Source organism: Leopardus geoffroyi, chromosome X (assembly GCF_018350155.1).
Source record: "Leopardus geoffroyi isolate Oge1 chromosome X, O.geoffroyi_Oge1_pat1.0, whole genome shotgun sequence".
NCBI classification, from domain to species: Eukaryota; Metazoa; Chordata; class Mammalia; order Carnivora; family Felidae; genus Leopardus; species Leopardus geoffroyi.
In genome coordinates, this window is record NC_059343.1 from 51,499,253 (window position 1) to 51,571,341 (window position 72,089).

Here is a 72,089-nt window from a genome sequence, read left to right on the forward strand (position 1 = left end):
ACCATTGATGGAGGAAAAAGGAGAGGGTTTTAATACTGCCAGCTTTTTATAAATAGCAGAGCACAGAGTCTGAAGTTCCAGAGGTTAGCCCCTGGTGGTGCTCCAGTGAGGAAGCAGGGTGGATTCCCCAGAGCATGCAACATATCTGAGAAACCCTTTGGTCTCATGGGGAGAAGCAGTGCCCCTGCTTGGAATGCATTTGGTAGAGGTGATTACAGCCTTTCCATGGGCAAAACACCTGGTAGACATTATCAAGTCACCATGTTCACCCATATAGGAACAAAGAAACCAGCTGAGGGCAGCAAACGCTGGCGCTGGCTCTGTGTTATGATTTACCATAAACTCTAATCTGCCACTGCACGGTGGCATGACCATTTCCTGGGACAAGCCAACCCTGGCCACTGTGTGACAAGACCCTCTCCCAGATCACTGGGCATCAAAACCACGGGGGCGGGGGGTGGTGGTGGTGGTGACTGAAGTGTGCAGCTTTGAAACACAGCTATGCCTGAGATAAAACTCTGTAGAGAGGCACTTCCTGGTAGGTGGACAGAGGACAGGGGGAAGGTGGGAAGCTGACATAAATGGTGGACACAGGAGAGGTGATTGATCACACATCTGGGAGGGCCTGAGCTTCCCACTCTAGGACTACAGAGTAGGGTGAAGCTATTTTCGCCATTAGCCCACCAACACTGATAGACCTCAGTGAGCTAAACAGTGCCACCAAGTGGAGAATGGAGCCATTACAGGAAGCCCTACACCTGGTGCCCTCCATCACATCTCCACTAGGGCAAGTTTCCTTGAGAATCAGAGCATCAGGTCCCTCTGCTAGAAGACCAGCACAAGTACCTTCTACCTGCTTAGTCTACTGACCATAGAGTGCTGCAAAGTTTCAGGAATAAGGGAAACTGGATCTAGCTTCATTTGGATTTTTTTGTTTGTTCATGTGATTTTTCATTTTTATTGTTTTTGTGGTTTCCGTGTTTGTTTTTGTTGTTTATCTTTTCTTTTGTTTCTTGGATATAGAAAGAGCAAAATGTAAAATTTGTTTTATATTTTTTTATTTATTTTTTTTCTTTCTTCTTATCTCTTTTCTCTTTTTTCTATCAAGCATCTCTTAACAAGCAGACCAAAGCACACCTAAGATCTAGTTTACCTTATTGATTTTTTAAACTCCTTTAATTGTTATTTCATTCTGTTTTTATTGTTTTTCTTCCTCCAAAATGACAAGATGGAGGAAATTGCCTCAAAAGAAAGAACAAGAAGAAATGATGGCCAGGGATTTAACCAGTGCATATATAAGTAAGGTGTCTGAAATAGAACTTAAAACAACAATTATAGGGGCGCCTACGTAGCTCAGTTGGTTAGACGTCCAACTCTTGATTTCATCTCAGGTCATGATCTCATCATTCATGTATTTGATCCCTGCATCAGGCTCCACACTACCAGTGCAGAGCCTTCTTGGGATTCTTTCTCTCCCTCTCTCTATGCCTCTCCCCTACCCTTCTTCTTTCTCAAAATAAACAAATAGACTAAAATAAAATAAAATAAAATAAAATAAAATAAGACAATAATTATAAACATACTATCTAGGCTTGGAAAAAGCATAACACCAGAGAATCCCTTTCTGTAGAGACAAAATAACGAAAGTCTAGTAAGGCCAAAATTATAAATGCTATAACCGAGATGCAAACTCAAATGGAGGCCATAAAAATGAGGATGGACAAGGCAGAGAAGCAAATTAGCTCCATAGAAGATAAAATGATGTAAAATAATGAGGCTGAAACAAAAGCGAAACAAAGGTCAAGGATCACAAAGGGAGACTTAACCAAATTCAGTGATTTGTTAAAACATAGTAACATTCATATAATTGGAGTCCCAGAAGATGAGGAAAGAGAAAAGGGGAAGAAACTTTATGTAAGCAAATTATAGATGAAAACTTCCCTAATCTGAGGAAGGACACAAACATAACAATCCAAGAAGCACAGAGAACTCCCATTAAATTCAACAAAAGCTGGCCATCACCAAGATATATCATAGTCAAATTCACAAAATACTGAGACGAGGAAGAATCATGAAAGCAGCAAGGGAAAAAAATCTTTAACCTACAAGGGTATCTACAAGATCAGCTATGCATCAGGTCTGTCCAAAGAAACTTGTCAGGCTAGAAAGGAGTGGCAAGATATATTCAACATGCTGAAGGGAAAAAATATGCAACCAGGAATGCTCTATCCAGCAAAGCTGTCATTGAAAATAGGAGGAGAGATAAAGAGATTCCCAGACAAAAACAAAACAAAACAAAACAAAACAAAAAGCCAAAAAGTCAGGAGTTTCTGACCACAAAACCAACACTGCAAGAAATTTTAAGGGAGACTCTTTGAGTGGAAGGGAAAAAAAGCAACAAAGACTGGAAAGGACCAGAGGGCCTGGCCAGAAAGACCAACTCTACAGGTAATACAATGGCACTAATTCATATCTTTCAATACCAATCAAAAAACATAGTGTATCAGAATGGATAAAAAAAGACCCATCTATATGCTGCCTACAAGAAACTCATTATAGACCTAAAGACATATGTAGATTGAAAGTGAGGGAATGGAGAACCATCTTTCATGCTAATGATTTTTATTTATTTTATTGTATTTTATTTATTTTATTTAAACTTTATTTTATTTAATAATTGTTTTATTATTTTATTTAATTATTTTATTTTATTATTTTTTTTTAATAATTATTTTTAATTATTATATTAAATAAAATTTTTATATTCAAATATAAATTAAATATATAAATTTAAAATATAAATATAAATTAAAATTAAATAAAATAAATATATTTTTAAATAAAAAATAAAATTAAAATTAAAATATAAATTAAAATATAAATATAAAATTTTATATTTATTATATTAAATAAAATAATTATTTTACTTAAAAATAAAACAGAAAGTTATTTCATACATATTTCATAAAAACTAGATTTTAAAGCAAAGACTGTACCAAGAGATGAAGAAGGACACTGTATCATAATTAAGTGGTGTATCTGTCAAGAAGATCTAACAATTGTAAATATTTATGCCCCCAACTTGAAACACCCAAATATATAAACCAATTAATCATAAACATAAAGAAACTCATTGATAATAACACCATAATAGTAGAGGACTTTAATACCCCACTTACACCAATGGACAGAAAATCTAAGCACAAAATCAACAAGGAAAAAAGGGCTTAGAAGGAAACACTGGACTGGATGGACTTAACAGATATATTCAGAACATTTTATCTTAAAGCAGCAGAATACACATTCTTCTTCAGTGCACATGAAACTTTCTCCAGAATAGATCACATACTGGGTCACAAATCAGCCCTCGAGAATTACAAAAATATTGAGATCATACCATTCATATTTTCAGATCACAATGCAATGAAACTTAGAGTCAACCAGAAGAAAATATTTGGAAAGCCCTCAAATACAAGGAGGTTAAAGAAAATCATACTAAAGAATAAATGGGTTAACCAGTTAATTAAAGAAGAAATAAAAAAACACATGGAATCAAATTAAAATGAAAACGCGACAGTTTTGCAATTCAGGCCTATCTCAAGAAGCAAATACAAAACTTAACCTTACAATTAAGGGAACTAGAAAAGGAACAGCAAATAAAACCTAAGCCAGTGGAAGAAGGGAAATAATAAAGATTAGAGGAGAAATAAATGATATAGAAACAACAACAACAACAACAATAACAACAACAACAACAACAGTAGAACAGATCGATGAAAGCAAAAGTTGGTTCTTTGAAAGAATTAACAAAATTAGTAAACCCCTAGCCAGACTTACCAAAAAAGAGAGGACCCAAAGAGATAAAATCACAAGTGAAAAAGGAGAGATCACAACCAACAACACAGAAATACAAACAATCATAACAGAATACTATGAAAAAGTATATGCCAACAAATCGTGTAATGTGGAAGAAATGGATAAATTTCTAGAAACTCACAAACTACTAAATGGAAACAGGAAGAAATACAAAATTTGAACAGACCCATAGTCAGCAAGGAAATGGAATCAGTAATCAAAAATCTCCCAACAAAAGGGTGCTGGCCCAGATCCTTCCCAGGAGAATTCTACCAGACATTTAAAGAAGAATTAATACTTATTCTTCTCAAACTGTTCCAAAAATTAGAAACAGAAGGAAAAGTTCCAAACTCATTCTACGAATCCAGCATTACCTTGATTCCAAAGGCAGACAAAGGCCCTACTAAAAAGGAGAATTACAGGGCAATATCCCTGATGAACCTGGATGCAGTAATTCTCAACAATATATTAACAAATTGAATTCAATAGCTCACTAAAATAATTATTCACCATGATCAAGTGTGATTTATTCCTGGGCTGTATGGGTGGTTTAATATTACCAAATCAATCAACATGTTACACCACACTAATAAAAGTAAGGATAAGAACCATATGATCCTGTCAATAGATGTAGAAAAAGCATTTGACAAAATACAACATCCATTCTTGATAAAAACTCTCAACAAAGTAGGGATAGATGGAAAATACCTCACCATCATAAAGACCATATATGAAAGGCTCACAGCTAATATCATCATCAATGGGGAAAAACAGAGAGCCTTTACCTTATGGTCAGGAACAAAACAAGGATGCCCACTCTCACCATTACTATTTAACATAGTACTGGAAGTCTTAGCCTCAGCAATTAGACAACAAACAGAAAAGAAATCCAAATTGGCAAGGAAGAAGTCAAACTTTCACTCTTCACAGACAACATGATATTTTATGTACAAAATCTGAAAGACTCCACAAAGAAAACCTGCTAGAACTAACACATGAATTCAGCAAAGTCACATGATACAAAATCAATGTGTGCAAATCTGTTGCATTTCCATCCAATAATGAAGCTGCAGAAAGATAAATCAAGGAATTGATCCCATTTGCAATTGCACCCAAAATCATAAGACAACTAGGAATAAATGTAAATAAAGAGGGAAAAGAACCAAACTCTGAAAACTATAAAAACACTTATGAAAGAAATTGAAGAGGACACAAAGAAATGGAAAAGCATTCCATGCTCATGGATTGGAACAATAAACATTGTTAAAATGTCTATACAACCCAAAGCAATCTACACATTTAATTCAATCCCTATCAAAACACCACGAGGTTTTTCAGAGCTAGAACGAACAATCCTAAAATTTGTATGGAACCACAAAGGACTCCAAATAGCCAAAGCAATTCTGAAAAAGAAAAACAAAACTGGAGGAATCACAATTCTAGATTTCAAAACTGTAGTCATTAAGACAGTATGATACTGGCACAAAAACAGACACATACATCAGTAGAATAGAAGAGAGAACCCAGAAATGGACCCACAACTATATGGTCAACTCATCTTTGATAAAGCAGGAAAGAATATCCAGTGGAAAAAGATAGTTTCTTCAACAAATGGTGCTGGGAAAACTGGACAGCAACATACAAAAGAAGAAATGAGCTTTCTTACACCACACACAAAAATAAATTCAAAATAGAAGAAAGATCTAAATGTGAGACAGAAAACCATCAAAATCCTAGAGGAGAACACAGGCAGCAACCACTTTGACCTTGGCTGCAACAACATCTTATTAGATATATTGCTAAAGGCAAGGGAAAGAAAAGCAAACATGAACTATTGGGATTTCATCAACATAAAAACTACTGTACGACAAAGGAAATAATCAACAAAACTAAAGGCAGCCTATGGAAAAGAGAAGATATTTGTAAATGACATATCAGATAAAGGGTTAGTATCCATAATCTATAAAAAAACCTATCAAACTCACACCCAGAAAACAACCCAGGTAAAAATGGGCAGAAGAGAGGGGATGAGGGAAGATGGCGGCATAGGAGGACGCTGGGCTCACCGCGCGTCCTGCTGATCACTTAGATTCCACCTACAGCTGCCTAAATAACCCAGAAAACCGCCAGAAGATTAGCAGAATGGAGTCGCTGGAGCCAAGCGCAGACGAGAGGCCCACGGAAGAGGGTAGGAAGGGCGGCGAGGCGGTGTGCGCTCCACGGACTGGCGGGAGGGAGCAGGGGCGGAGGGGCGGCTCCCCAGCCAAGCAGAGCTCCCTAGTCTGGCTGGCAAAAGCGGAGGGGTCTGACAGACTGTTCCGACAGCAAGCACGACTTAGCTTCTGGGAGGTCATAAGTTAACAACTCTGCTCGGAAAGCGAGAAGGCTGGAGGACAAAGGGAGGGAGAGCTGCTAAGCCCCTGGACACCAGAGCTCAGTTGGGTGGGGAACAAAGGCGCTCGCCAGCGCCATCTCCCCCGCCCATCCCCCAGCCCAAATCCCAAAGAGAACCAGTTCCTGCCAGGGAACTTGCTTGCTCCGCACAAACACCCAACTCTGTGCTTCTGCGGAGCCAAACCTCCTGCAGTGGATCTGACTCCCTCCCGCTGCCACAGGGCCCCTCCTGAAGTGGATCACCTAAGGAGAAGAGAGCTAAGCCTGCCCCTCCTGCCCCTGTACACCTTGCCTACCCACCCCAGCTAATACGCCAGATCCACAGCATCACAAGACTGGCAGCGTACAAGTAGCCCAGACGGGCCATGCCACCCCACAGTGAATCCCGCCCCTAGGAGAGGGGAAGAGAAGGCACACACCAGTCTGACTGTGGCCCCAGCGGTGGGCTGGGGGCAGACATCAGGTCGGAGTGCGGCCCCGCCCACCAACTCCAGTTATACACCACAGCACAGGGGAAGTGCCCTGCAGGTCCTCACCATGCCAAGGACTATCCAAAATGACCAAGCAGAAGAATTCCCCTCAGAAGAATCTCCAGGAAATAACAACAGCTAATGAGCTGATCAAAAAGGATTTAAATAATATAACAGAAAGTGAATTTAGAATAATAGTCATAAAATTAATCGCTGGGCTTGAAAACAGTATAGAGGACAGCAGAGAATCTCTTGCTACAGAGATCAAGGGACTAAGGAACAGTCACCAGGAGCTGAAAAACGCTTTAAATGAAATGCAAAACAAAATGGAAACCACCACGGCTCGGATTGAAGAGGCAGAGGAGAGAATAGGTGAACTAGAAGATAAAGTTATGGAAAAAGAGGAAGCTGAGAGAAAGAGAGATAAAAAAATCCAGGAGTATGAGGGGAAAATTAGAGAACTAAGTGATACACTAAAAAGAAATAATATACACATAATTGGTATCCCAGAGGAGGAAGAGAGAGGGAAAGGTGCTGAAGGGGTACTTGAAGAAATTATAGCTGAGAACTTCCCTGAACTGGGGAAGGAAAAAGGCATTGAAATCCAAGAGGGACCGAGAACTCCCTTCAGACGTAACTTGAATCGATCTTCTGCACGACATATCATAGTGAAACTGGCAAAATACAAGGATAAAGAGAAAATTCTGAAAGCAGCAAGGGGTAAACGTGCCCTCACATATAAAGAGAGACCTATAAGACTCGTGACTGATCTCTCTTTTGAAACTTGGCAGGCCAGAAAGAATTGGCACGAGATTTTGAGTGTGCTAGACAGAAAAAATATGCAGCCGAGAATCCTTTATCCAGCAAGTCTGACATTTAGAATAGAAGGAGAGATAAAGGTCTTCCCAAATAAACAAAAACTGAAGGAATTTGTCACCACTAAACCAGCCCTACAAGAGATCCTAAGGGGGACCCTGTGAGACAAAGTACCAGAGACATCACTACAAGCATAAAACATACAGACATCACAATGACTCTAAACCCATATCTTTCTATAATAACACTGAATGTAAATGGATTAAATGTGCCAACCAAAAGACATAGGGTATCAGAATGGATAAAAAAAACAAGACCCATCTATTTGCTGTCTACAAGAGACTCATTTTAGACCTGAAGACACCTTTAGATTGAGAGTGAGGGAATGGAGAACTATTTATCATGCTACTGGAAGCCAAAAGAAAGCTGGAGTAGCCATACTTATATCAGACAAACTAGACTTTAAATTAAAGGATGTAACAAGAGATGAAGAAGGACATTATATAATAGTTACAGGGTCTATCCACCAGGAAGAACTAACAATTATAATGTCTATGTGCCAAATACCGGAGCCCCAAAATATATAAAACAACTACTCATAAACATAAGCAACCTTATTGATAAGAATGTGGTAATTGCAGGGGACTTTAACACTCCACTTACAGAAATGGATAGATCATCTAGACACACGGTCAATAAAGAAACAAGGTCCCTGAATGAGACATTGGATCAGATGGACTTGACAGATATATTTAGAACTCTGCATCCAAAAGCAACAGAATATACTTTCTTCTCGAGTGCACATGGAACATTCTCCAAGATAGATCATATACTGGGTCACAAAACAGCCCTTCATGAGTTTACCAGAATTGAAATTATACCATGCATACTTTCAGACCACAATGCTATGAAGCTTGAAATCAACCACAGAAAAAAGTCTGGAAAACCTCCAAAAGCATGGAGGTTAAAGAACACCCTACTAACGAATGTGTGGGTCAACCAGGCAATTAGAGAAGAAATTAAAAAATATATGGAAACAAACGAAAATGAAAATACAACAATCCAAATGCTTTGGGACACAGCGAAGGCAGTCCTGACAGGAAAATACATTGCAATCCAGGCCTATCTCAAGAAACAAGAAAAATCCCAAATACAAAATCTAACAGCACACCTAAAGGAAATAGAAGCAGAACAGCAAAGGCAGCCTAAACCCAGCAGAAGAAGAGAAATAATAAAGATCAGAGCAGAAATAAACAATATAGAGTCTAAAAAAACTGTAGAGCAGATCAACGAAACTAAGAGTTGGTTTTTTGAAAAAATAAACAAAATTGACAAACCTCTAGCCAAGCTTCTCAAAAAGAAAAGGGAGATGACCCAAATAGATAAAATCGTGAATGAAAATGGAATTATTACAACCAATCCCTCAGAGATACAAACAATTATCAGGGAATACAATGAAAAATTATATGCCAACAATTTGGACAACCTGGAAGAAATGGACACATTCCTGAACACACACACTCTTCCAAAACTCAATCAGGAGGAAATCGAAAGCTTGAACAGACCCATAACCAGCGAAGAAATTGAATTGGTTATCAAAAATCTCCCAACAAATAAGAGTCCAGGACCAGATGGCTTCCCAGGGGAGTTCTACCAGACGTTTAAAGCAGAGATAATACCTATCCTTCTCAAGCTATTCCAAGAAATAGAAAGGGAAGGAAAACTTCCAGACTCATTCTATGAAGCCAGTATTACTTTGATTCCTAAACCAGACAGAGACCCAGTAAAAAAAGAGAACTACAGGCCAATATCCCTGATGAACATGGATGCAAAAATTCTCAATAAGATACTAGCAAATCGAATTCAACGGCATATAAAAAGAATTATTCACCATGATCAAGTGGGATTCATTCCTGGGATGCAGGGCCGGTTCAACATTCACAAATCAATCAACATGATACATCACATTAACAACAAAAAAGAGAAGAACCATATGATCCTTTCAATCGATGCAGAAAAGGCCTTTGACAAAATCCAGCACCCTTTCTTAATAAAAACCCTTGAGAAAGTCGGGATAGAAGGAACATACTTAAAGATCATCAAAGCCATTTATGAAAAGCCCACAGCTAACATCATCCTCAATGGGGAAAAACTGAGAGCTTTGTCCCTGAGATCAGGAACACGACAGGGATGCCCACTCTCACCACTGTTGTTTAACATAGTGCTGGAAGTTCTAGCATCAGCAATCAGACAACAAAAGGAAATCAAAGGCATCAAAATTGGCAAAGATGAAGTCAAGCTTTCGCTTTTTGCAGATGACATGATATTATACATGGAAAATCCGATAGACTCCACCAAAAGTCTGCTAGAACTGATACATGAATTCAGCTAAGTCGCAGGATACAAAATCAATGTACAGAAATCAGTTGCATTCTTATACACTAACAATGAAGCAACAGAAAGACAAATAAAGAAACTGATCCCATTCACAATTGCACCAAGAAGCATAAAATACCTAGGAATCAATCTAACCAAAGATGTAAAGGATCTGTATGCTGAAAACTATAGAAATCTTATGAAGGAAATTGAAGAAGATTTAAAGAAATGGAAAGACATTCCCTGCTCATGGATTGGAAAAATAATTATTGTCAAAATGTCAATACTACCCAAAGCTATCTACACATTCAATGCAATCCCAATCAAAAATGCACCAGCATTCTTCTCGAAACTAGAACAAGCAATCCTAAAATTCATATGGAACCACAAAAGGCCCCGAATAGCCAAAGGAATTTTGAAGAAGAAGACCAAAGCAGGAGGCATCACAATCCCAGACTTTAGCCTCTACTACAAAGCTGTACTCATCAAGACAGCATGGTATTGGCACAAAAACAGACACATAGACCAATGGAATAGAATAGAAACCCCAGAACTAGACCCACAAACGTATGGCCAACTCATCTTCGACAAAGCAGGAAAGAACATCCAATGGAAAAAAGACAGTCTCTTTAACAAATGGTGCTGGGAGAACTGGACAGCAACATGCAGAAGGTTGAAACTAGACCACTTTCTGACACCATTCACAAAAATAAACTCAAAATGGATTAAGGAACTGAATGTGAGACAGGAAACCATCAAAACCTTAGAGGAGAAAGCAGGAAAAGACCTCTCTGACCTCAGCCGTAGCAATCTCTTACTCGACACATCCCCAAAGGCAAGGGAATTAAAAGCGAAAGTGAATTACTGGGACCTTATGAAGATAAAAAGCTTCTGCACAGCAAAGGAAACAACCAACAAAACTAAAAGGCAACCAACGGAATGGGAAAATATCTTTGCAAATGACATATCGGACAAAGGGCTAGTATCCAAAATCTATAAAGAGCTCACCAAACTCCACACCTGAAAAACAAATAACCCAGTGAAGAAATGGGCAGAAAACATGAATAGACACTTCTCTAAAGAAGACATCCGGATGGCCAACAGGCACATGAAAAGATGCTCAACGTCGCTCCTTATCAGATTGTATTTACAAATCAAAACCACACTCAGGTATCACCTCATGTCAGTCAGAGTGGCCAAAATGAACACATCAGGAGACTATAGATGCTGGAGAGGATGTGGAGAAATGGGAACCCTCTTGCACTGTTGGTGGGAATGCAAATTGGTGCAGCCGCTTTGGAAAGCAATGTGGAGGTTCCTCATAAAATTAAAAATAGACCTACCCTATGACCCAGAAATAGCACTGCTAGGAATTTACCCAAGGGATACAGGAGTACTGATGCATAGGGGCACTTGTACCCCAATGTTCATAGCAGCACTCTCAACAATAGCCAAATTATGGAAAGAGCCTAAATGTCCATCAACTGATGAATGGATAAAGAAATTGTGGTTTATATACACAATGGAATACTACGTGGCCATGAGAAAAAATGAAATATGGCCTTTTGTAGCAACGTGGATGGAACTGGAGAGTGTGATGCTAAGTGAAATAAGCCATACAGAGAAAGACAGATACCATATGGTTTCACTCTTATGTGGATCCTGAGAAACTTAACAGGAACCCATGGGGGAGGGGGAGGAAAAAGAAAAAAAAAAAGATGTTAGAGTGGGTGAGAGCCAAAGCATAAGAGACTCTTAAAAACTGAGAACAAACTGAGGGTTGATGGGGGGTGGGAGGGAGGAGAGGGTGGGTGATGGGTATTAAGGAGGGCACCTTTTGGGATGAGCACTGGGTGTTGTATGGAAACCAATTTGACAATAAATTTAATATATTAAAAAAAAATGGGCAGAAGACATGAATAAACACTTTTCCAAAGAATACATCTTGATGGCTAAGAGACACATGAAAGGATGTTCCACATCACTCATAATCAGGGAAATACAAGTCAAAACCATTAAGAGATACCACCTCACACTCGTCAGAACAGCTACAATTAACAACACAAGAAGCAACAGATGTTGGCGAGGATGTGGAGAAAGGGGGACCCTCTTGCACTTTTGGTGGGAATGCAAACTGGTGCAGCCACTCTGGAAAACAATATGGAGGTTCCCCAAAAACACCAAAAATAGAACTGCTCTAAGACCCAGAAATTGAACTATTAAGGATTTACCCAAAGGATAGAAAAATGCAGAATTGAAGGGTTATATCCACCTCTATGTTTATAGCAGCATTATCAACAATAGTCAAACTATGGAGAGAGCCCAAATACCCATCGACTGATGAATTGATAAAGAAGAAGTGGTATAGATATAGATAGATAGATAGATAGATAGATAGAGATAGATGATAGGTAGATAGATAGAGGAATATTACTCAGTCATCAAAAAGAATGTTATCTTGCCATTTGCCATGACATGGATGGAGCTAGAATGTATTATGCTAAGCAAAATAAGTCAATCAAACAAGGACAAATTCCATATGATTTCACCCATGTGTGGAATTCAAGAAACAAAATAGATTACCATATGGGTGGGGAGAGAAGACAGGGAAACAAACCACAAGAGACTCTTAATGATAAAGAATAAACTATTGGTTGCTGGAGGAAGGTGGATAGCAGATGGGCTAGATGGGTGATGGGTAGTAAGGAGGGCACTTGCGGTGAGCACTCAGTGTTTTTATAAATGAGGAATCACTGAATTCTACTCCTGAAACAAATAATTCACTGTATGTTAACTAAAATTAAGAAAAAAAAAAAAAAACCTGAGGCCCATAGAAGTGAGAGGATTGTCCAAGGTCACACAATCATGAACAAACCAAAACCAGAAAGGCAGGTCTCATATATAACTACCAGGAGAGCAGGCAGACACCTCTCCTACTGCTGGGCTCTACTCACTGAAACTCAGGTCCACTTTGACCTATAGAGATGATACTCAGTGACTCTTGAGCCAGGGGTTGGGAGACTACAGAGCATTTCTATCAACTTCCCATAATCACTCTGAGTAGTGGCTGCCATGAGCATAACCAGATAAGGAGGAAGCCACATGAAGCCATCTGTATTTTGTATGGTCCTCTGCCAAAGCCAAGAACATGCTCAGCCTTGGTATTAAGAAAGAGACAGAGAGACAGAGGTAGGGAGAGACAGAGAGAGAGAAAGAGAGAAAAAGGCCATTAGACAGAGAGAGTTCAAGAGATTGAGAGACTCAGGCAGAGAAACAGACTGAGGAGTTGAGAAGATCAAGAGAGCAAATTCCTTTAAGCATGGCAATTTTTATTTTTATTTTTATTTATTTTTTTTTCAACGTTTATTTATTTTTGGGACAGAGAGAGACAGAGCGTGAACGGGGGAGGGGCAGAGAGAGAGGGAGACACAGAATCGGAAACAGGCTCCAGGCTCTGAGCCATCAGCCCAGAGCCTGACGTGGGGCTCGAACTCACGGACCGCGAGATCGTGACCTGGCTGAAGTCGGACGCTTAACCGACTGCGCCACCCAGGCGCTCCAAGCATGGCAATTTTTAAAAATTTGCAAGCACATACACACATCAAAAATAAAACTCTAAAGTCACTGTGTCTAATGACTGTGTTGTCACAGTGTAGGGTCTTGCTGCTGGCAAGTACAAATGGCTTTTCACAGGTTCCTCACAGACAATCAGTGCCAAAGTATTTGAATAATGTTACCACCTTGCATTTCTATAGCCGTTTACAATTTCTAAAAAGTTCTCTCACATCTGGCATCTACTGCATTCTCTAGTAGGAAAAAATGAAGATTGTCCCCACTGTAGCACAAGACTGGTGGGAAAGAGGCTGCAGGCATTACTGGTCCCAACTAGGTGAGAAAACATGCTCAAGGTTGGGGAGAGACCTATCAAAGTTCTCAAGACTTGCATGTTACACACTGGCTGTTCCCAGCACAGGACTGCCCCAAGCCATTTTTTCAACCTCCAGGTGAGCAGAGTCCCTCTTCAGCTTAGCCCACCTAAGCCTAGCTCCAGAAGTGACAATTAGAAATACCCTATAAATGCTTGACTTTAAAGCTGGGCTACCCTGAAAGCAGCCCTCAAGGTAGGGACCCTGAGGAAAGAATTTGGTGAATCCTCTGTTTGCACCTTGTATGCAAATACAGCTCAATTGCCAGCACAAAAAGCTGATGGAAACTCATAAAAGCCCAGCCAGGCACCAAGAACCAGCCATGATTATCTCCTTCCCACTCATCTATTTGATCCCACTGTTCCTCACTTTCCTCTTCATTTTGCACCTGGGCTTCTCATGACACTTTAGGCTCCTTACTTGGATGATGGTTTTACTCCCGATTATGCATCATAGACCTGAACCTGCTTGTTCAGGTACAGCCTCATGCAGGTATTCTGGCTCCAGGTGTTTACAATTTCTGGTAAAAGAAACACTTGCCACCCATTATCTTTGAAGTCTTCATTCCCACCTCTTCTTGGGGTGAGACATTGGACCATGAGTCTGGATATTGACAGCCTTGGCTCTTCTGGGGCTCTTGTGTACAGCCACTAACAGACACTCACAGAACTTAACAAGAAAAGCATGATGGGACCCATACTCTTACTTTCCAAGTTGCTGAGGTCTCCACATATGGTGACCAGGTTAACTGGATTCTCTCCTACTACAAGGCCCACACCTACTAAATATCTAAAGTGAGGCTGCCTATGTGCCAGGGATACAACGCACAATGACAGCTAAGATTGTCCATCATATGGGCAGGGCCTGCATGGGCCAGACACTGGACAGAGGCTTTATACATATCATTGATAATTCCCACAAGTATAGAGTATTTCTTCCATTTACAGATAAAGATGTTGAGGCTTAGAGAAGGTCTCACTTATTGATGGTCACATAGCTGTTAGTTCTAGAGTCAAGAATAGGACCAAGGTCTGTTTGACTTCAAATATTTTTAAAAAATTAGTTTATTTATTTTTGAGACAAAGAGAAAGCAGAGAGAGAGAGAGAGAGAGAGAGAGGTAGAGAGAGAATCCCAAGAAGGCTCCAAGCTGTCAGTGCAGAGCCCGAAGCAGGGCTCAAACCCATAAACCATGAGATCAAGACTGGAGCCGAAATCAAGTGTCAGATGCTTAACCGACTGAGCCACTCAGGTGTTCCATTGACTTCAAAATTCTTAATACCACTCAGACTGTAACAGAATTCCAGGAGTAATGACAAAGGGCCTGTGAATTTGTTCAAAGTGTTCACACTTAGCACACTAAAATGAATGGAAATACCTTCTCTGTGGTGATAACTTTGTAATGTTTGTGAACAAAGATTTTTTTCAAAAATATTTTCAGTGTTAAAAGGATATTAGAGGACATCAAGGAAAGCAATCTCTCCACACCCCTCTGCATAGGTTAGGCCACCCTTGAGAAATTGTGTCTTGTTCTGAGACCCACACTTGAAGAGGGCCACAAACACTGGAGTGTGTTCAGGAGGGAGTAGAGAAGGCTGGGGAGGGGGCTGAGATCCAGGACACATGAGGAAAGTTGGAATGGCCTAGAACTGTTTGTCCTGGAATGAGATGACTTCGGGTGACAGAAGATGGGTCACATCATTCTCTGCTCCCATCTAATTCAGGACAAGAGCCAAAGTCTTTACAGTGGTCTAGAAGGCCCTTTTCCAACTCCTTAATCCCAACATTACCTCTGTGACCTTATCTCCCATGACGTTCTCCTCACTAATTCCACTTTATCTACACTGTACTCCTGGTTGCTCCTGGTATACATTATCTGCTCTTGTCTCAGGGCTTTATTTAGCCCCTCTCCCAAATGTGACCTGCTCACTGAGTCTCTCTTGACCATTCTATTTAAATTGCAACCTCAACCTCCTGTCTCTCCTCCTATACTTTGTCTCCATTGTACATATCACCATCTGACATACTATGCGTTGTTTATTTATTTGGTTTATTGTATGCCCACCCTCCCGCAAAAACAAGTAAGCCCCATGAAACTAGGGGTGTTTATCACTCTTGTTCATTGGTGCACACTCAGCACCTAGAATAGAACCAGGAATATAATAGATACTCCATATTTGTTGAACCAAATAGCACAATCTCTGCCTTCAGATCTGGAAGTGTTGTTATAGGACAGACAGTAGATAGAAGACAGGATCCATGTGGTTCCAAGGAACTAACCTATGCCAATAGCAGCATATAAGAAAGAACATCTTAGTGGATGGCTACATACAAAAGAATGGCACTGGACCACTTTCTAACAGCATACACAAAAATAAACTAAAAATGGATTAAAGACCTAAATGTAAGACCTGAAACCATAAAAATCCTAGAAAAGAACATAGGCAGTAATTTCTCTGACATTGGGCATAGCAACCTTTCCCTAGATATGTCTCTTAAGCCAAGGGAAACAATTGAGACTATTGAGACTATGTCAAAATAAAATATTTTGCACAGTGAAGGAAACCATCTACAGAAAAAAGTCAATCTGCTAAATGGGAGAGGATATTTGCAAATGATATATCCAATAAGGGGTTAGTATCCAAAAAATATAAAGAACTTGTACAACTCAACACCAAAAAACAAACAATCCAATTGAAAGATGGGCAGAGGACATGAATAGACTTTTTTTTTTCCAAAGGAGACATACAGAACAACAATAGACACATGAAAAGATGCTCAACATCACTCATCATCAGGGAAATGCAAATCAAAACCACAATGAGATATCACCTCACACCTGTGAGAATGGCTAAAGTCAACAACACAAGAAATAACAAATGTTGGCAAGAATATGGAGAAACAGGAACTCTTGTGCACTGTTGGTGGGAATATAAATTGATATAGCCACTGTGGAAATAGCATGGAGGTTCCTTAAAAAATTAAAAATAGAAATACATATGATCCAGTAATTACACTACTAGATATTTATCCAAAGAAAACAAAAACACTAATTTGAAAAGTTATATACACCTCCCTGTTTATTGCAGTATTATTTACAATAGCCAAGATATGGAAGCAACTTATGTGTTCACTATAGATAAATGGATAAAGATATAGTGTATATGTACAATGGAATATTATGAACCCATAAAAAGGGTGAGTTCTTGCCATCTGTGACAACATGGATGGACCTTCTAGGTATTATACTACGTGAAATATGTTAGACTAAGACAAATACCATATGATTTTACTTATATATGGAATCTAAAAACAAAATAAATGAATAAAAGTATAAAACCAGAATCAGACCTATAACTATAGACAACAAACTGATGGTCGCAAGAGGGAAAGGGGGTGGGAGAATGGGTAAAATGGTTGAAGAGGAGTGTGAGATACGGCTTCTAGTTATGGAATAAATAAGGCATGGGAATAAAAGTTACAGCATAGGGAATATAGTCAATGATATTGTAATAGTGTTGTATGATAACAGATGGTAGTTATACTGGTGGGAAGCATAGCATCGCATATAAAGATGTTGAATTACTATGTTGTATACCTGAAACTAATGTAACATTGTGTGATAACTTGGGAAAATGAATAAAGTTTTACACCATAAGATGGCTGACGGGACTAAAACAGGCTCTGGTCTCTGGCTTGGAGGCCCCACTTCCGGGTTCTTCTTGCCCTGTTTGCTGCACGCACGAAAACCCACCACAGATATGGAAGCTGACAAATATTAATTACCCTTCCTCCCTTCATTCGGAGCTCAGACCTTTGGAGAAACGGGTCACCTCTGAGCCCACCAGTGTTAAATAAATCTCTGATCCACCAAGATCTCCAAGTGCCGCTTGGTTTTTCCACCAGCGTTCCAGCCTGGTTCCATAATATATTTGGTTCCCTGACCAGGAAAACCAATTGCGCTGGCCCATTGTTGCCACCGGTTTGGGAGAATGGTGAGGAGGTGATAGAAGGAGGAATCGCAAGGGAGAAGGCACGCCCAGCCTGAATTTTGGCAGTCTCCCACTCAGTTGCTTCGGGCTGGCCTCACTCCTCTGTTCCTGCTGGACTCGAGGAGACTTGGCAGGTGAGGACCTGGACCTGACATCAGAACTGGTAAGACTGGGGCCCAATCTAGTCAGGCCCACTCGCAAGAGTGGAAGGGGGACCTGATCACTCCCTGGAGACCTCAGTGGTCTCACAGGTAGGAATTCTGTGGGAGGTAATGTAATAACCTCTGGTGTGTAGGTGAGTGTGAATGTGCGGCTCAGTCTAGCTTGCCTGCTGAGTTAGATTCTGTGGCTCCACGGGCAGGCACCCTCAAGGTCCCCAAAAGCCAACAGAGTCTGAGTGGGCCCATCTGTGATTCCAAGGTGAATGGCACACATTCTGTGGTGGCATCAGAATAGTTTCCAATCATAAGTCACAAAGCTGAGACTGCTATGGCTAAGTTCAGCTAAGTTCCTTCAGGACACAGCCAAATGGGCATCTGAATGGTCTCCTCATTAGAGGGGCACCCCTATCCCACTGTCTGTCTTTGTTACTACACCTCACTGGAACATTATGGGGTCGGGACAGAGCAAAGAAGGGGTTCTGGGAGACTATGGAATTAAGATACCCCCCCCCCCGGCATGTTAAGGACCCTATGTGAGTTAGAATGGCCCACTTTTGGTGTAGGAGGGCCCTCTGAGGGAACCTTGGATATCCCAGTGGTTCGCTGCATCTGGCATGTTGTCTCCAGAGACCCAGGTCACCCTGATCAATTTCTGTACATCAACTCCTGGCTTGAAATTGCCCCAAATCCTCCGCCTTGGGTGCAATTCATCCATAGCAAGCAGAGCCAGGCAAAGGTTTTAGCCGCTTTATCTGGAGACTCACCCAGGGAGCCAAAGAACCAACCCACCAATCCCCTAGTGTTTGGAGGAGACCTGGAAGAAGATCCCGTCTTTCTGCCACCTTATGACTCACAGGGCTCCCTTCCCCCTGCCCCTGAGCTTGAAACTCCTCCCCCATCTGTCTTTCCTCTGCCACTACCGCCGCCCATCTCTCCTCCCCTCCCAGACTCAGAGAACCCTCCCCCACAAGGACCAGTGGCCAGATTGCACCCTTGGCCAGGCACAGGCACTCTCCAGATGCTGGTCTACATCCGCCAGTACCAAGAGGCTCTCCTCCAGGGTATCAGAGCAGGGGCTGAGAAGCCCATGAATATGCCCAGCAACGAGGGGATACCCCCAGGGATTATTATGAGAGTCTATGTGATGCTTACACCCCATTTGCTCCAGAGGCACAAGAGAGCCATGACAAAAGGACAGGAAAGGTCTAGCCTCCCAAAGAGGGGAGGCCCAGAAACTCCTTAGCAAGGGGTCAATGAGCCTACTGCAAGGAAAAAGGACATTAAAAGAATAAATGTCCCAACCAGGGTAAGTCCCAGAAACCCAGCCAATATCAGGAGGAACCTCGAGAAGGGGACCTTATTGGTCTTGCCGAGATAGAATCAGACCAAAAGGGATACTGTCTCTCTCTCCCTGTTCCTCTGCCTAATAGATGTGAGGGATTCTCCCTCATTTCCCAGGTTAACAACTTAATTGGAGCCAACTTTGGTTAGTCTACCTCGGGATAGGGACTTTAAGGAATGTTCCCAAGCAGTTGCTGAAACTCTATTTATTTCTGGGAAATTCCCTGTCTTCTCTGGCCTGATGTGGACTCCATATTTCCACTTTGGTGGAAAAACCATGGCGTCTGCTCCTCTGACTTAAGGTTTTGAATTAGGTTTTCCTTCTCTGCCTTCTACTGGCACCTTGCCTCTTCTGCCTACCCCTCCCCCTGCTGTTTCTGCACCAACTTGGGTGTGGTATACATAACAGGTTCCTATACCCAACTCAGTGCCTCAGGTACCATTCGCTCCTCCTGCCATCCTCAAGGTCAAAGAGTAAAGTGTACCCCCTTGGACATCTAGGTCTTTTCCAAATAGGAGTGCTAAAGCTTTGATTACTGAACATAGCTTTGTGATTTTAACTTCTTATTGCAGAGAAATTAAGGCTATTTGGACCTATTGGAAAACATGCTTTGTATTTAATTGGTTCATGAATTTACCATCTAAAAAAATTCTGGTGTAAACACCTCTCAGTTGGTTACTAAGTCCTCAATTGGAGACTAAGGTTTCCCAAGAGTTAAAATTCTGCTATGTGTACTTAAGACTGATGGAAATAAGCAACCCATATGTAGGAAAGTAGGAGGTATGTAAGAAAGATATAAGGAATGGAAATACATTTTTGTTGAGGGTAGAAAAAAGTAATTGTACCCTAAATGAGACTGGTTATTTGGAGAGAAATGGCTTTGGGACAGTTTGAAGGCAAAGGAAAGCTGTAGAAGGTTCATGGAGATCTTTGTTTTGTTCTTTTTTTGTTTGTTTGTTTTGTTTTGTTTTGTTTTCAATATATGAAATTTATTGTCATATTGGTTTCCATACAACACCCAGTGCTCATCCCAAAAGGTGCCCTCCTCAATACCTATCACCCACCCTCCCCTCCCTCCCACCCCCCATCAACCCTCAGTTTGTTCTCAGTTTTTAAGAGTCTCTTATGCTTTGGCTCTCACCCACTCTAACATCTTTGTTTTTTTTTCCTTCCCCTCCTCCATGGGTTTCGGTTAAGTTTCTCAGGATCCACATGAGTGAAAACATATGGTATCTGTCTTTCTCTGTATGGTTTATTTCACTTAGCATCACACTCTCCAGTTCCATCCACGTTGCTACAAAGGGCCATATTTCATTCTTTCTCATTGCCATGTAGTACTCCATTGTGTATATAAACCACAATTTATTTACCCATTCATCCGTTGATGGACATTTAGGCTCTTTCCATAATTTGGCTATTGTTCAGAGTGCTGCTATAAACATTGGGGTACAAGTGCCCCTATGCATCAGTTCTCCTGTATCCCTTGGGTAAATTCCTAGCAGTGCTATTGCTGGGTCATAGGGTAGATCTATTTTTAATTTTCTGAGGAACCTCCACACTGCTTTCCAGAGCGGCTGCACCAATTTGCATTCCCACCAACAGTGCAAGAGGGTTCCCGTTTCTCCACATCCTCTCCAGCATCTATAGTCTCCTGATGTGTTCATTTTGGCCACTCTGACTGGCGTGAGGTGATATCTGAGTGTGGTTTTGATTTGTATTTCCCTGATGAGGAGCGACGTTGAGCATCTTTTCATGTGCCTGTGGGCCATCCGAATGTCTTCTTTAGAGAAGTGTCTATGCATGTTTTGTGCCCATTGCTTCACTGGGTTATTTGTTTTTCGGGTGTGGAGTTTGCTGAGCTCTTTATAGATTTTGGATACTAGCCCTTGGTCCAATACGTCGTTTGCAAAGATATTTTCCCATTCCGTTGGTTGCCTTTTAGTTTTGTTGGTTGTTTCCTTTGCTGTGCAGAAGCTTTTTATCTTCATAAGGTCCCAGTAGTTCATTTTTGCTTTTAATTCCCTTGCCTTTGGGGATATGTCGAGTAAGAGATTGCTACGGCTGAGGTCAGAGAGGTCTTTTCCTGCTTTCTCCTCTAAGGTTTTGATGGTTTCCTGTCTCACATTCAGGTCCTTTATCCATTTTGAGTTTATTTTTGTGAATGGTGTCAGAAAGTGGTCTAGTTTCAACCTTCTGCATGTTGCTGTCCAGTTCTCCCAGCACCATTTGTTAAAGAGACTGTCTTTTTTCCATTGGATGTTCTTTCCTGCTTTGTCAAAGATGAGTTGGCCATACGTTTGTGGGTCTAGTTCTGGGGTTTCTATTCTATTCCATTGGTCTATGTGTCTGTTTTTGTGCCAATACCATGCTGTCTTGATGATGACAGCTTTGTAGTAGAGGCTGAAGTCTGGGATTGTGATGCCTCCTGCTTTGGTCTTCTTCTTCAAAATTCCTTTGGCTATTCGGGGCCTTTTGTGGTTCCATATGAATTTTAGGATTGCTTGTTCTAGTTTCGAGAAGAATGCTGGTGTAATTTTGATTGGGACTGCATTGAATGTGTAGATACCTTTGGGTAGTATTGACATTTTGACAATATTTATTCTTCCAACCCATGAGCAGGGAATGTCTTTCCATTAATTTATATCTTTCAATTACCTTCATAAGCTTTCTATAGTTTTCAGCATACAGATCTTTGACATCTTTGGTTAGATTGATTCCTAGGTATTTTATGCTTCTTGGTGCAATTGTGAATGGGATCAGTTTCTTTATTGTCTTTCTGTTGTTTCAATGTTAGTGTATAAGAATGCAACTGATTTCTGTACATTGATTTTGTATCCTGCAACTTTGCTGAATTCATGTACCAGTTCTAGCAGATGTTAGGTGGAGTCTATCAGATTTTCCATGTATAATATCATGTCATCTGCAAAAAGTGAAAGCATGACTTCATCTTTCCCAATTTTGATGCCTTTGATTTCCTTTTGTTGTCTGACTGCTGATACTAGAACTTCCAACACTATGTTAAACAACAGCGGTGAGAGTGGGCATCCTTGTCGTGTTCCTGATCTCAGGGAAAAAGCACTCAGTTTTTCCCCATTGAGGATGATGTTAGCTGTGGGCTTTTCATAAATGGCTTTGATGATGTTTAAGTATGTTCCTTCTATCCCGAATTTCTCAATTGTTTTTACTAAGAAAGGTTGCTGGATTTTGTCAAAGGCCTTTTCTGCATCGATTGAAAGGATCATATGGTTCTCTTTTCTTTTATTGATGTGATGTATCACGTTGATTGATTTGCGAATGTTGAACCAGCCCTGCATCCCAGGAATGAATCCCACTTGATCATGGTGGATAATTCTTTTTATATGCCGTTGAATTCGATTTGCTAGTATCTTATTGAGAATTTTTGCATCCATATTCATCAGGGATATTGGCCGGTAGTTCTCTTTTTTTACTGGGTCTCTGTCTGGTTTAGGAATCAAAGTAATACTGGCTTCATAGAATGAGTCTGGAAGTTTTCCTTCCCTTTCTATTTCTTGGAATAGCTTGAGAAGGATAGGTATTATCTCTGCTTTAAACGTCTGGTAGAACTCCCCTGGGAAGCCATCTGGTCCTGGACTCTTATTTGTTGGGAGATTTTTGATAACCGATTCAATTTCTTCGCTGGTTATGGATCTGTTAAAGCTTTCTATTTCCTCCTGATTGAGTTTTGGAAGAGTGTGGGTGTTTAGGAATGTGTTCATTTCTTCCAGGTTGTCCAATTTGTTGGCATATAATTTTTCATAGTATTCCCTGATAATTGTTTGTATCTCTGAGGGATTGGTTGTAACAATTCCATTTTCATTCATGATTTTATCTATTTGGGCCATCTCCCTTTTTTTTTGAGAAGCTTGGCTAGAGGTTTGTCAATTTTGTTTATTTTTTCAAAAAACCAACTCTTGGTTTCGTTGATCTGCTCTACAGTGTTTTAGATTCTATATTGTTTATTTCTGCTCTGTTATTTATTATTTCTCTTCTTCTGCTGGCTTTGGGCTGCTTTTGCTGTTCTGCTTGTATTTCCTTTAGGTGTGCTGTTAGATTTTGTATTTGGGATTTTTCTTGTTTCTTGAGATAGGCCTGGATTGCGATGTATTTTCCTCTCAGGACTGCCTTTCGCTGCATCCCAAAGCGTTTGGATTGCTGTATTTTCATTTTTGTTTCCATATATTTTTTAATTTCTTCTCTAATTGCCTGGTTGACCCACTCATTCGTTAGTAGGGTGTTCTTTAACCTCCATGCTTTTGGAGGTTTTCCAGACTTTTTCCTGTGGTTGATTTCAAGCTTCATAGCATTGTGGTCTGAAAGTATGTATGGTATGATTTCAATTCTGGTAAACTTATGAAGGGCTGTTTTGTGACCCAGTATATGATCTATCTTGGAGAATGTTCCATGTGCACTCGAGAAGAAAGTATATTCTGTTGCTTTGGGATGCAGAGTTCTAAATATATCTGTCAAGTCCATCTGATCCAATGTGGCATTCAGGGCCCTTGTTTCTTTATTGACCATGTGTCTAGATGATCTATCCATTTCTGTAAGTGGAGTGTTAAAGTCCCCTGCAATTACCACATTCTTATCAATAAGGTTGCTTATGTTTATGAGTAATTGTTTTATATATTTGGGGGCTCTGGTATTCAGCCTATAGACATTTATAATTGTTAGCTCTTCCTGGTGGATAGACCCTGTAATTGTTACATAATGCCCTTCTTCATCTCTTGTTACAGCCTTTAATTGAAAGTCTAGTTTGTCTGATATAAGTATGGCTACCCCAGCTTTCTTTTGGCTTCCAGTAGCATGATAAATAGTTCTCCATCCCCTCACTCTCAATCTAAAGGTGTCCTCAGGTCTAAAATGAGTCTCTTGTAGACAGCAAAGAGATGGGTCTTGTTTTTTTATCCATTCTGATACCCTATGTCTTTTGGTTGGTGCATTTAATCCATTTACATTCAGTGTTATTATAGAAAGATACGGTTTTAGAGTCATTGTAATGTCTGTATGATTTATGCTTGTAGCGATGTGTCTGGTACTTTGTCTCACAGGATCCCCCTTAGGATCTCTTGTAGGGCTGGTTCAGTGGTGACAAATTCCTTCAGTTTTTGTTTGTTTGGGAAGACCTTTATCTCGCCTTCTATTCTAAATGACAGACTTGCTGGATAAAGGATTCTCGGCTACATATTTTTTCCTGTTCAGCACATTAAAGATCTCGTGCCAATCCTTTCTGGCCTGCCAAGTTTCAAAAGAGAGATCAGTCACGAGTCTTATAGGTCTCCCTTTATATGTGAGGGCACGTTTACCCCTTGCTGCTTTCAGAATTTTCTCTTTATCCTTGTATTTTGCCAGTTTCACTATGATATGTCGTGCAGAAGATCGATTCAATTTACGTCTGAATGGAGTTCTCTGTGCCTCTTGGATTTCAATGCCTTTTTCCTTCCTCAGATCCGGGAAGTTCTCAGCTATTATTTCTTCAAGTACACCTTCAGCACCTTTCCCTCTCTCTTCCTCCTCTGGGATGCCAATTATGTGTATATTATTTCTTTTTAGTGTGTCACTTAGTTCTCTAATTTTCCCCTCATACTCCTGGATTTTTTTTATCTCTCTTTCTCTCAGCTTCCTCTTTTTCCATAACTTTATCTTCTAGTTCACTTATTCTCTCCTCTGCCTCTTCATTTCGAACCGTTGTCATTTCCATTTTGTTTTGCATTTCGTTTAAAGCGTTTTTCAGCTCCTCCTGCCTGCTCCTTATTCCCTTGATCTCTGTAGCAAGAGATTCTCTGCTGTCCTCTATACTGTTTTCAAGCCCAGCGATTACTTTTATGACTATTAAATTCACTTTGTTATATTATTTAAATCCTTTTTGATCAGTTCATTCGCTGTTGTTATTTCCTGGAGATTCTTCTGAGGGGAATTCTTCCGTTTGGTCATCTTGGATAGTTCCTGGAGTGGTGAGGACCTGCAGGGCACTTCCCCTGTGCTGTGGTGTATAACTGGATTTTGTGGGCGGAGCTGCAGTCAGCCCTTACGTCTGCCCCCAGCCCACTGCTGGAGCCACAGTCAGACTGGTGTGTGCCTTCTCTTCCCCTCTCCTAGGGGCGGGATTCACTGCGGGTTGGCGTGGCCCGTCTGGGCTACTTGCACACTGCCAGGCTTGTGGTGCTGGCTATTAGCTGGGGTGGGTAGGCAAGGTGCACGGGGGCAGGAGGGGCAGGCTTAGCTCACTTCTCCTTAGGTGATCCACTTCAGGAGGGGCCCTGTGGCAGCGGGAGGGAGTCAGACTGGCTGCCAGAGGGGTAGCTCCGCGGAAGCACAGCGTTGGGTATTTGCGTGGAGCAAGCAAGTTCCCTGGTAGGAACTGGTTCCCTTTGGGATTTTGGCTGGGGGATGGGCGAGGGAGATGGCGCTGGCGAGCGCCTTAGTTCCCCACCAAACTGAGCTCTGGCATCCCGGGTCTCAGCAACTCTCCCTCCCTTTGTCCTCCAGCCTTCCTGCTTTCTGAGCAGAGCTGTTAACTTATGACCTCCCAGATGCTAAGTCGCGCTTGCTGTCAGAACACACTCTGTCTGGCCCCTCCGCTTTAGCAAGCCAGACTGGGGGGCTCTGCTTGGCCGGCGGGCCGCCCCTCCGCCCCGGCTCCCTCCCGCCAGTCCGTGCAGCATGCACAGCCTCTCCGCCCTTCCTACCCTCTTCCGTGGGCCTCTCGTCTGTGCTTGGCTTGGGATACTCCGTTCTGCTAGTCTTCTGGTGGTTTTCTGGGTTAGTTAGGCAGGTGTAGGTGGAATCTAAGTGATCAGCAGGGCATGCGGTGAGCCCAGCTTCCTCCTACACTGCCATCTTCCCCCTAAATCTCTCATGGAGATCTTTGGAAAGGAATTTTATGTGTGCTCACGATGGACTAAGGTTTAGATGAATGGAATTTTAAAAGTTAACTGGTATAAGGTTGAAATTCTGCTTTTCTCTCTGCTCAAATGACAACGTTTTCTTGGACTGTTGATCTGCTCTTCATGAGACAATGCAAACAAAGGTTTGTCTTCTGGGAAAACCAAAGTTTTAGGTCTCATCTTTATCAGTCTTTGATTCTTTAGTTAAAACTTTTCAATGTTAAAGGAGCTAGGTTTTGGTAACAACTATATAATGCTACACATTCATCTTTAGGATCTTTTATTGCCACCTTGGTTGAATAAAGTTTTAACATTTGTAATAATCTGTAATACTATTTAGTATGTACTTATAACTTCCTAAGGTTTTAACAAACTTACCAGGATTTGAATGGTAAGTGAAGTCTTTTTGACCCATTAGGCCCTTTTATTTGCGATGCTAAGTTACTTGGAAGATCACGGTCATACCATGGTAAAGCTTAGGTTGCATTGCACAGGTAAATGTTGTAACTGCCAAAATAGATATGCAATTCCTAAAGTTTTAGTGTTTTGGTATAAGGTCATCACTTAATATTCTGATTACTTGAAGTGCTATATGTCACAGAAATAACCAAATTTCTTTGTCAATTGCATCATAATGAACTCTCATCAGATCTTTAACAATGTCTATTTCTTAGATTTTGTCATTTATAATTGCTCTTATTCTCTCACAAAACGTGTTTCTTTTTCAAGGAGATTTACAAAAATGACTTTGGGGACAAATAGAGGTATTCAACATCTTTAAGATTAATACTAAAATGGGTTTGAATTTCCAGAACTAAAAAGCTATATTCAAATTGAACAAGAATTAGGAACGTGGGATTAAGTGAACTGAGGAAGATTATAGTTTTGTGATTCTTGTTGTAAATATTGCTGGTTCTCTAATGTTTCCTCTTCCAGGCTAAGGAAACTTTCTCTTAAGATATCTATGATATACAGAAATGTCATAAAGTATTCATTTGTAAACTGCAGAATTTATCTTTTCTCTCTACATAACTCCCCTGAAATTCAAAAACTCTCAGTGAGTATTCTTTCTTTCATGGCAATTACAATTGTTTGCATAAGTTCAATAAGCATCTATTCATCTTGTAACAGGTCACCATTGGAAATACTGGTTATTTTACCAAGGCTTTGACTGGAATGTCATATTTGAGAGTGACATTCATAGACTCCAATGTGGCCAGGCAGCTTTAAGGAACTAAGGTTGGCTTTAAGAAACATGGAGCCATAAAGGCCCTTGGAAATGTTGGCCTGATATCTTGCTTACAGAGTTCCCAGCAGCCTCACCAGGTGAGTAAAGAAGGTCACTTCCTGGCAGGTGCAGGAACCTCGGGATATCTTGGGGACCTCATGAAGAGGAATTTGCCCAATTCCACAGGGATTGCAGCCCTGTCTGATGGCAAGTATTTGGCTTGGCTTCTGGCCTGGAGAGGCTACTAAAAGTTCAACCCAGAGATTCCTTATAAAAGGTTCCAGCAAAGCAAACTTTAAAAGATCCTCATGATCAATTGCTATTCTTGCTGAGCTTATGTAAATAATTAGGCCAGGTTTGTTAAGCCTGGACTTGTTCTACAAATGCATTGGTCTCAATTTGGCTGTCTCTGGAAGGGGGGATTTTTAGAGAGAAAAACTATGTTTCCAAAATGCACCGTTAGGGATGTTAAATTCTAGTTCTGATTGTCTGTAAATGTTTGTTGTTTGCCTAAACTAGACAACTGGAGGTAAACTTCAGAAAATTTGTCACAGTATTTCATGTGTAGACAATCTTCTGTGCTTGTTATTCTGTGGGGAAAAATAAGACCCCATGGGCATGTGATTAAACAACTGGAAAACAGGGTGGATCTCTAAATATGCAAACCATATCTTCCCTAAACCTGATCTGACAGTTACCAGAAACCTGCCCCTTTCGAAGAGGTGGACTTTACAGACATACAACCAACTAGAGGATTCAGTTTCAGGTATCATCCCATGGGTCCACCAGTCCAGAGCTAAGAAGGCCAACTCAGAGGAACCCTCAACCTGGCAAAGTGATCCAGATCCAGTCAACCTGCTTAAATTGACCCTCAAAAAGACACTGATCCCTGAGATCTCCAGCCCTGCTCCAGCCACACCCTGGAAGTTGGCTGGCCTCTGCACAGCAGAAACTTGAGGAATCAACATATGGACTGAGCCCAGGGGTTTGGATGCAACTCTGCCAGCCCTTGCCCCTTACTGGTGTCATAGCCCTGATCTTGCTTCTTGCTGTTGGGCTAATAGAGACTACACCAACAAGCTGGATATGGAATGGATGGCAGACTCCCTGGTAACCTTAAAAAGCCAAATAAACTCCCTGGCAGTAGTGTCCCTCCAAAATAGGTGAGCCCTCAACCTCCTCATTTCAGAAAAAGGAGGGACTTGTATATTTCTGGGGGAAGAATGTTGCTATTTTGTAAACCAATCAGGGATAGTCAGGACTAAGTTTAAGGAACTCAAGGAAAGAATTCAACTTAGACAACAGGAAAATATCAGTCAATGGAGAGGATGGGATCTCACACACTGGGCATCCTGGCCTCCCTGCCCTGGCAGGGCCCCTCCTTTCCAGAATTTTACTTGTGATCATCGGCCCCCATATACTAAATACCCTGGTACGTTTTATTGAAAACACTGTTGCTTACCAAACTGTAGCACATATCTTAGCCCTGCGAGGGTACCCACCCCTAGAGCTAAAAAGTGATGCCTAATAAAAGCTTTTTAAAAAGGCATCAAAGGGGGGAATGTTGGGGAAATTAATAAAGTTTTACACCATAAGATGGCTGACGGGACTAAAACAGGCTCTGGTCTCTGGCTTGGAGGCCCCTCTTCTGGGTTCTTCTTGCCCTGTTTGCTGTGTGCGCAAAGACCTGCCACAGATATGGAAGCTGACAACTATAAATTACCCTTCCCCCCTTCATTCGGAGCTCAGATCTTTGGAGAAACGGTCTCCTCTGAGCCCTCCAGTGTTAAATAAATCTCTGATCCACCAAGATCTCTGAGTGACGCTTGGTTTTTCCGCCGGCGTTCCAGCCTGGTTCCATAACAAACTATACTTAAATAAAGAAAAAAATAATTTAAAAAAGAAGGCACGTCCTAGGCATTAAAACTTCCCCAGGAATCTATGCCAGTGGAGGTGAGAGGAAAAATTACAGCTGGTGTAGGAAGAATTTAAGCATCAAAAAGTTAAGGGTAAGGAAAGGACTGCAGTTTGAGATTCTGTGTTCTCCAAGACCCTCATTTACAGATGAGTAATCTGAAGCTCTGAGAAACCACCCGATTTTCCATCAGTTGCAGACAGAGCAGAGACTAATGTCTTGGTGTCCTGAATTCTAGGATAGTGATTTTTTTTCAATAAGGCAGCATTTTTGTGGCAGAGTAATTTCTGGAAATGCTCACATTTGTTTGTGTCTGTTGTTCCTCTATGTCCTCACTCCCCATTCCCCTGCACCTTGGTGGTAACCAGGCTCTTGACAGACCTCTTGCAAGAGGGATTTCAGTGTAGAAAGCAGAAGCAGGCTGAAGTGACCAAATCTCTCATTCTTTTATAAAAGCCTAAAACCCCCATTGAGAACATACTGTCATAAAGGAGAAGGAAGAGGCACTGAAAAGCCCAAAGAGAAAAAAAAAGAGAGAGAGAGATCCCTACCCTTCCCAGCCCCACCTAGAAAGGAAGAGTCTGGGAGCACTATGAACTCAAGTACTACATAGTGCATTTCCTCAAGGATGGAGGGAGATGCCTCTAATGTACCCAGAGGGAGGTAGAATTTAAGTCCCTAGGGCTCTCAGCTTCCCCTCTCCCACTGCTGGTATAGAAGATGAGGGTGTCAGTGGTGATTGGAATAGGTTAGAGATTAGTTGCCCTTGCCCTAATTTCTTGGTACCACAAGTGCCCCCTAAATTCTAGTGCCACCCTTGAATAGGCCTCCAGTCACAACTGACATGGAATTTTCTGCTTCTCTGTTAGGATGGGATGGGGAGTTTGAAGTCCTAATTTAGTTACACAACAAAATGAAACAAAGCAAAATAAAAGGAGTATTTATTGCCTACATACATCTGAGTTTATAGACAGAGATAGATGCACATTCCATTTTTGTTTTCTTGAATAACATTACTTTTAATCATGGCATTTGTGGCCAGGCAGAGCACCCATTTCCTGTTAGCAATGGGTACTGCACAGGAACCCTTGGGAAATCTCATCCGATGTTCCATGTATTAGAACAATATAGGAAATGTGCTCAGGTATCCTGAGAGAGAAGGTGGAAAAGCAAGAAAGAAACTGAAGAAGCAGAGGAGAACAGCCTTCAAGAGTCCATCAGATGGCAGTTATTCTCCCAGAGAATGAGACTATTTCCTACTGTGGCCATTAAGTGATTTATAATTAAGTAGCTCTTCATGAGGCAGTGATCCAATTGATGGTGGAGGTCTGAGAAGTGGGAGGCCCATTCTCCAGGCATCTAAGTGCTCATATTTATTGACTCACTCTGCTATTCATCATATTCATCTTGTTCAGCCTTTCCCAGGCTGCTTATTAGCAGGTTTAAGCGGGCCTACCTGGCTGGGAACAATTCTCAGAGATCCAAGTCTGGGGGTGGGAGTGGGGGAAGGGAGTCCCTCCCTGGACTGACAAAGGCCTCTAATCTTGGCTTAGAGCTGGGAGATCTGCCTGGACACAGTGGAATAAGGAGGTATCCAAAGGTCTCTTTTAGCTTTAGGATGCTCTCACTTTGGGCCTGCTGCTGGGGGCATTTCTGGGATCCACCATGGCCATCCCTGATGTGAAGCTAACTAGAAGCTTCACTACAAGTGTGATAGAAAATGCAGGAGATTTAGAGTCCAGTTAGCTGGCTGTGTGAAATTTGCCAAGGGTCTTAACCTTTCTGAGGCTCAGTTTTCTCATCTTAAAATGTGCATAACAATGTTAACCTCATAGAGTTCAGGCATGGATTACACAAGATAGTGTGGCACATATCAATGATATTATTAATTCGGTGCTTGAGGAATTATTAATAGTAATCTTTCTCTTCCACCACATCTTCTATCCCTACCTTCTCTCTTTCTCACTTTGACTCACAGTCAATGTTCTGTATTACCAAGTCATTTCACTTGTCTATGGCTCCATTCCTACCTTGGTAAAGTGGGGATGAGATCATCTGCTCTGCCAACCTGTTTCAGGGGCCTTTTAAAAAGACAATGGAGATGGAAGGAGGTTGCAGATTAGAAAGTGCTACCCTCAAGTCACTTGCTTTTATTAGCTAGGTCTGAATCCCAGAAGCCATGCAGCTCAGCTGAAGTGTAGGAATTATACAGAGAAAGAACGTGGTCAGTAAGGCCCAAGCCCGATGTGGGTGGGGACAGTGGGGAGCTAGCAGCTTGTCTGCAGCATCCCCCAAAAGGCTTGTACAAAGGTATCTAATCTGTTGGGTCTACATATGCTCTAAACAGAAACTAAGAACAAAGGCAGTCTGTTCACTAGGTACAACCCCAGCCCTTAAGCAGACCAAAGAACAGCACTGGAGCTGATCAAGGTGGTTTCCTTAGTTATCTAAGGAAGGTATTAGGAGGTTACCTCCACCAACATCCCCTTCCAGTATTGCAAAGGACTCCCCAGAGGATCACAGTGAAGGCAGCCATCAGTTACAGCAGAAAGGGAGGAGCTCTTACCAAATCATCTTGTTCAGCAGGTGCAATGCACCAGAATCATGTGGGGGCACCGCACCACAGAAAAGAATTCCACTCCAGGCCAACTGAGCTAGAAGGGGGTGGGGAGTGCTGAACTTTGGCAGTTGAAAAGGTTCCATGGGTTACTCTATGGTAGCCCAATCTTCTGACCTGCATATGGAAACTAGTCAAATCTATGCCCATGCCACCCATATATTGTTGATGGGGAAACTGAGACTCAGAAGAAGGGTTTTGCCCAAGCCCAGCTGATGATGAGGGATGAAAATTAGGGCAGAAATCGAGGCCTCCCATACTACACAACCCCTTGAATTTCCATTGGATGTAATAAGATCTTCCTAGATCTTGCTCCAAAATTTCTCTGAGCAACCATGGCCCTCTTCCTTCCATGAGCAGTCCGTGACAGAGAATTCAACTTCTACAAATTATTAACTCCCATTCCAGGAGGTTCTCTCATTTCTCTCTTGTTAAACTGCTTTTATTTTGGCTTTTCTTGATTCATGAGGTACTGGGGGCCACCAAACTTCTCTGCTAGTCTGGGGAAGGATCCCAAGGGGCTTTCTTATGTGTCTTTGGCAGCACTGTCTACAGTCTATAGCAGTTTCAAGCAGCTACTATTTCAGGCCTTCTGGCTTGGACATGGCAATTGGGAAGAACTCAAGGGAGCCCACTAGCAGGTGTCAGAAGCCCTTTCTTATCAGGAGCGAAGGGCGAGACACATGCTTCCCACTCAGCCCCACACCTGAATAGGTGGAGCAGGCAGCTGCCCAGCCAGTATCTCTGTCCATAAACTTGGGTAAAGAATGCCATTCCTGCAGCTTGGCTGGAGAATCCCACTATTTAGACGAATTCTTTTCATGAAGCCATCAGTAGTAGGTCCACACCTCTACCTCCTAGCTGATGGGGATGCCAGCACACTTGCATGAACTGAGGCCAGTTTTAGAAGTGCTAGTAAATCCCTGGAAGTTCTCAAAATGTGCAAAGTGTGATGGAGAGTTTACCAACACAGCATCAGAGAGATGCAGAGCATGACTTGGATAAAGAACTGAAGTTTCCTCTACTTTTAGTTTCAGCTCTGGCTTCTATTTCCCCTGCTGGGTGATTCCCACCCCCCATCAACCTCCTTGCTTTCTCCATTTCCCTTCAAGGATAACCCCAACAACCATGGGTCACGGCATGCTGCTGTGGAACAAACCAGAAGAATTCACTTTTTTTTTGACTGGGGGGGGGGTTCTTCTTGAACCCAGTTTATTAGCATTCAGCAAAAGAAATATATATTATTACAAATAGGCAGTGTATCAAGATATCTAGGTGTCAAGGAGAGCTAGGATTGGAGAGGTCACAATCCAGACAATCCTGTGATGTCTCAAGGAATAGGGAAGGGGAAGCTAGGGTATTCACAGGGGCCATGCTCCCCATTTTACACTGGGAGAGAAAAAACTCTTATACATGGGGTGGGGATGTACTGCAGTTACCAATTTCTTCCCTCTGTCCTCTAGCCATTTTATTTAATGTGACCTAAATATACATTCCTGGTTTCTTCTCCACCCCGCCCCTATATACAGCAGGGGAAATAAGCACCAATAGTAACAAGAATAATAATTAAATAAAGTCCTGCCTCTCCGTAGGCCCAACCATCACACATATACATGCCACGTGGATTTTCTTCTTTGGAGTGACTGTAGGATAGAAAAGTGGGAATCAGGCCAGCAAGCCATCACCCTGATGGTCACTGTTCCCCGAAATACCATTTGTATGTGAACTGGAGCAGGACAGGGCAGGAGGGGATGGTGGTAGGGGGATAAATACCCCCAAAGCAGCAAGAGGGGTCAAGGAGTTTCCCAACATATCTTCTGGCAAATGTCACAATCAATTGAGTTCTTGGGAAGTCCCATGCAAGGATTTCCTCAATGAGATGGCTAATTCCTAGTTGTTAAAGCACCATTGCCCTCTGTCTCCCCAGCTTCTTAGGGAGAAAGGACATGATAGAAACTCCATGTCCTTCCCACTGGGTGGAAAATGCCCCCAAAATGCTTCCTTTGGAGAAACTCAACATGGTAAATAGTACAACATGGTCACTCTGATCTCAAAATGAAAGCACAAAATATAAAAAAGGAGGGAGAGAAAAAGAGGGAGAGTGAGAGATGGGTACTTTCAGAAGGTCTACACATGGGGAAGGGGCAGGGCCCAAAAGAAAAAATAAAGCCATAAAACAATATGCTATTTACCAGGTTCCTCATGCCTGAAACATCTGGCATTTGTCATCGTACCTGGGCATATTTGCCATTCCTATGAAGGAGGGAGGGGGTGGACAGTAAGATACATTGGGGTGAAGGGAGAGGAAAGAGGGAGGGCCCTAGGCAGTTGAGATGCCAGCCCTCTGCACAAGCAGCAACAATTTTTGTGTCATCTTTGTTTTGTTTAAAACTATAAACAGCACCGCTTAAAAATAAATCAGAAAAGAACAATTGATAAACATTGTTTTCCATGAATATAAAATGCAAACAATACAAAAATAGATAATTGACTTTTGAGATATATATATATATATACATATATATATATACATGTGTATATATATATGTATATATATATATACATATATATACATATGTGTGTGTGTGTGTGTGTGTGTAAAACTTGGATGCAACATACACATGGGTACACTTGAAGTCTCCCTGCTAAATCCCCCATGCCTCCCTCTAGCTATTGGGCCCAGGGGCCAAGGGCAGGTGGCATGGTGGCACTGGGAAGGGTGGGAGAGTTGCTGGCAGCAGGATGAGAGGAACACACCTTGGGTGTAGGAAGCTACTTCCCTGCTTGGTACAGCACTGAGGAGGGAGAGAGACTAGTGTTGACCAAAGCCTTTGGCCCAGAAGGCTCATGGACAGGTGCCCAAGCTGAGTGTCCCAAATCAGGGCTTCCTTGAAGGCGCTAAATCACCGAGAGACTGGTGGCCCTTAAAGAAGCCTGATAGGTGACCTTCTCTATCCACAATCATTGTTTCTCCAAGGACTGGTCTCATCTGACAATTCTCAGGATCAGAGCTGTCTGGTACTAGAAAAGCCTTCTGGGTAGCAAGATGATGGCAGACACCTCCTCTCAAGTCATATCTTCCCATGAAATCACATCCACAAGCATTATCCCAGGACCTTGCAATGCAGATATGGTATTCATCTGGTCACAGCCTAAGAGATGTGGACTTGACATCAACACCTTTAATATTCTGGGGCATATTTGCTGTCAGCCAAGCAAGCACCAGCTATCTTTGGGAAGAGGCCTGGAGTTTGATTGGTTCTCCCAGTATCACCCTGTGCTGCCATTCCATGTCCCCAGCCATTTCTTCCTTCCTTTTCTAGGCTGTAGCTGGTATTTGGCCATGAACTGCTTGGATCCAGAGTGAGAGTCAAAGGAGCATGCTTCTGCAGCCATGCACCTTGACTATCCCACTTCTGGTGGTGAGGATTGTGTCCTTGGGATGGCTAGGACACTGAAAGGACTTGAAGGCAGTAATGTTGTCCAAACCATGAGGTGTTGCTCAGTTCTAGGCCCTACTCTGTGCTACGTGACCTTCCAAAGCCAAGCAATGTGTTTCAGGACTATGACCTCTCCCCTCAGGGGCAGCATGTCTTGTTGCCCTCTTTTCACTGAGGGCAGCCCTCTGCCCTTGGCCAAAGGCTGACCACCTACTTTTTCTTTTCACGGGCTGGTGGCCCAGTATACTCTGAAGGCTGGTGATGGCTCTACTACCTGCTATGGCTAGAACAGTCCACATACAGATAGGAGCTTTAACTGCCCTGAAGGACAAGCAGAGAGAGAGGAGGCAAGTAGCAGGGTTTCCCTTGTTGTAAAGGCATTTGGTGTATTTTCTGCCAAACAGCCAGGCCTACTTCAGCCCTACCCTCCCAGGGAAACTTTGGTAAAAGGCAAAATGGTTGGAATTTGGGCATTTCTCTTCTGGAATGCTGTGCTTGGGGTGAGGAGGGCCTTCCTCATGTTCTTTCTTTCTCTAACTCCATGAGGGATGTATTTCTTCACAATACAGACAGAGTTAGCCTGAAGAGCTGGTCTGGCTCTCTTGAGCAGTGCTGTTGGTGTCATGCCAACTTTTGTGGTGCTTCCAGGTGTGTAGCTTCTATCAGATAGATTTACTCTTTGTGGGAAGGAAGACTACCAACCCCAATCTGAGAAGTGGTGACAAAGACCAGCACAAACACATTCCTTGGCCAAGGGGAAGTTGCCCATAAAGTCACCTTGACTCAGGGGGCCAACAGCCTCTGTTCCCAAGAGCCCTGTTGACCTTTTAACAGGCATGGAGATAAGCAGAGCCAGGGTTGGGGGGCAAGGATTATAATTTGGGTCAACACAACCAGGCAAAACATGTTCTATATTCTATTTCCAATAAAGAAATTAAAAGGAACCCTCTCTTACTGGTGATTAATGAGAGGTTGAGCCAGGTTAGATTAGCCTTTTGCAATGCCTTCCTGACAGCAACTCTTCCACACCAGCATTTCCAAGCTAGTTAAACATGAAAACTGTGGATACAGAAGGGAGTGTACCATTCACTCCATATAGGGCTGCAATTCCCATGCAAATCAGAAACCTGCAGCTTGGCAGAGTGAGGACAGATCACAGTCTTTCCTCTCATGAAGGTCAGCCCTTTGAGGATGCTAATTGGAAAATGAAAGTTCTTTAGAGAGACCAGAACAGCAGCCTAGATGCCTTTGGTATCCTATCTCTTGAGAGTGCTAGCCTGGTGCCTCTGAGCCTCTTTATAGCAACCAAATGAAGGGGTGGGCAAGGCTTAAGGAAATTTTGCTTTTTGGGGAAAAGGAATTTTCTCTTCTAAGAAGCTAGGCTTCCTTGAGCTTTGCAATGTCTAAAATTCTCTCCTGACAACTGGGACAAATGGAACTCCTTTTCCTATTCTTCCCCTGAAACCCACAAAAAAACCCAACCCCCTATAGCCAAGCTTAGTTTAGGTTACTTCTCTCCCTGTGTCTCAATTAAAAGACTATGTCCCTTGTGATGAGATTATGAAAATTTCCTTTGGATACAAAAAAAAAAATCAAAAGTGTCTGCAACTCAGGCAGTCACAAGCTTAAGAGAGGAAGAAGGAAAAAAAAATCCTATCATTCCACAACTCAAGACTTATGGCAGTATCTACGACAGAACCCTATTTTGCCTTCTGTTTCCAAATGGATGAATTTGATCACTCCATTAAGGGGATTAGAATTTTTTCCTTCAACCCAAGTTATCATAGGCCATGTTAAAAGGCCCCCATCTGGTTACGATGCCAAAGTCCACAGCAATAGGCAGTAAGACATATGCTACTTGATCCTCTCTAAGGGCAGCTAGCTGGGGTGAACAGATTATATAATCATCTGATGTATTGGTGGCAGCTATGCCAAGACTGAAGGGAGTGGGGGTGGAGAGGATCTGTACCATTATTTCACATTGTTAATAGCAAACAAGCCCTCTGTCCTTAAGTGGGAAGCAGTGCAGACCTGGCTGCTCATCAGTGGTGCATCATTCACTGTGTGTAGGGGGGGTGGCAGGGATATTAACGGGTCAGCCTGTGTCAAGGATGCATGCTATATATATAATCACTAACTGGGCAACTGGAATAGTCACAAAAGTACAGCATCTCAAATCCTGCATGGGCAACAAGAAACTCCAAAAGGGAAAACTGGAGCACAGAGCAGCAGTAGCCTCCCAGGGCAGATGTACTCAAGCTGAATGTGACCACAGATTGGCAGAAGAGGGAAGTGGGAAAACAAAGGCAAGAACTCATAGGAGCTTTCCTTGGCCAAAAGGATTTTCAAGTTAAATAGCAACCCCCACCCCCCACCCCTCTGCTCAACCCCTGATCCCCAATCACATGCTTAGGCCCCATGCCCCCACTCCAGAATAGATGATGACTACTCAGCTAGGTTTCCATTCACAGCAGTGGAGGAGTAGCTGGTGGGGAGATAGGCACCTTGCTCAGCCCTCTCCTTTGACAGGTCAAGGCTGGAAGCCCTGTAGTGAATGGGTTGAGGCTGTTGGGGCTCAAGCTGGACCCTGGACAGCTGAGGGATGCCATGAGTGATGCCCACAGGCTTGGCCTGGGACAGAGGGCTGGGGTTGAAGCCTCCAGAACTGGAGGAGCAACTGGGCTCATCAATAGGCAACAGCATATCTTGAGGCCTGGCTCTCATATTCTGAGAGGCCTGTGGCTGCAGGTTATAACAAGGGACCATGGGAAGGGGTAGGTGTGAAGGCCGAGCTAGCTGAGGCCTGGATATCCCAGGTACCCTTAGCTCTGGCCCTGATACTGAGAGCAACATTGACATGGCCACAGGAGGTATGCAACAGGTTGTCTGCCCATATGGAGAAGGGCCAGAAGACTCATCCAATTGGCTGGGACTTATCCAGGCAGGGCCTGGCCCCATTGGGAGAGGACAGGGAGCCCAGGCAAGCCAGTCGTAGGCCGCTGGTGGTTCAGTATAAAGGGACAAAGGACTGTCTCGTCCCCATTCTCCTCCTCCTCCTCCTCCTCCTCCTCCTCCTCCTCCTCCTTCTTCTTCTTCTTCTTCTTCTTCATTTGAATCTTCCTGCTGAAACTGAAGCTCATCAGACACCGTGTATCCCTGGGCCAGGTGGGAATTTGAGAGCTCCAGCTCCAGGGTCTCCGCAGTGTCCAGAGAGCGGCTTCTCCTGTTGAGGGCCATGGCAGCAGGTGGAGGTCGAGGGTGCATGCCAGGCAGTCCCAAGTACCGAGGAAGACTGCTCACACCCCAGGGCAGACCTTGGTAGAATCGGCTGTGGTAGTTGGTGAATGTGTGTTTCTGGTAGTAGCCCAGCTCAAAAGCTTCCAAGGAGGCTGCAAGGTCTTCATCATTCTGGAACTCAGGATTCTCTTCACACTTGCCTTCCCCATCCCGTTCCACATCAGCAATGTCAAAGGTCACCATAGGGGGTAGCTCAGGGAGGTTTTGAGTGAAGGATGAGTCAGAGTCAGAGCTGCAGGACATGCTGGAGAAGAGGTTTCCACTGCTGGTGAACTCCACAAGGGCCTGTGAGAAACTCACAGTGGCATTCCCTTCCTTCTCAACCTCTTCTTCCTCTGGCTCCTCAGGGGGTGAATAAGTAGGGTAAGCCTTCCTGGGAGATCCTCCAAAATTTGCTTCTTTCATGTCTGGCTCAAACATAGCATCACTTTGGAAGAGCTGCATTAGACAGGTACTTTGATCTTTCTTGGAGCAGATTCCCTCAAAACGTTTCTCTAGAGGACGGAAGTCCCTCCAGTCTGGCTCACTGCCTGCAGTGGTAGGGAAAGCTGAGGTGGTTCCCCGGTGGGAAGTCTGAGAGGCCCCTGATGTCCCTGCCACTAAGCCCATCACTGATGGGCCTAAGGGCCTCATCTGATATTCCATGATGGGCTTCTCTTGCCAGGCCTGAACCTCCCGGACTTGAGCCTCTCGAGCATGGGCCTCTCGGGCATGTGCTTCCCTAGCACAGGTCTCCCTGGCATAGGCCTCTCGGGCTTGGGCCTCTTTGACATGAGCTTCTCGGGCATGGGTCTCCCTGGCATGAGTTTCTTGGGTATAAAACTCCCTGGTGTGAGCCTCTCGGGCACGTGCCTCCTTAGCTTCTTGGACCTCGAGCTGCTCTCGCCGAAGCTCCCAATATAACAACTGTTTCTGGATGGTCACTAGCCGTTCTTCCTCTGTCTCCATTGCCCCAGGTGGCCGAGAGGAAGAAAAGGGCTCAAAGTTCAAGAAGGGGTCAAATTTTTCAGAGCTGCGACCATGGAGGTCATAAAGACAGTCATCCAGAGGTGGGGAGGCCTCAAGACTATCATCTGGCTCATAGAACTCATACAGGGCATCTCCACTGTAGCTATCTCGGGGCAGGCAATCCCTGCGGACAAGCCCTAAGGTCTCACCTGAATCACCCTCAAATCCAGGTGTTGTGGAGTCATAATAACCCTCATCACTATTGGGGGCAGACTCTTGCTGGTCACTCTGAGGAGTCAAAAGGTCCCCAGGGGCTAAGCCAGGATAAGACTGAACTGAGTCAAGCAGCATGTAGCCATGCTCTCCTGGAGATGTGATGGGATGGTAGCCTAAATGCAGATTGGGTTTTGGGTACATCTGGGCACTTGCCCACAGATACTCTAAGTCATAATCTTCTTCCTCCTTGACATCCTCTTCTTCTTCCTCTAATTCTACCTCCTCATCCTCCTCTTCTTCCTCATCATCATCATCTGGCAAGGCCATCTCCTCCCCACCTCCTTGGTAGGTAACCAGGCATGAACTTCTCTTGGTCCCATCTCGATTTGCCCTCTGGCCTCCAGAGGCCATGCTGTCTGTCATACTGTCCATGTCCTGCTCTGCTATGATGTCACCACAACCTGTCAGTGAGTCAAAACTTTTCAGGGATGTGACATCCCCAAACAGGAGGCTCAGCTGGTCCCCAACAGGGCCATTTGGTGGATTTACCTCTTCTGCTACCAATTTCTCCCCTGTTTTTGGACTGTGGGGCTCCTCTGGGCCACTGGCTTCAGAGGCAGACTTGGACTGCAGAAGTGCTGAGGCACAGCCCTCCATGGGTTTTTCTGTATCTTTACAGGCTGTCTTCTCAGTGACTGCTGGAGAAGACTCTGGTACTAAAGAAACTTTTGACCCAGGGGTATCTTGGGTTTTGGCATTTTCCTTTCTGTGGGCTTGGAGGATATCCTCAGCACAGGGCAGAAGGGCTGAGCTTACATGTTCATGAGGCCTGGCTCTGGCCCCTTCAGACCCCTTGGCCCCTAGCTTATTTTGTTCAGCCCCAGAGACCTTGCTTTTCCGGTGACGGCGGATACTGCTGAAAAAACCTTTCAGGCCTTTCTTTGGCTTGGGCACAGAGGGAACCTTCTCAGCCCCAGCTTTGTCTGTCGCTCCAGCCACAGATGTTTTGCTTTTGGAGCCTGTCTCCAAAACCCCATGGGCACTCTGAGAACTGGGAAGTTGGCAAGGTGATTCAGGCAAAGGTAAGGCAAATCTGGTTCCTTCACTGACACTGTCTTCAGGGCCATGGGCTGCTTCAGTCAGGCCATCGTGGGTCTTGCTCTTGCTAAGACCCTTCTTGGAGATGCCTTTCCCAGAACCTTTGCTTCGCCCCCCTCCAAAGAAACTAGGCAGGGTACAGATACCCTTCCTGCCACCAAAAAGTTTCATGGCAGTTTTCTTCAGCCTACCTGGGCCAGATGAGGGTGGCTCTGACACTGGCTCTTCTGTCATCTCAGCTGCATTGTTCTTGGCTCCTTTCTCTGCCCGTTGGTCCTGGGTGTCCATAGAGGCTGCTGCTCCCTTGGCCTTAGAAGCTTCATCCTTTCCAGTCTCCATGGTTATGGGGACAACTCAGGTATGTTCAGCTAAAAAAGCAGCCCTTTGGCTTCCAGGCACTGTTATAACATCATCCGTCAGGAAGCATCACAGTTGGGCCTAGAGGAGATGAGAGAAACAAAGATATAGAGAGTGTACTGCTAAGCAAGCATCCAGGCTATGTTTGTTTTCACAGGTGTCTTTTATTTCAGGCTTAAGTGGAACAAGGAAGAAAGTAAAAGAAAATGTATGAAAAACCTTAATGCAACCCATATGGTTGGCTTGCTAGGCCAGCCTCCCCTGGGCCCCAAGGCAACATAACCCTGAACAACAGGCAGCCATCACCCCAACCCCTCACTAGGTCCACTCCCTTCAGGCCACCCTAAGCTCAGGAGAGCACTGGGCAGGAGGAACTTCAGTTGTGGGAAATGCCCAGTTGTGCTATTGACTGCAGGGGTAATTATCAAAGGGGGTAGGAAGGGGGAGGTAGGAAAGGCAACAGGAAGGTCAGCTAGGATGACACAGGATTTTTGCCAAACAGCCCATTCAGTCCTAACTGGGCTCTTCAAGATCCAGGCCTCAATTTCACATTAGTCTGGGTTCTCACAGATATTTTTCATGGGGTTAGAAAGAAAAGTAGACCTGAAGTTCCACTTCTTCCCCACAGGCTCCCTAAATTGCAGCATGCCCATGCTCAGACTGTCAGAAGCCCAGAGTAGGAGCCTCACAGGCCCACATTCCAGAGCTATAATCCAGGATCTGCTAAAAAAGCATGGTTGCCTCGGGGCAAGGCACTCTATGGACTTCAGTACCCTTGGTCCAAAATGCCCAGCAATACTTCCCCTTCATAGTGGTTATGTGAGGGGTGGGTCTAGGTCAGACTCTCTATTGACTGTCCTACTGGGAAAATAATAATGTGGTTCTTGGTAACTGGAAACCCCAATTTCCATTTTAGAACCACGAGGCAAACTATGTCTTCTCTACTCCCCTCATTATTTTGGCCCCCATCTAGTTCCCTATCTAGAAAGGGAACTCCTTGAAGACATAACTCCACATGATTCACGTTCCTGGTCTGTAAGTAAGGCTCTCAATAGCAATTAAATAAGCAAACCTGGTACAAGGCACACCCTTCTGGTCTAGGCCCCCAAATTCTCCAAATATCCAAATGCCACAGAGATGGAATAAAGACTATCCATCACACACACCCCAACACATGTCTCCCACCCCAAGTCTGATATATCCATTCTAGTGACTGAAGCTGGTTGACAGATGGATCAGTGACCAGCCTGCTAAAACTCGTGACCTCTCCCTGGAAAGTTCCTTACCATTGTTTCCCTTCTCTGTAGGGTAGCCACAAGTAGACAGGGAGCTAAGGAAGGAGGGGAGGCAGAACAACTGCTGGGAGCCAGAAAGAGACAGACAAGCATTGCTGGTGTCCCTGGAGTAGTTTGCCAGCACATCAGCCCTGTAATTGGTTGCAACAGTAATAAGACTCACACATTCACCTGCAGTAGAAGACTAGGGACCAGCTTTGGGGTGGAGAGAGACTGGTAGCTAACTAGCCCCTGAACTCATTGGAAGAACCTTCCTGGAGCCCTGATCCTGTCCTTCAAACATGAATTTTGCTCCCTGTGCCTTGCTTGACTTGACACTTGAATCATCAGTGTGATCCCAACTTCCATCAGGAGCACTCTGCATAACTGAAATATTAAACTTGGAGCAAGATAATGGCTGGTTATCCAGAAAATAAAAGAGAAAAAAATATCTGATCCCTTCTCTGCAGAGATGTGTATTGTCACTCAGGTTTTTTTCCTAGATGACATATTTTTACATGATATTGTTTTACCTCAGCCCTGCAACTGATAGCCTTACAATAGACGGTGCCATCCCCCACAAATATACAATCATGCATACACACACAACCACTCAGAGTCCTTTCCTCAGGGGTCATATGGGAATAGGGGTCCTATCATCTACGTGAATTCCACACTTTTCAAATCACAGATTTTGCTTCAGCCCTGAAATTATTCACAGTGTTGTCATTATGGTGCTAGACATGGAATAGCAGGAGTGGAGTTGTTTATGAAATTGTATTCCCCTCTGTGGAATTTATGAAACAAACCTTTTCTGAACATTTGGTGAGTGATAGACATTAAGCTCAGTTCTACAAGGTAGCCAGTGCTTTTGGGGGAGTTCCTAGGCTAATAGGGAGAGGGTACCATATATAACAGTCTGAAGGCACAACATAATACAAGCCTTAAAGAAGAGCCCCCATTATTGCTTAAGATGCATGAGGGAGTATCATTATTTATACCTTGTTATCATAACCCACTATAAATCTGAAAAGCAGAAAGACACCCCCCTGGGTTCAGAAAAGCTGCATTGAGGAGGAGGCATTCAATCTAGGCTTTTTCAGACAGGATTGAGTAAAAGTGACAATGATTTAGAGGGAGGGATGAAGGAGACTAGTAAGTGTGGCTGGGCATGAAGGAAGACCAAGGGCCAAGTGAAAAACCTCATGGATCTAAACATCCTTGTGGATAGAAGGCTGAATTGTCCTGCTGGGTTTGGGGATGGAGTTCTTATGAACAGAGAGATTCTGCACATTGAATCTTAAAGAGAGCTGCTTTTCAGAACCTTGATGCCTTGGCTGGAGGGAAATTCCTAGGGCCTTCTCTTACCTTTGCTATTGTGCTTCTCTGGGGTAAAGGCCAGCATACTACTTTCTACATCATTTACTTCCCTGCCACAGGAATCTGCAGTGTGTTGTGGAAGAAGTCATGGGCTGCAGGGCTGGGTTACAGGCCATGCCAGGGGACTCTGAACAAGCCAAGGTACCCCTCTTAGGCTTGGACACTTGTGAAATGGAGATCACATTATGATCTCCAGTGGTATGAGAATTAGATGGGATAATGGACACCACACACATTTTGTAAAGTGCAGTGCAAATGAGAAAGATTGACATTACTGTTATTACCACCTTCCAGGTCAGATCCCACTTTCTTAGGAAATAGCAGACCATGTATAAAAGGCCACTTATTTGGGTAAGGCATTCATTGTGGGGAGCCTTAGGGACCAGCTGCCTTGGCCATGCTAAGGAGGAGCCAGGTGTGAGGGGATTTTAAAGACATGAGTGTGGTTTTATACAAAGTCCTCTGTGTATGTGTGGTGGGAGTAGGTGAAGTAGGCAGGGATGTCTCTGGGACTAGGATTCTCTCCCCCCAGCTTCAGGCCCTCCTCCTAACTAGGACCAGGGTCATTTTTGCTGGAAAGGACCAGACTTAAAACTGTGTTGTCTCCCATTTCCCTGCCTTGTCCCTCCCAGGGCCACAAAGCTCCCCAAAGATACCCATAATGCCTTAGGTTTCACAACCTGTGTGGCTAAGTTTCAGGTGGAATGTTGGGTAAGGGAACACTCTAAGGCTACTCTGTGGTCCCTGGCAGGGGCTGTTTATTGCAGTTGCTACTATCATTGGTAGGGAGTGGGCTGTGGCCATCTCTGCTCTCAGGCTCAGCCTCAGGCCATGCTGGGACCAGTGGAAGGTTGGCTATTAGGGCAGAGCTTCTTTCTTCTCCTTTCCTCTCAAAACACAAGCAGGATACAAGCCACAAACTTGCCCCAGGAACACTTCTTAGTAAGAAGGAAACAGCTGCGGCCTGAGCCTTACATATTTTGCTCCCAGCTCAGCTTCCTGGGGCCAGCTGAGCCAACTTAGAATTCAGGAAAGAAGTGTGTGGATTCATGCAGTAGCTCCAGAGGCATGACCTCAACCACTCATAGTTCTCAAGACTTCCACCAAGCAGTATCTGGGGCAAGACTACTCTGGGCCCATCTTGCCCATGTGTGTGGGCGGGTAACTAAGGAGGGAGTGATGAGGATAGGGAGCAACCCCCCCTCCCCCCAAGAGTCAGCCAGTTCTGCACTATAATCAGCTCTGCCTACCTGGGGGAAATCTAGAAAGTTCTTTCAGTTTCCTCACCTGGAAAATGAGGCTACTGAGAGTGTCTACCTCTTAAAACTATTGTAAGGAACCACATCAATGTATTTAAAGTACCAAATAGGGGCGCCTGGGTGGCGCAATCGGTTAAGCGTCCGACTTCAGCCAGGTCACGATCTCGCGGTCCGTGAGTTCGAGCCCCGCGTCAGGCTCTGGGCTGATGGCTCAGAGCCTGGAGCCTGTTTCCGATTCTGTGTCTCCCTCTCTCTCTGCCCCTCCCCCGTTCATGCTCTGTCTCTCTCTGTCCCAAAAATAAATAAACGTTGAAAAAAAAAATTTAAAGTACCAAATAAAATTCATTATATAACAGAGGCTCAAAAACATAGCGATTAATTTTTAAAATATTTTCTTCAAACTATAGTTGGACAATTTCTAGAGAAACTACCTCAGTCAGGATTGAGAAGGGTATACTCCAGGCCTTTATGGGTAAGTCACCAAAACTCTTTGGGTCTCAGTTGCCCCAAATGGTAAATGAGGGTGACTATGTAGTTATCTCACAGGAGGCTTTAGCTGCTCTTTTAGCCAAACTCAGGGACCCAAATTGTTGCCTCAAGTCAGCTATTGGCTAGTAGCTCTGGATTATCTGGGAATTTCAACTAGCTAAGTTCCACAGCATAGGCCAGAAAGGTCAACAATTCAATTCAATTCAATTCAAACTCAGCTAAATGCACCAACATCAAAGGAAATGCAAATGAAGTGCCCTTCACCGAATCAGAGCACTTACCAGTTTACAAAGCACTCCCCACTCCCTCATCCCCACCTTGGCCCTTCTTAGCAATCTATTAACCAGTCTAGGTGGGAGGTGGTAACTCCTTGTCACAGAGAAAGAAATTGCCTAGGCTTTGGAAAAGCCTTACCTAAGTTCACACAGTAGGATGGTGACAGAGCCACACCAGCTCCCGGGCCTCTGCAATCCTTATCCCAATGCCATTCTACTTCACTGTGCTAGCTACCAATAGAAGGAGGAAGACTGAGTAAAAGGACTGTGAAGGTTCCCTTCATACCTGAAAGCCATCATCTCTCCCTCCCATCCCCTGTCCCAGACTAGCTGAGCTTTCTCTGAAGCATTTCCAGTCCTCACTTAACTTCTACTGTTTTGGCCCCACCTAGCACATTCCAGAAAGCCTGCTGACTTCAGTCAGAATCCAAGGTCTGCCAATCCAGTCTGTTGCTGCTCTCCTCATCAGCAACTCCATCACCAAACTGTGGAACATGTTCTTTTACTCTCCTTTTCCTTTGGAGATAAGTTTGATGGGCCAAAATAGGTTCAAACAGAAACATGCCATTGGGGACAAAGATGCAGATTTGAGCTATAGTTTAAAGGAAATGACCTATGAGATGATCTGGAACTTGAATCACCCATTTCTAAAGCCCACAGCCAAGGTCCACTCTTAAAACCTTTGTTACCATTAAGGAGCACCTCCTCTAAAGAAGGTATATTCCATAACCTCTAGATGCAGCACAGACCCCAACATGGACCCTCTCACCTTGGCTCCCATTTGCCCACTACCAGCCCCTCAAATGAGTTAATGAGTTAACATACTCAGCATAGGGTAATTCATTCAGGCAGACCTCAGTCTGTTCATTTCTCTCAAATGGACCCTCCTTCATCTTATAATCACTACAACTAGCACAGAGCAGAACCTCAAACAACATTGGTTCAACTGAAATCTAATTCAGTTGGAGTTTTTCAGCCCAGAACTAAAATGCCAGCTTCATCCCTTACAGGTAGTAAGGTTCGAGAAATTGGCCTAAAATCCCTGAGACTGAAATGCCTTACCTGGAAAATAAAGAAAATGCTACCTATCATGTAGGATCACTGTAAGGATTAGAGATGATAAATGGAAAGGGTAAATTGCTCTCTAGTTACTGGCAAATATTCAGTAAAGGGCCACTTGCAGCCACCTTCACCACTCCAGCTCCTCAGCTGCCAGCCCATGTCCTCTGAAGATGACACAAGCCTCTTATCTGAGCTCCCTCTGGTCCTTCCCTGCCACAACGCAGAAATCTCACCCCTTGCCTCTCCTTCTTCCATCTCCTCCACACACTTGCCAGATTCATTTTTACAACCCTAACTTCAGAGCACCACTCCTCTACTTACCAAATTATTCCACACTGCCTACAGGATCAGGGCCAAACCCCTTTACCTGACCTTCAAGACTCACTCTTCCTGCATGCCCCTTGCAGTTCCCTAATCTCACTTCTCTACCCAAAATACACAGGGACTTCTCTAGTCTGGAAGATATGGTCACCAAGACACTACTTCTCCCTAGAAATTGGCTTTACCAGTGAGCCTTCTTGATGCCCTACTTTCTCCTTAGGCTGCTGAGGTTCCCTGCCCATTTGCCTAGAATGATGGGGTCTCTGGGAGCCAACTTGCTACTCCCCTCTCAGGCTCCCAAATTTCCTTAGAGAGGAAAATACCTGAGGTGGGTGCCATGCCTACATGGTAAGGCTTCTACTATGTCAGTACTAACCCAGCAAGGGTGACACTGGAGACAGGTGCCACCACCCTCCACCCAGTTCAGATGAAGAATAAGAGAGCTAACTCCAGGGAAACAGATGTGACAAGGCAGCCAAAGCCTAAAGAGGAACAGTTGAGCCAAATGAACAATGGACACCCCTGACTTTCCCATGTGTCCACTCCCCTATATATACTATACCCTATGTGAGAGTCCAGGTAAGATAACTGAGGCTTGGGAAGGGATCAGAATCAGTGTACTTAGAGGAAGAAAGCTTGAATTGAGGGCTTTATGCTCCTGTGTAACCTTGAGCAAACCCCTTCCCTGTTCTGGGCCTCAGTTTCCCCATATGGAAATGGGAGGTTGAACTAGGGGTCTGCTTACCCCAGGCTGTGTAAGAAGCCAGGAGAATGGTAGACCTATGACCAGTTTTCTAGTGGCTGAAGAGGAGGCATGGTGGGAGCATGTGATTTTGGGGGTCCTAGGCTTTAGTGGGAGGCCTGCATGCCTAGTTGGTTGGGCTCAGTCTACCACTTCACTACAGCCCAGCTTCATTTCTCATGCCTCCCTCCACAGAATCCCACCCAACATTTTACTTTTTCAAGATGCACTAGGCCTGGCCTGCAAATATTTCCTCTATGTCCAGAAAGGAGGGGGAACAGAACTGGTCTGGCCCAACTCTCTCTCCCCTGAGAAGAGCTGCAGCCCCCAGCAGGGAGGGCTGAGGAATGCTGTCTGAAGAAGCTGGGTTAGTACTTGCTTCCACGCTCACCAGGGAAAAAAAAAAAAACAACCTGTAGGAGATGAAAGCATTGAAGGCTCTACAATAAGAACTGCATGTCAAAAGGTCACAAATGTCTCTGCAGCACCACTATGTCTGCCTCTGCTCCCACCAAGCCCCCTTGTACCATTTTCTTCACTGTCCTTATCATCCCCTAATCCTGAAAGGGAAGGTATGGGGAAGCAACGCATCCTCACCCAGTTGGCACCTGCACCTCCGCAGCGGTTCTGGTTTCCGTAACTTTCTTACTAGAATTACATTTACACATGCACAGGTTTGAAAAGTAAGACCAAGGAGAGGAGATGAAAAGCTCTGTATTATTTAATTCAGAGAACAGAAGTTGGGGGTGGGAAAAATGGTTTAATGCCCATGAAATCTCCAATGGTTTGTTAAGCAGTAGCAATGATGGCCAGCTGCCCCCAACACACACACACACACACACACACACACACACACACACACGTGCCTGTGCCTGCACACAGGTTTATGTGTAGCATGACAGGGTCAGATTAGCTTCGAAAAAAAAAATTCCTGGCAGTGTGAGATGCATGACCCAGGAATGAATGACACAGGGAGGAAATGCCTCCTGTGGAGGCTTTACCTTTATCGCCTAGTTTATCTGCCTGGACTGAATTCAAGGCAGAGGAACTGATGGAATAACACTGGGCATGTCCTCTTCTAGCCTCCAGTAGCCTATCTGTAAGTGAGGGGGCTGGAAGTCCCTTTTCCCTCCTTGATTCCACAAGCAACCCAGTGACCTGCCAGGCTAGCTGTTATTTATCTCATTTCCTTATTCCCCTGAACCAGCAGAACAGGGCTGCCTCCACCCCCCATACACACACACTTTCAGAGTGTAACAGTTCTTGAGGAATATTTAATGCTTCCACTATACTAGGAGAGAATCACTGGACTTCCAACTTCTTCCAACTACCTCTCCTCCTTCTGAAACTTTCAACCCCCAACAGGCTCCAGACCAAGACTAAGAAGCAAAATAGACATGAAAGGGGAGGTAGAGTTCTCCAGAGAGGGCCCCAAGCTAAACCCAGCACCTTCTCACTCTTGAGGAATGGGTGAGGTGAGATTAGAGGTTGGTTAATGAGATTTTTGTGAAATGGAGGCCACTGGAGATAGTGGGATACAGTGTAAGAGTCCCTGTACAGGAGGCAGCAGCCTATCCCTAAATGCTGTGTGACCTTAGGGAAGTCCCTGTGCTTTCCAGGACTCAGGATTCCCATCTTGTAAGCACAGGAGTCGAAGCCGGTGCTCCCTGAAGGCCTGTCCAGTTGGAAGGTTGGGCATCAGCAGAGGTCTGGGGGATACTTAGCCTCCACCACATTGGTATGTAAGCTCTAGGAACCCTCCTTCAATTTCACCCCCTGCAAGGCTGAAGGGAAGCCAACATGATACAACTTTCCTCTAGAGATAGCCTGCCCCTCAGTTCTATGTCCAGACCTAAAGGTGACCCCTTACAGTCCCAACTTACAACGTGTTTCCAATCTCTAAGACCCCTTTCTAAAATCCCATTTTATTATGGCATATTTACACAAACACACACACACACACACACAAATATCAAAACCTCCCGATGTTCCATTCTTCAATGGCCCCTTCCCCCATTCTCCCAAGATCAGATCCCCATTCCACAGCCTGGCATTTGGCAATCTCCATCTCTGGGCACCAACCTCCTCTCTACCTTAAAGCCATACAATCTCTACCAGAAAAGACTACATCACATCTCTCAGCCTACCTACCACCCACCCACTCTCATTCCTAATTTTGCTTTTACACCTACCCTTTGCCTAGCCAAACCCCTCTACTTTCTGAAAGCTTCCAGGGTGATCCCCCTACATATACAGATTTCTCATCTCTCTCCACAGTACTTTGCCTCTAGGCTCATGAATCAGCAATCAAAGATATGTGCAGTCTGGGGTCTGGGCAGTCAAGATCTTGAATTTGTTGTTGAAGGGAAACATCGTTATTATTTTTTTCTTGTAGTTGCAACCCATTGCCCTTCTCCATTCTCATTAGGCATACTCAATAAATATCTTATCCTGAAGTATCATTTCTCTAATCACTTTCATATGATCAGGACAAGTACATCTTAGAGAAGTAAAAGTCTTCTTGAAAGCTCGACAAAGACAGCATATCCTTCTGGAGCATTCATAAACTGCTCTGCATGGCTAGGCTTTGAGGGGGTTATGGCTGATTTCAAGGTTTCATTTATCCCTCTGAGGGGTTCTGAGATAACCCAGAAATCCATGATATCAGGGAGACAAAGTAGAGGCAGGGAAACTTAATTATAATTTGACTTCTATTCTAATTTAAGTCCCCAAATGGCCAAGGGACACAGGGAGCCTGGAGAAGTTTTGAGAAAGAAGAGGTTATCATGGGTTTAAAGAGACAGGCAAAAGAGACACCCAGGAGAAGGTGGGCCCAGAGCTGGGGCCTGAGAGGGAAAAGAATTTGGGCAGTGTAGGGTGAGTGGGTTTGGGTGTGAGGAGGGGAGTTATATAATTATAAGTTATAATATATCTTATAAGTTATATAAGATATATTAGGTGGCTGTTGGTTCGAGGCAAGGCAGAGAGCATGTCCAGGCCTGAGCTGGAGATGCCCAGCTGCAAATAGAGGGTTGGTTTCTGTTGGTGCCTGGTCAAAGTGGGAAGATATGACTAGAGTGTGGTATTTGCAGTCCTAGCTGGTGTCACAAAGTTCCCAGCTAGCCTTTCCTCAAGTGAGGGATTTACTCCTCTCAAATACCCAGGCTTTGCAGCCCACAGTGTTCTCCACCCTTAGAGGCTGGTCAAAGGTCCTAGAAGAAGAGCCTGCCAGGCCCCTTGGTCACTCCCTAGTTCTTCAGAAAGGCCTAGAGTTTATTGCCAGAAGCATATCCTGGTGCAGTGACTGAGCTGTGGGTGGGGCAGAATGAGGGAAGTTGCACTGGGGGAGAAGGCTCTGCTAAAATGCCCTTAGGTGGGGTGGGGAGTCCAATAGCGCAGTGCCCTCCACCTAGCCCATATCCATGCCAATGCAGCAGGCCAGCAGAGCCAAAGAGTGAAATGTTTAGGTGCTGGAGAAGGCTCCCTTTGACCCCATGGGCCTACTAGCCTGACCAAACCGAGGCCTGCTTTGCAGGGCCAGTCCACTGGCGACCTGGGCACTTAGGCTGTGGAGTGCCTGGAGGGCACAGCCCCTCTTTGCCAGGGAGCCTAGGCAAAGTCCTGCAGTCAGGTGGTCACCAGTGTCAGAGGTGTCTGCAGCAGACAATGACAGTGGCTCACAGGCTGGGTATTTTAAGTAACTGCGAAGTTGGAGGATTTGGCTGTCTCTCTAGCTTTCTCGCACAGACCCAGACGGTACGTTCTCTACTACAATAATTGCTCCTTTGGCCTCTGGCACATAAATACCCCGCTAACACCACGTTTATCGCTATTTTTAAGTGGGCGGCAGGAGAGAAAAAAGCGGCCAGTTCTCTCTTAGGGGATAGGAGGTGAGGCGAGGAGGGAAGACAAAGCGGCCTTGCAGATTTAACCCAAGGACTAGTTTGAGCTGCAGCTCTAACCTAAGGTCCAGCAAGAGCTCCGTTGCCAGCCCCCTTGTCCGCGGGGGCGGGTGCCAGATGCGCCTGGAGGCCCAGCAGCAGGGGGTGCGGCTGGTTGGGGCCGCAAGGCTGAGGTTTCTAAGTGGGCAGCCCACAGGCCCAACTGAGCTCCTTGGGAGAGGAGGCACACAGTGTAGATAGCCCAATCCACGCCAAAGCCAGTTTCCGTCGGGCCCAGGCCAGCACGCCCTCTGCATCCGCAGAGGGGAGAAGGAGGCAGGGGATGAGCAGGGGAGGGAAGGGGCGGCAGCTGGGCCGCTGGGGTGAGCAATATCCACGTAACACAGCTGTTTCAGCTAATGTGCTACAACAAAGCTGCGGAGCTCCCGGCCTACAAATGCACCGCTGGGGGTGCTGGCTGGCGGCTTCCCTGCCCCGGGTCGGTGAAGCAGCACGTGCGGGCCCCATCCCCACCTCCCCCAAGAGCCTGGAGGCATGGCCCAGGCTAGCCTGCCCGCCATCTGCACCCCTTCTAGCCGCGGTCGCCTGCGCCCAAGGGACTCTGCTTTGCCCCCTCACCGGCCAGTCTTCAGAGCTGGTTCCGAGGGAGAGCGGAGGGCGGCCCAGAAGCCGATTGGCCCAGCCCCTGGAACCCTGAAGGCGGTCAGAGCAGAGCACGCGGGACTGCACCGGACGGCGGGCAGGCGGAGGCTACCGGCAGCGCGCAATGCTTACCCGGCTCGGTTCGGTTTCCAGCCCGGTTACTGTCTGCTGCGCTGGGGCTGGAGCTTAGGCTTCTGTGGCTGAGATCGCCGCCGCTGCGGCTCCTGCCGCCGCCGCCGCCGCTGCTCTTCACCTCCTGCACTGGCTCCCCTTCCCCAGTCTTTGGGCAGCTCCCCCATACTCCCTCCCCGCAGACTCCATAGCCACAGGGTGGGGCGTCCGCGCCCTGATAGGCAGGCATGTAGCCCAATCGCCACGGTGGGAAGGCGGGCCCCACCCCGCCCACTGTTTTCCTTGGTGTGTTTCCCTTTAAATGCAAATAACCGTGGGCGTGGTGTTGACTGGAGGCGGAGAGGGTGAAGAACCCCTCGCTGGGACTCCCCATTCAACCCCCCCCCCAACCTCCAACACACAGGGCGAATAATGGTTTGGCGATACGGCGAGCTCGCTGGGTCGGTCCCGCCCGGATGGGGCTCGCTGGAGCCCTGGAGCTCGGTTTTAGTTTTGCATATAGTCCCATTTCCGTGGATGCAGTGCAGTCGTGCTGAGGCGCCCTGGCAGCCACCCGGCAGTTTATTCCAGAGCGAAAAGCGGGCGAGGAGAGGCGGGGCGGAGAGGCTGGGAAACCTGGGGGACTGCAAAGCTCTTTGGAGCCTCGCGGGGCCCAACTTTAGGTGTAAAGATAGGCCCCCGTGGCGCGCGCCCAGAGGGACTCATCTGCCAGGAAAGCCAATTGCAGCGTCCATGCCCCGGCTTCTTCCGCCTGTCTGGCCCTTAGGACCATCGAGGTCAGTTTGCACCCATTACCGAATGGTCTGCTGCTGCTCTGAGAAGGGAAGGCACTTCCCTGAGGTCACCTAGCCTGCCTGTGACGGTGGCAGACTTGGAATTCAGAACCCAGGATCCTGCCCTAGGCTGTTTCACTTTGGAGAGGCCTGTTTCTGTAGTTTGACCCTCACCCAAATTTTTCACCTTTCATGGAACATGAGGGGATCTCCAAGGCCTCTAGAGGGCACCTCAACCTTTTAATGGTAAGCCAGATTTTGTGCAGTTCCCTGCCTCTGAAAAGTCTAGATATTGAGAGAAAAATTGTGTCTAGGCCTAGACTGGAAGTCAAGGCTGAGGGTGGAGTGAGGAGGCCTGTATCAGCCTAGCTGGCTTCTGTGTTTGGGATGTGGCAGGTGGCCAGCCTGAGCTTGGGTCCTTAACTAGCCTGAGGGCATTAAGTGGCACTAGTGGCTGCCAAGGACAAGTGAGCTGAGGCAACAAACAATCCAGTTCTACCACTAGCTCAAGAATATACAGAAGGCCCTACCCCAAAACTCTGTGAATGTCTAAAAAAGGGTAGGGGGTTCAAGTTGAGAAGAGAGAAGGGATTAGAGAAAAACGTCTGCCATTTTTGCATTGCAGGGGGAGTGTTCTCTGCTGCTGTATGGGGTCCTGTCTGCCTTGAAAAGATTCAGCTGCTAGAGTGGTAAGAGAAGAACTGTTGCCTCTGCATGTATGAAGCACATAAACTGACATGGCTTGCTAGGACAGGGATCTGGCTCCAGCTCTGCCTCAGATTTGATGTATGACCTTGGCCAGTCCATTTTCCTCTCTGAGCCAGTCTGTCCCCTCATCTCCACAAGCAAGGTGTAAGATTGATCAAGTTCCTTGATCTCTTCCAACTCTGACAGTTGAACTTAATTCTTTTTATAATATTCCATGATGTTCCATGACATTCTATACATTTCCAACAAAAATCACACCTTAAACATCAGACCTCCTATTCTGGTTCCAGCTCTAGATAAATGGCAGGGAGTAGGAAGCCACTGGCTCACTGTGTGACTTTGTTGAGCAAGTACCTTCTCACCCCTAGCCTTAGTTGCCCCATCTGGATGGCTGAACTATAATATTTACTTGGAACTGTGTTTTCCTGCTTTGCAAAGTCCTTATTCTCATTTGTTGGACCTGATTTTGGAGGTGTCTTTTTTCCACCACCTCATTCATAGGCTTCCGCAACTCCCTTGTGCCTCTGGTTTTCTACCATTTGTTCATGTTTCACCAGAACCTTGATTATTTGAAGTAGGCTAAATATTACAATTTGAAAAAGACAGTTTCCAAATTTTAAGCCTAGGGAAACACAGGGCCAGGGTAGTGTTAGCTCTGGGAATAGGGAGAGAGGAGCTGTGCAAGGCAATCAAGTGGTGGGCTTGAAATAAACATGAGGTAAAGAGGTACTGCTGTGCTACTCCTGCTACAGGAATTAGCCCTCCATGTCCTCTTCCCAGCTGCCAAACATTCTGCCATACCAGTTAGCTTTGGGATGAACAGATATTGAACATTAGGCTGAGTCCAAAAGAAATAGCGTTTTAGAAAAACGAAAGTGGTCTTTGGCATGTTAAAAAGGTCTCCCAGCTGTGTGCCCTACTTCTTGGTCCTGATGTTTCTAAGTTCCAGGAAAAGATTGTGTTCATGTGAATTAAAGAGGAAAGGGTGGTGGTGGGTGGCACAGCTCCTTATTTGTATGGTCCGCTCCTCTCCAGGGACAGTGTATGGAAAGACCAAGTGTAGGCATAAACTTGTACCTCAAAATGACTTTTCAAAGAGGGAGTCCTCTAGGCTCTGATTGCACATGCTGACAGACACATGATCAACTTGTTTGATCGCTACAGGGGCTTGTCGTGGGGGAGCAAGAATAATTGGTCTTAAGTTTCTTTACCTACAAAATGGAGATAATCCCTCTGCTGCCCAGTGTCTTGTGGCTGTAGTGAAAAGCTTATGAGAACAGATGTGCAGGCTGTGTGGAGGTAATTCCATAAACTCATGTAGACAGACTGGTCCACATGAATACAGTGCTTCTTTCTTTCTTTAGTAAATATTCCATGGGTACCTCCTCTATACCAGGCCTTGTGATAGCCATTGGGAAGAGTGGGTAGAATGGTAACATTCTGGGAGAATGGGCGCTCTGTGGATGTAGTTCTGAGAGGAGTTGAAAGCTAGACTAGAAGTCCGGCAGAGGTGATCTGGAGCATTGTAGATGAAGAGCTTCCTTCCTCCCAGGGTGGGGAGTGGTATCAGAGAAACTTTCCATGGAGGGATGACCTTGATGATTATGTCAAGTCAGAATAGCAGGGAAAGGATTCCTGCCCAATCCAAAACCCATCAATGTGAGAGGGTGTGGTAGGTTAGGCAAGAGTTAGGATCTGGACATGTGGTGCTGGTGCATATTGGTATAGGAGTAGAGAAAGTATTTGTGTAGGAGGAGAGAAAGAGCTGAAAATTAGGCTAAAAAAAGTCTGGGGCCAAATTGTATAAGACCATGACTGTATGGCTAAAAGACTGATGCTCAGCTAGCTAATTTTGTCCTTCCCAGGGAAGCAAAATGTATAGTATAGTTACTTTGCTACCAGACTGCCTGGACTGGGATGTTGGCCGCACCACTTAGGAGTGGTGTGACCTGGGCAAGTTATTTCACCTCACTGAATCTCCTTTTTCTCTTCTACATAATGGGAACAATAATAGTACCCATGTCACAGAATTGTGGTAAGAATTGAGTATTGGGGTACCTGGGTGGCTCAGTAGGTTGAGCATCTGGCTCTTGACTTTGGCTTAGGTCATGATCTCGCAGATTGTGGGATCAAGCCCTGCACTGGGCTTTGCACTGGCAGTGCAGAGACTGCTGATATTCTCTCTCTCCCTCTCTCTCTGTGCCCCTCCTCCATTTGTGCTCTCTCTCTCAAAAGTAAATAAACTTAAAAAAAAAAAAGAATTGAGTATTTCATGTAAGTACTTAGCACAGAGCCTGCTACATACAAAGCCCTCAATTAAGTGCTAGGTACTGCTGCTTGTTATTACTTTTGTTGATCCAATGTATGGATCTTCAGAGTTATAGAACTTACTATATTACTTTGAAACCACTTTTTGATATAAGCACACATGAGTCTATGATTCCTTAAACACAAGTTTATTTTGATTGTGCAGAGCCAGACCAAACTTCCCAGGGCAGAGGGTCTCTTTGTTCGTCTTTGTATCTTTAGCACCCAACAGAGAGTTTAGTACAAACTTAATGCTCACCATATATTTGTCGAACATAGTCAAATGAAGCATCTTTGGGTGCAATATTAAGCTTAGTTGCTATCATCCACCAGAGTGATGTTGCCACTCTCTGAGCACCTCTGTGTCAGGCTTTGTGTTTGGTGCCACACCCATCATGATGAACCAGACACAGATTCTGGACTCAGGGCACCAGCATAGTGGAGGAGGCCCACAACCCATCAGATCAATGCCCTGCAGCTTCTGATTTAAGCAAGGCAGTGGATGGTGTTGCCATCCACTGAACTGAGAAATATAGGAACAGGATTAAGGAAAATGTAATGATTCTGTTTAGAACGTTCTAAATTTGACTTGTCTGAAATCCCACATCCAGGGCTTTGTACTTGCTGTTCCCTCTGCCTACAATGTTTGTTCTCTGAATACTGACATGGTTTGTGCCTCATTTTCTTCAGATGTCTGCTCAAACGGCACCTTATTAGTGAGGCCTTCCCTGGACACTTGAAATATAAAATAGGAATCCCCATTTCTGCCTGCCTTCACTCTCCAATTCCTTAACTGGCCTTTTTTCTTAACTGTAACATATACCACCTCCTGGTATTATGAGTTTTATTTATTTATTTATTTATTTATCTGTTTATTTATGTCAGTTTTTTTTTATTTTTTCACACTAGGAACAAGGGCTAAGCTCTGAAGCAGGCAGTTTACTAATAAAAATGCATTTTTCTTTTTTTAATTGAAGTATAGTTGACATAAAATATGATGTTAGTTTTGGGTGCACAACATAGTAATTCAACATTTATATACATTACAAAATGATCATCATGATAAATCTAGTTACAGTCTGTCACCATACAAAGTTAGTACAATATTATTGACTATATATTCCTTATGCTGCAAGTCGTCCCGATGACTATTTTATTTTATTTTTATTTATTTTTATTTTTTGGAGAAAGAAAGAGCACCAGCAGGGGAGAGGGGAAGAGGGAGAGACAATATCTTAACTAGGCTCCATGCTCAGTGCGGAGCCCTACACGGGGCTTGATCCCAGAACACTGGGATCATGATGACCTCAGGCGAAATCAAGAGTCCATCACTCAAGCAACTGAGCCACCCAGGTGTCCCAACTTGTTTATTTTATAACTGGGAGTTTGTATCTCTTAATCCCCTTCACCTATTTCACCCATCCCCTAACCCCCGTCCCTTGTGGCAACCAGCAGTTTTCTACATTTATGAGTCTGTTTCATTTTGTTTGTTCATTTGTTTTGTTTTTCAGATTTTACATGTAAGTGAAATAATGATATTTGTCTTTGTCTGATTTGTTTCACTTAGCATAAACTCTGTAGGTCCATCCATGTTTTAAGAGTACACTTAATGTGATTAACACTGAGTAATGTATAGAATTGTTGAATCATAATATTTTACACTTGAAACTAACATAAGACTGTCTGCTAATTATACTTTAATAAAAATTAATTTAAAAATAAAGGGAATGAAATTTGTTGTAATTTTTTAATTTTATGTTTCCCATTATGATAATGTAATTTTAATGAACAGTGACAATGAATGAAATATGTAAGTAAAATATGTAGTATATCAGATGGCAATATATGGAGAAAATAGAGCAAGAAAGAAGTACAGGGAGTATTGGTGGGAGGATGCTATTTTAAATAGGGCAGTTGGGATAGGCCTTACCAAAAAGGTGATTATTCAAGCAAATATCTGAGAAACCTGATGGAGAAAACTAGGAGAGTGTCTAGAAGAAGAATATTCCAGGCGAAAGGGACAGTAATTACAAAGACCCTGAGGTGGGAGCATACTGGAATGTTAGAAGAACAGGGCAGCTAGTGCAGCTAGAGCAGAGTATGTGGGGGAAAAGTGGTAGGAGAGGGGGTTAGAAGGGACACAGAAAGCAGATTGTTATGGATTTCTGAACCATTTTAAAGACTTTAGACTTCAGGATTTTGAGCTGAGGAGTGGCATGGTCTTAGTAAAATGTCTAGGGCACTGTAACAGCAAAGGAGGAAGCAATGAGGCCATGAAGGAGGTTCATACAGTGACCTAGATGAGAGGTGATGGTGACTCAGACCAGGGTAGAGGCAGTGGAAGTGGTGAGAAGTGGTTGAATTTTGGATGTATTTGGAAGATAGAATTGGACAGACTTGGTGATGGCACCTTAGATGAAGGGTATAAGAGAAAGAGAGGAATAAGGAACAACAGCCCACAAAGCCCTGAAAGGGAGGGATTGGCATGGTGAAACCAGAACCAGAAGAGCTGAGTTTCTCAGAAGCCAAGGAAGACACAGGGATTTTATGAAGATGGATGGTATAACTAAGAGTGCATGTGTCAGATGCTGCCCAGAAGTCCAGCAAGATAAAAGTAGAAAATATGACATTGTATGTTTATCTAGGAAGTCACTGTTGACATGGGGAAAGCCAGTGTGGAGCAGGGGTGAGGGTATACACCAGGCTACAGTGGAGTGGCAAGAGAATGGTCTGCAAGGAAAGGGAGAATGTATGTAGCCTTCTTGTTCCAGAAGTTTGACTGCAAAGAGATGCTGGCTAAGTGGGGTACTGGGGTTCAGATTTGTTTTTACAAGATGGAAGGATATGAGCTTGCTTATGCACTTAGGGGAAAAACCAATCAATTTGAAGATACAAGACACAGGATAACTGACAGGTGGATGGCCCTGGCTAGGGGTGGGGGATGAAATCCAGAGCCCCTGGAAATGAGTTAGCCTTCATAGAAGGAGGGACCAAGATAAGAGGGAAGGATGGGTGGATGTAGTAGAGTCTGTTGTAATGACAAGTTGAAGATGTCATGCCTAATGACCTCTAGGTATTCTGGGAAGTGGGAGGCAAAGTCCCCAAAGTGAGAGGAAAAGCAAGGAAGCTTGCTAATATTGTACAAGGTTTGAAATAGTTACAGAAGATGGGGAACTTCGGTGACTCAGTTGGTTGAGTGTCTGACTTAGGCTCAGGTCATGATCTTGCAGTTTGTGAGTTTGAGCCCTGCATCGGGCTCCGTGTTGAGAGCTTGAAGCATGGAACCTGCTTTGAATTCTGTGTCTCCCTCTCTCTCTGCCCCTCCCCAGCTTATGCTTTGTCTGTCTCTCTCTCAAAAATAAATAAACATTAAACAACTTTTTTTTGAAATAGTTACAGTAGAGAATGGGCAAGTTGATAAAGGCATAGCTGGGCTGTCATCCAGGAATGTATGGTGATCTCATTTTCATGAGATTCTGCTTCCTATTTTGTGATCTTGAGCAAGTTACTTAATCTTACTGTGCCTCAGTTTCTTCATCTATAAATTGGACATGAGTAAAATAAGATCATTGAATTAAATGAGTTAATCCATGCTTGGTGATTATTGAGCATATTGCCTGGCACATAGTAAGTATTCAATGTATATTAACTTTTTAGATTTCTATGATGATTACTTATTTTAATTTCTTCTGTGGTGTTCATCAGTCCAGGCTTAGGAGAGGACAATGGCTTCATCCAGTTTGTTTGGTACTTGGGTGAGAGACTGAAGTGATTGAAAGAACACAGGATCAAAGATGGATAGGGAAGGACATGAATGCAGGGGAGGGGGACAAATGGAGAGAAAATAGATCATGTGGTACCTGAAACTCAGAGCCTGGTACCTATTAGGTCTCAATAAATCTTTATTGAGTGAAAGAATGGGAGAGACTATGGGTGTCAAACCATAGGATTCCAAGAATGTCACTTCTGGAAAAGCAGGAAGTTCTGGCTGGAAAGGGGGACCTGCATTTCCAGGTGAGACCAAAGGAGTGGGGGTAAAATGGAGGTTTTATGGTGTTGTACAAGTCAAAGAGGAACTGCAGGTGAACTTGCCACTGAATCAGATCCTGCCATTACCTCAGCCTCGGCTTTTTTATTGGGAGGAGGTAGCCTGTGCTGTGAGGAGACTGGCAAAGTAAGAGCTATCAAGTAGACTAGTGTCTGGAAGCTAAGTTTTCTGTGACTATAGATGGATAGAGATTAAAAAGTGCCAGGATGAAGCAGATTGCTTGACTGTGGAAGAGAAGGATTTCCCCAGGTAGTTCAGAAACTATCCTAGAAGTAAGTGAAGTGATGAGTGCACAAATAATTTATAAGCAGTCAAATGCTCTGGGCTTGCAAGAGGATGGTGAAATTAATGCTGCCAGGATAAATGTAGGAATTATATAGGTCAATTAATTTATAACAAAAAAGCCAAGATACACAATGGGTAAAGGACAGTTTCTTTTTTTTCCCTTTTTTTTTTTAGAATTAATGTTTATTTATTATTTTGGAGAAAGAGAGAGAGCACAAACGAGGGAATAGCAGAGAGAGAGGGAGACACATAATCTGAAGCAGGCTCCAGGGCCTGAACTATCAGCACAGAGCCCGATGCAGGGTTCAAACCCAGAAACTGTGAGATCATGACCTAAGTCAAAGTAAGATGCTCAACTGACTGAGCCATCCAGACACCCCAGGACAGTTTCTTTAATAAATTGTGTTGGGAAAACTGGACAGCCACATAGAAAAGCATAAAACTACACTACTATCTTACACTATACACAAGATTTAATGCAATATGGATTAAAGACTTGAATGTAAGACCTGAAACCATAAAAATCCTAGAAGAAAAACATAGGCAGTAAGCTCCCTGACATAAGTCTTGGTAATGACTCTTTTGGATTTGACACCAAAAGCAAAGTCAACAAAAACAAAAAAATAAGTGGGGTTGCATCAAACTAAAAAGCTCCTGCACAGCAAAGGAAATTAACAAAGTGAACATTTCATCAACAAAATGAAGTCAACCTACTGCATGGGAGAAAATATGTCATATAACTGATAAGGGGTTAATATCCAAAATATATAAAGAACTCATACAACTCAGTAGCAAAAATGAAAACAATATGACTAAAAAAATAGGCAGAGGTTCTGAATAGACATTTTTTCAAAGAAAACATACAGATGGCCAACAGGTACATGAAAAAATGCTCAACATCACAAATCATCAGGGAAATGAAAATCAAAACCAAAATGAGATATCACTTCACACCTGGTTACAATGGCTATTATCAAAAAGGCAAGAAATAAAAGTGTTGGTAAAAATGTAGGGAAAAGGGAACTTGTTGTGCACTGTTGGTGGTAATGTAAATTGCTGCAGCCACTATGGAAAATAGTATGTAGTTCCCTCAAAAAATTAAAAATACAACTACCACATGATCCAGAAATTGCAATTTTGGGTATTTATCCAAAGAAAAAGAAAATACAAACTTGAAAAGATATATGCACCCCTATGTTTACTACAGCATTATTTACAATAGTCACATCATGGAAGCAACCTAAATGTCCATTGATGGATGAATAAAGAAAATGTATACATATACATACACATATAGCTGGATTCAGCTATAAAAAATGATATCTTGCTATTTGCAGCAACATGGATAGAGCTTGAAGGCATTATGCTAAGTAAAATAAGTTGGACACAAAAAGACAAATACCAAATGATCTCCCTTATATGTAGAATCTAAAAATTTTTAAATGAGCTCATATGTACAGAGGACAGATTAGTGGTTTCCAGAGGTGGGAAGTAGAGGGTGATTGAAATGGGTGAAGGGATCAAAAGGTACAAACTTCCAATTATAAAATAAATAATTCATGGGGGATATAATGTACAGCATGGTGACTATAGTTAATAATACTGTATTGAATATTTGAAAGTTGCTAAGAGAGTAGATTTTAAAAGTTATTATCACAAGAAAAGATTTTGTCACTATGTGGTGATGGATGTTAACTAGATATTGTGACCATTTCAAAGTATATACAAATATTCAAGCAATATTGTATACCTGAAACTAATAAAATGTCATGTGTCAATTGTATCTCAATTTAAAAATATAATGATGCCAGGGGTGCCTGGGTGGCTCACTCAGTTAAGCATCTAACTTCATCTCAGGTCATCATCTCACAGTTTTTGAGTTCAAGCCCTGTGTTGGGGTCTGTGCTGACAGCTCAGAGCCTGAAGCCTGTTTTGGATTCTGTGTCTCCTTCTCTCTCTCTGTACCTCCCCGGCTTGCACTCTGTCTCTGTTTCTCTAAAAAATAAATAAACATGAAAAAATAAATAAAAATAAAAATAACTAAAATATAATGACGCCAGATTTTCCCTGGGAAATCAGGGAACACGTTCTCCATATATTCAACAAATCATTCCTATGACTGTGCATACCCCATTCTAAGAATTGAAATCTTTAAGTCTAAGAGACCAGAGCATTCAGGGCCCTCTCCAGTCTAGTCCCCAGCCTATCTCTGGTTAAAATACATTGAACTCAAAACAAACTAAACTGCTTACCCAAACTGGCCTTTTTCCTGCTTCTAGATCTTTGGTCACTGAATTCCTTCCTCTTTTTTCCCTCTCTACTGATTAAAACCCTTTCCACTATTCAAGGCCCAAGATCAAGTACAACCTCTTCCATCAGAATTTCCCTCAAGTTAGCAGTTGAAGGGAATCTCTCTGGTGTCTGAAGTCCAGTGGGCCATTTTGCACTTTGGATCCAGTCTTTGAGGGCCACCTTTCTGAATAAAGCAAAAAAAATTTCTCATTGTAGGAGAGAACACAAACTGATCAGTGACAAGAGCAGAGCTGAGCCAGCCCCAGGTTCATGGCAATGCCAGGAAGGGAGGAAAAGAGGGAAGGAAGGAAGGAAGGAAGAAAGGAAAGAAAGGGAGGTCAGGAGACAGGGAGAGAGGGAGAGAAGGAGTGAGGGAAGTGGCCTGGCTCACTTGAAAGGATTAAGATATGGCTTCCTGGAAACTGATGGTTGTTGTCAGGGGAAGTGGGAGTATGGTGGTGGTGGGGAGACTGGGTTATCATATGGGACCAATGCCAACAAGAAACTAAAGGCCAAGGGGGATATTTCACTCCAGGAACAGAGACATCACCTCTGCCTCCTCCTCTTTCTCAGGGCTCCTAGGGAAAGTTGCCTCAGAAGATTCATCATCAGAATTTGAGATGACCCATTCCAACCCCTAGCCTATTATCCAAATGGGAATGGTTAGGCCCAAGGAGGGGAAGAAACTAAGGCACCAGCTCTTGAATTGTCTCTGCTCACCAGCAACACAGGAAGCTGAAAAATAACAGCTAGAGATATTCTGGAGAGCTGGGCCACCAATAACATGGGAATTGAACTTTGTCAGGTTCTCAGTCTGCTCATCTGAGAAATGAGGCTGAGAGTTCCAGCCCTTCCTTTCTGCCTAGAATTTGCTATGTTCTTACATCCTTATTAAATGTAATTCCTTCGAAATGCCCAGAGTATCTACATGCTTTCATGGGTCAGAGAATCTGTGTTCCAGATGGCACAGGAAAGGCCACCCTCGCTAGGCCCCATTTGAAGGGTGTACTTTCCGAGGGGGCCTATATCAGATAGAGCTGCTGAAGTTGACTCCTAATCCCCAAGGGCTTTAAGGGGATAGGGGACAGAGCCAGGCATGGGGTCCTGGACAACTCATTCCTCAGGAGCCTAGATTGAAATAAAGGTACAAGAGAGCTAGGGCCAACTGCCCTGAAGCCCTGTCTGTGCTTGTAGCCAAATCTTTCAGTTCTCTTGCTTCTTGGAGATAAACAGTTGCATTGTTCTCCAAAACAAGAATGAAAGTCTGGAAGTTGAGTAGGGCAGGATCATGGAGATAGATGATCAATTTTCTTGGCTTCCTAAAGTCTTTCAGGCACTAGGAGCTAGGGAGAGTGAGCAGGTAAGGAGGAGAGAGGCAAGACAGCTCAAGGCCTTATTCCCTGCCCCCTTTTCCTCATAATAGGAGATCATGATATAGAGGAACTGTCAAGGCAGCTCGCAGGAAAAGCTCTAAATATCTAAAGATTATCTGAGCTCTCCTCCTCCACTCCTTCAACTTGTGTCTCTTTCACTATTTGTCCACATCCCCACCCACAGTTGTGCAGGAGAAACACAAGAAGGTACTGTAGAAGATTTTAGCAAAATAAAGTTGCCTAGATCTGAATTTGGGTGGTTATCTGTGCTGGTCCAGGGCATGTTTGCCTCCTTACCCTGCCCTTCTCCATATCATAGAGGGTGTAGGATGCATTTCCCAGGCTCCCTCATCAATCATCTGGCTGGATTCAACCAATGGGAAGCACTGGTGAAAGATTAGAAAAAAATAGAGAAACCATGGTACTTAGCCTCTGCCTTTTGTGCTTCCAGTGGTGTCTCTGCTGTGTCTCTTTTATGGCTCCCAATGTGAATATACTTCCAATTCTGTTATGTGATACTAGCTCCTGGATTAGATAACACCACTTTCTCCCACTGCCCCTCCATTATGCACCTTTCCCTGCTCTGCCCTATGCAGCAGGAGGTCTGGCCCCTGTTTCCCAGGATCTGATATTAGTTGACTTCTAATTTCCCTCAATGAGAGACATTGGAGGCAGACTGAAGGGCACCAATAAGGAAAAAGAAAGGATATTTCTTCTTTTCTTGTCGTTTGAACAGTGCCTCCCTTTTAGCACCCCTGGACAAGCCTGTGATTCCACTTCCATCAAGTGACCCTTGTCCCTGAACTTTGGACATACCTCCTCCCTCACTCCTCCAGCCTAGGGGTGGTGTTAGTATCCTGCTGTCACTAATCTCTAGGTTACCTTCCCGTCCTTCTTGGCATCTCAACCTATCATCTATATAACCAATTTTTTTCTGCATTAAATTCTATGCCATAAATATTTGGTAGTTTGATTTCCCAATTAGATCTTGAATATAAACTGGACTAGTGGGAATGCAGTCTATGATTCAAGGTGGATTAATGGGAAGATCCCTAGTTACTTGACTCAGAGTAATAGGAGATTGGGTTACAGCTCCAGAGAGGGTGCCTTATAGAAAACAGGAAAGTGAAGGGAGGTACAAGGCTGAGCAAACTGATGCTACTATTCCAATCAACCACTTGAATTCTTTGACCTTGCTTCTAAGAACAATACAGCTCTAAATTTTCTTTGAGATCTTGGAGGAGGTGTGAGCCATTGGATTATTTTTCCCCCCTGTCAGTGGCCAGGACTCCTATGCCTGTCAAATGCCAGATAATTACTATCCTTCCCTTTGGCCAACCAGACCCCTTCCCCCAGTAAACTCCCACCCCCCCACACACATATAGCAGACATAACATCCACCAGGATTTATTTTGATGAGGATTTTATTGTGGAGGATAATACAGGAGAGCAGCCACCAGGATTTATTTTGATGAGTATCTTATTGTGGAGGATATGGAGCAGCTCCAGGTGAATGGGTGGAGCTGTAGTGCCCTTCAGCTACCTGGGTCCCCAGGTGGTTTTTGTAGGTATTGTGGGTTTCTGTTAAGGCTGCAAGATTACAGTTGGTGTTTGAGGTAGCTAATCAACACAGGGGGAAGATCCAGCTGGTCAATGGCTTGTGGCTGGCTGGCCTGGTGCAGGGCTCTGCGGATAACTAAACGGGCCTGTGACAGTAATGACCGTGGAGTGGCTACAGCAAGGAGAAATAGGTCATAAGAAGGATTTATCAGTGTAATTCTCCCACCCAAGACTGCATCCACCCTGCCCTGGATCCTGCAGCCCTAATTGCTTTCTTCCTTCTAAGAAATACCCCCCCCCCCTGCCCTGTCCTCAATGCATGGTGCCAATAGGAACACACTGAAGTCTACAGAAGGCATGCTCAAGGCCACAAAACAGTCATTGGCAGGGCCAAAGCTAGAAATTCTACTAGTGATATCCCCCACCTTATCTTAGTAATCTTTTCTCTAATAAGGAATCTATAACTTCTCCACTGGGGTCTCAGGAGAGGGAGAAGATGGTATTTTCTCCAATTCATCCCACAAGGATTAGCTTGGGGAGTGATTTGTGGCCCTTGGACCTCCAAGCCAGAAGGTCTATAGAGCTAAGTTGCTGGACACTTACCTCGGGCCTGTAGCAGCAATGCAGTGCCTTTATTATCTTGCAAGTTCACGTCCAGGGAGAGACATGGAAGGTAGATGTTAGCACCAAAATCAATTAGTAGCTGGATGTACTCTGGCTCACAATTATGGTGGAGGCAGATTTCAAGGAGGGTGTGGGGCCGTGGGACACGAGCCAATAGGTGCTGGTCAGTACAGTTGTAGTTGGGGTCTGCCCCATGTAGCAAAAGCAGGCGGAAACAGTCAAGATGCCCATAGACTGCAGCCAAATAGAGGGGGCCAGAACATGAAGCTATGTTTGATGCCCAGACTGGTAGTTTAGCCTTGACATTGGCCTCTGCACCATGGCCTAAGAGTTCCTGAAGGATGGCAGCAGCACCATCACGGGCAGCTGTGAGCACGGGAGAACAGTTGTTGTAGATACTACCACCAGGACAGGCACCAGCTTCTAAAAGCACACGCACACAGTCCAGATGGCCATGACTGACAGCAGTAAAAAGTGGTGTCTGTGCCTTGACATCCAAGCTGTCAACATCAGCACCATGTGCCAGGAGGACCTGCAAACAACTGAGGTGGCCATAAGAAGCAGCCAACCGCAAGGGTGTCCCAGGAACACCCCAGCCACTTCTACTGTTGATGAAACGTTTGTAACGCTCCTGGCACAAAAGCTGGTCCAAGGTATAGGAGTCGTTGTCATACACTGCTTGATTGAGAGCCTGCTTCTCCCCTGTGTCGGTGTCCTCCTCCTCCTTGTCGTGCTGCAGGAGGGAGAAAATCTTGGTGATGTCCATGAGGTTCATCTTGATTGATTGCAGCAGAACTATTCTCATTATGAGCACAAGGATATGCCAGATCTGTGGGTGACAAATATTGGAGAGAGAATGAGGGCCCACACCAAAAAGCCTGGATGCCAAACCTTACCCCCTCCACCCTTCACCATCAGGCTCTTCACTCATGTGCCCCCTGCTTTTAATTCCTACTTCATCTTATGTTAGGGCTCAGAGATGGCTTCCCAAACACATAAGGCCATTTCACAGCTTGGTGCCTTTGCATATGCTGTTCTACTTGACATTCAAACTCCTACTTCTGGGAAGCCTTCCCTAATCTCCTCCTCCCCATGCTCAGGGATTCCAAAGGATCACACTAGACTTTATCTATGAACTTTCACACTACATTTGCACGTATCTGTGCTTCAGTATGTAAACTCTAGGGTAAGGAACGCTGTATCCATCTGTATCCCTCCATTCCCAGTAGGGTCTACATCATTACTGGTGACTTGGTAGAGGCACCTTCCTTAGTTCAGAAAGTGTGGACTAATGAAATGACTCTAGTCTGGCAGTTGCTAGGCCAACAGAATGGTTTTTGTGTGTGTGTGTGTGGTGTCAAGTTGTCATCCCTGAGCATTCTGACATCAGTTTGATGGGGCAGGCCTTCAGTGCCACCTGTCAGCCTTTTAGATGAAATTCAACCTCCTCATAGTCCTTCATATGTGACCTCCACTCAGACTTAGGTCCCATGCTTCAGGCAACAGAGTTACACAGGAAATAGATGTTGAATGAAATTTACTAATTAAATAAATAGATGTCATTACAAAGAATAGACTTCAAGTAAAATGAAGTCAAAGAGATGGCAGAAAATAGTCATTTCCAGGGCAAATCGTCCTCTTTGGTGGACAACTGGTTTATCCTCCAGGACTACTTCAATACAGAAATCACTTTGATTCCAAGCACCTCCTTGGAACCTATGGACTCCCATCCCTTTAGGTCAAACCTTTTCCCATCCTCTCTGACACACCCAGTTTAGAGCCTTGTCTCAATCCTCAACTCTTCTCTCACCATTATCCCCAGGCCTTATAAAATTACCCATGGCGCAGTGACTGACTTAACCCCTTGACCTTACCCGTCTTGTTCCTAGTGCTCAAAAGCCAAAGTCACCCACCTTAGTTTGTAATGTCATCAGGGTAAGCTGGTAGGTTTTCAGAGCTCAAGTCTTCCTTCTCTCCCATACCCTGCAGCCATGGTCTAAGGGCCATACACCTCCTTTTATTCACTGTATACCTCCATCCCTCTTTGTGAGCCTGGGACCCCAGGTACATACCTCATAGAAAAAAAAAATTGTGAGGTGGGTGGGTGGGGTCTCTCTAAGCTTTAGGCCCCTCCTCACCCACTAACATCAACTCCATATATGGTCTTTTTACTCCTTTGAGGTGTGCAATAAGTAGAGGATTTTAGAAATCAGGTAGACCTAAGTTGGCAACTCAGCACCCCAAGTTACTAGCTGAGAAGACATGGGCAAGTCTCTTCTCTTCTTTGGGACTAAGTTTCCTCATCTATAAGACAGAAATGATAATCCCTGCCTCATGGAGCTGCAATATAGTAGGTCTTAAAGGAACTTCCTCTCTCTGCCCCTTCAACCTCCTGACTGGCTCCTTCCCCTCAACCATCTTAGGAAACAAAACACTTCTATGGTTCTTTGTCTTACTCTAGCTAGCTTTCTCTTCATCTCTCTCTTTTTCACCAAATATACCAAAGAGCTTTCTACCATCTACTTCTCTCTCATTCATTTCTTCAATCCCTGCAATCTGGCTCCACCCTTCTTCAACCACACAATAAAATAGTTCTTTAAACAGTCACCATTGTGGTTAAATTTGCTGGCTCCTTCTCTTATCTTTCCTTCTGTGACCTTTCTGGTACATCTGTCCCCACTGGCCACTTTCTCCTACATACTCCTCCATTGGCTTCCTGACCATCACCCTCTCCTGATTTTTCTCCCCTATGTTCTACCCTGAAATAGTTATACTCCCCTTTGTTCTCTCCTTAATCTTCTTTCCATTCCCAGAGATGCAGCTCTCACTGTAATTCTGATGCTTTCAAGTTTATCACTCCAAGCCCCCTAGCTAGCTCTCTTTTCAGCAAAAAAAGTATATATTCACTGAATTTCTTCAGGTCCTTCAAAGTCAGCAGTATCACACTACCACTACCATCACTACCATCAGCAAAGTTAATCCATATCTGTTTCTCACTATCCACCTGGTAAACCAAACCAAAAACCCAAGACTCATCTCAGTCCGCTTATCTCTTTGTCCCACTTGCATCCAATTGCTCATCAAGTCCTATGGATTTTACTTCCTAGAGGCCTCTACAGGCCACCTCCCTCTGACTTATCCCCATTGCCAGTGCTTTACATAAGCTAGGTAAATCATTTTTTTGTGTCAACTGTTGTAATAGTTTCCTAGCTAGTTTCCCCTTTTTCTTCACATTATAAAGCAATTGTTTAAAAATACAAATCTGGTCTGTGCCAATCCCGTTTTAAATCCCTTAATGGCTCCCCTTTCTTTCAGAGTATAGCCCAGATACTTTGGACTGGCTCACAGATTCTTTATGAGCAAATTTTGGCCAACATCTCCAGGCTCATTTCCTGCTACTCTTCTTATACCCCAAGACCCAGCAATAAGGGAAGAGAAATGATGTCTCTCTGTAAACGTCATGCTTCTTTCTGTCACATGTAGTTCCTTCTGATGGGTTAGTTTCTCCAGAATTTGTGGTCTTATATAACTATAGCAGTCAGGACACTGTATCGTAACTCTTTGAAATGGGTCTGTTTTTCACTCACTGCAGAAAGACAGACCATGTAAAGTAGTAGTAAAACATGGTCTGGAATTCTGCTTCAATTCAAGCTCCACCACTTAGTAGCTGTGTGACCTAGAGCAGATCACTGCAGATTACTCTCTGTGCCTATTTCTTTATCTGTAAAGAGAGGATGATAGTAGTACCTGCTTCAGAGGGTTATTGTTAGGATTACATGAGTTAATATTTAAATTAATAAGTAAATGAGTTAATTGTTTAGGATAGCACCTGAATGTAGTAGTCAGTAACTCAGCAACTGTAGTACCAAGTGATTATTATTACCTAGGTCTCCAATTTCTACTATTGCTCCTTATTTAAAGTCCTATAACCTCAGATCTGGAATGCACCAAATAAATAATTTAATTTAATTCCCTTAGTTTAGAGATAGAAAACCCAAGGCTCAGAGGAGAGCAGGACATTTTTTCTAAGGTCATATGGGTGTTATTACCCGTTGTCCCATTAGCAGGAACCCAGAACACACCTATAATCTTGGGCTTTTCAAAGCAATTTCACATAGTGGAGTAGGTAATATCATCCCCATTTTGTGGATGAAAAACACTGAGGTCTGAGAGGGCAAGGGATTTGCTACATGCCTTACATCAAGGTAACAGCAGAGCCAGAAATAGAATCCATGTTTCCCTATTGCCCGTCCTGTTCTTTCTATTGCAACTTGAAAAGCAAACACGTGCCCCTTTCCCTTGCCTTAAGCAGTCACATTGCAGCTCCCCAAATCCTCAGCTTTGAGGGTCATGCTGAATTCCAGGGACTTCAGTAATGGAAGGTTTCTTTTACGGATCATTTCTTTTGATAGCAAATAGGGATTCATTTACCCTTTGGTGGGGGAAGGGGAGACTGGTTCCAGGGAGATGAAGAGGGAAAGGAGTATAGAGGGAAATGCTGAGGCTCTCATCAAGGTCATACCAGGAGCCTATAGCAGGGCCCATCTAATGAGCCTCCATAGAGAGATCAAGTCATGGACCCCAGCTGGCTTAGGGATTTGGTGGATTGTGCCTTATTAGACAGGATAAGAAAATCTAATTAATCTATTGTCTAACTTCACCTAGCTCTTATTAAGCTAAGAGTCATTACATGACCATTCTATGCAAGAATCCCTTTCCTGATCCTCAAAGTGCAGGGGTTTTAAACCTTTTTTGTGACATTGACCCCTATGGCATTCTGGTTAAGTCTCTTGTCCCCTCTCAGAATGGTTTTTAATACATAAAATAAAATACATAAGATTAAAGGAAACTAATTATATTGAAGTACAGCTATTTTTTTAAAACTGCTTGATATAGTAATAAATGTTCTTTATTAACCCATTAAATACAAATATCTATTAATAATTTCTAAGTGATGATGAACATAAATGACATTTTAGATCTCTTCCACAACTGTAATATGATATGAAATGTCTGATTTTTTTTCTGGTGACCAAATTATAGTAACTGGTAATACTACTGACATTTGCTGTCTGCATTCATCCTTGAAAAGAAATGGTAAGTTTCAGTTAGAGATTAGGGGTGAAAAAAGGTAATTCTTTGCTCCATCCATGTTTTATGACCCTTTGAATTCTAAGGCTCTTTTGTGGGTCTATGAATACAAGTTAATAACTCCTACAGGGGAGTGGCTGGTTTTGGTGGGCCCTAGAACAGTTCTCTAGGCATTACTAGACTATTTTTAAGCTTCATC

At 43.9% G+C, this 72,089-nt stretch overlaps 2 protein-coding genes across 3 annotated transcripts in view; both read right to left on the reverse strand.

Annotated features, from left to right (window-relative positions):
• Positions 1-30,302: 30,302 nt before the first annotated feature.
• On the reverse strand, positions 30,303-53,034 carry AMER1 (APC membrane recruitment protein 1). Its single transcript, XM_045470796.1, has 2 exons — positions 52,830-53,034; positions 30,303-41,432 (listed from the first exon to the last, which is right to left on the reverse strand). The coding sequence occupies exon 2, from the start codon at positions 41,331-41,333 to the stop codon at positions 37,881-37,883; it is 3,453 nt and encodes a 1,150-aa protein (XP_045326752.1). The 5' UTR covers positions 41,334-41,432; positions 52,830-53,034; the 3' UTR covers positions 30,303-37,880.
• A 12,972-nt stretch (positions 53,035-66,006) lies between these two features.
• ASB12 (ankyrin repeat and SOCS box containing 12) overlaps positions 66,007-72,089 on the reverse strand; it is a 6,612-nt gene continuing 529 nt past the window's right edge. The window contains exons 2-4 of one of the 2 annotated variants that reach the window (XM_045471038.1): positions 68,713-68,871; positions 66,779-67,628; positions 66,007-66,347 (exon numbers count right to left, since the gene is read on the reverse strand). In XM_045471038.1, coding sequence (XP_045326994.1) covers positions 66,214-66,347; positions 66,779-67,628; positions 68,713-68,730 — 1,002 coding nt within the window. In that variant the 5' untranslated portion in view covers positions 68,731-68,871 and the 3' untranslated portion in view covers positions 66,007-66,213. The remainder of the gene's footprint in view (positions 66,348-66,778; positions 67,629-68,712; positions 68,872-72,089) is intronic. The other variant, XM_045471039.1, reaches the window with a different exon arrangement.

Excerpts from the sequence above, each read along its gene's own strand:
- AMER1 (XM_045470796.1), bottom strand. The coding sequence starts at position 41,333 with ATGGAGACTGGAAAGGATGAAGCTTCTAAGGCCAAGGGAGCAGCAGCC.